Consider the following 72,089-nt stretch of genomic DNA (forward strand, 5'->3'; position numbering starts at 1 on the left):
GCAGAGGACATCATTTCCTTCAGCAGGTTATCATTTTGAAAAATTCAGGAACCTTTTAATATACAGTATATCTTGCTGAATCCATTGTGGCTTTCTCTTAGCGAGCTTAAAAGACTGAGCTTAATGGCCTTTAACTCTTCTTTAACTCTTCTGGGTTTAAGCTGGGCTTCTTTATCCTCCTCTTCATATCCCGCTTACAGCTGCACTGTAAACGCTTTGCAATGCAAAACGCAGAGCAGACTCTAAAGGCAGCTCCCTGCTGTCATGGCTCAGGCTGCTGAGAAAGGCGGCTCGCACAGGGTTCTCACAGCAGCTCAGCCAGGTCCATCTTATCAAGGCTAAGCCTCCAGTTTTGGCAGCATTATCTGTGTAATGGCCATCAGATGCAGCCCAGCGCTGGGTTACTGGAGCTTATCTTTTTTTTCAGGAGAAACATAGAGTTACATTTATGAAAGGACCAATGTGACAGATGATGCTGAAATTCCCATTTTTTTTCTTTGTGGTTGTGCAAAAAGGAGAAGCTATAGCTCTAAGCTTGCATTTCCAAAAGGTGTAGAAAGAAATTGAAGACTTGGAAAAGATGACTCTTGGAGAAGATGGTGCTTGTAAAATCCTCAGTATTTTTATACCAGATGGACTGGAGCAGTGGAGCAGCGCATGGACCACTGCTCAGACTGTTGCACTGTTTTGGGTTTTTTTGCTAGCATCCTCCTAAGTGCACAATTATTTTTCTGAATTGTATTTCTAGAATTTATATAACTACCATCGCAATGGAAAAACAATATTAAGAAGTGTTTGTTACAACCTGGTGATGAGAAGCAGCCTACTCTGTGTGAAAAAGTTATTTCCATACTCTCTGTGTAAGTGTTTTGTGCACCACTGATCAGGAAGCTTTCCAATGACAACCAAAACTATTTGTCATGAGAAGCTTTTTCTCCAACAGAGGTAGACATTTTATTTTTTTAAGACCTTTTTTCATGAAGAAGTTCCAGCATAGGAATTCTTCACTTTGACCAAACGGTTCAGACTAAATTGGAATTAAGGCTTTGTGTTTAAATATAATTTTTCTTTTTGATCAAAAAGCCCAGGAAATAGATTTTTTTTTTTTTTTTTTAGCTACAGGAGATAAGCAGCTCATTTTTAATGCCTGTTGCCCCAAGCTACAGGAGCAACAAGATAGCTCCTCCAAGCTATCATTGGGTGAGGCTGTGTCCTTTGTTCAACGAAAAAGCCCCAGTGTAGCTAGTCTTTTCCTAGCAACAAGGAGTTTAGTCATTCAGACCTATAACAATGCAATGCCAGCAAAAAAGTTTTATCTTAATTTCCTGATGCCAGCTATACGATATGACAAGAGTTATAAAGGATCATCTATCTTGTCAGACAGAAGGGGCTGTCATCATCAGACCCCAGAGACTAATCTTCAAGGTCTGTCTGAAAAATTATGCACCTTAAAAAGCCTGATCCCAAACCAGCAATCACAGAGCAATACCCATATATTAGCTATCTGGGCTGGACTGGATGGATAACTGGAAAGTTGACTAGTAGGCTAAGCTTTGAACTTGAGTATTTTTACCTGGCATTTTCTATCATTGAGCTGCAACTTCCCACTGATGCCACTGTTGTCTTATTTCTGGGCATGATTTAAGCAGAATTAGCTGAAAAAAATGGTTAAAATGAAAACATTTGTTTGCAAATTTTGTTTTCAACACATTTCTTCCCCCCCCCCCCCCCAAATGCATTGCTTTTACAATTACCTCAATGCTTTTCATTACTAAAAAAGATTTCTTCTGTGAACTCTTCCCTTCACCCTGCCAATCTCTAATTTTCAGGGATGGCATGAAGAAGGCAGAATAATGCCTCTTGCTCTCTAACCTGCTCAGCAGGCTCAAACTATGTAATGAAAACAGGGGGAAAAAGCTATTTTTCACTATTATGAGCAAACGACAAAAATGCAGATGGAATTTAGTAACAGGATTGAGAAAATAGTGACATGTGAAACTCTAAATTAGCATTTTTCACTCACAAGAGGGATTTTAGGTGTTTCTCTGGACACACTCATTAGTGACCAAATAGCAAACTTGCTGCTAGAAATTATTCGGGAAGGAACAGAAAAAGAATCTAATATGCCTAATCTCTGGTACCTTTGCACACAATTGAGACCTCTGAATCTGCCCTTGTATGTCATTTTTGCCATTTTGGGACATCCCGAAGTGTCTCTGGATGATGTTTCTGCAGGGAGTGGGACTCTTACTTGTCCTGCACCCTATCTGCCAGCCCTGCGTGGAGGGCTCTGCAGCATCTTTGGCAAAATTATTTATCATGTGTGGAATTATTGGTCTTTAATAAGATTCTTTGGTTGTCCGGATTAAGATGTCGTCATGTATTCTCATTCCATGGGATGCTCATATGCCTTTGAAATGAGACAATGAGTTCCTGGAAATGTTTAAATTATCTTCTTTTTATCTCCCTTCTTGGGGAATTTCTCTTAACATCACTGAGAGGCAAATTTTTCTGTTATATTCTCTTATATATAATTTTCTTGTGCTTTTGTGTTGGGGTATGCATCCTTTAGGTGTTAGGTCTCCATTATATCCACTTAGTCTGCTTTTATGACACATTTTGTTTCTCAGATATGTGATTAGGTGTTACATCTCTTAAACCTCACATTTGCCACAGCACGATGCATGGCTGCAGTGGCATAAGACAAACATTTAAAACTGATGCTACATGGTGTTTATGCTTAGAGCAGATATAAATTTATTGGAAATTATTTTTCCCCCCTTTAATTCTAAGCAAAACGTTTACACTCAAGACTGGAAGTTAAATAAAATTTAAGTTAGAATATATGACATGAGGACATCTACTTCTCTGTGCCAGACAAATTCCCAGAGCATGTGAAGAGGGGAGCAACTTTTGGCTTGCGGTATTATTTGCAGATGAAGTGAACCATTCCCAACTGTTTCTGAAATAAAGGCTACAAAAGTAGGAACTACTTGTACATGGCCAGGACAGAACAATTAATTCAAATTGTCAGGATTTAACTCACATTTCAGGATTGCTTTGAATTTTTTTCCTTCTTGGTAATTTAATTCTTTTGCAGTTCTCTCTCACTGGATGAGAGAATTGTGTTCTTCTACCCCTCTTTTTCTCCCCCTCCCCCTCCTTTTTAAAATGGGAGATATAATTTATACTTGTTTCAGTGAATTTGCCACAATAAAGAATCCATTTCTTTCAAGGTTTTTTAAATCTCCTCAGAGAGTGAAAGTAGCATTTGCTGAAATTAAGGTGCATTTTGCCAGAAATGTGATGCTAATCCTCTTAGTTTTAATGGTTTTGAAATGGTTTGTATAAGAAGGTAAACAGAGTAGTTGATTAATAGGAAGGAAGTCAATTGGCCATGTTGCAAGTGTTATACGCTATACTGTACAATAGGTCTTTATTTCTACAGAGGGAAACACAGACTGGTCTCCTTTTTAAAGTTCTTAGGTGAAAACCGATACAGCTTCTTATACTGTACAGTTCAGAAGTGTTTGATTCCAGCAACAGAAAAAGCAAGCAGTGCACTTTTGAAATAGAAGTCAAACAAATATCACTGATAAGACATTGACGTGACACCAGTTATCTTCCCTTTTTATTGAAAATAGGCAGATATAATGAGGTGCTTCACATTTTAAAGTCTTAAATCTTAGAAAGCTCCAGGCCTAGATGGTTTTGATTTTGGCTTATTAAACTTGCAGTGCAGGGAGGGAGAAGGAAGGGAGACGGAGTGACTCACTTATCACTGTTATTTAACCTTTCATTGGCCAAACAGATTTTCGTCTGTAATTTATTAAAAGGGTTGTTCATTCCTGAATTACTTCCCAGTGTCTCCTATCCAAGCTCGGATGCCAAGACCCACTCAAGCCAGGCAGGTGCCCTAGCAGGCCTTCTCCCCATCAATAATTCTCCCGTAGGTCTCCCAGAGCTCGGGCACTATTTGCGTGTAAGGTGATAGGAGCCAGCAGTTACCTTAATTCCTTTGTCTGGCACAATAGCAAAACTCTTGCTGTGACGAGCCATGAGGCCGAACGCTCACATCAGTTGTAGTCCATCAGTTAACACTTACAGTTAAGTGCTGCAACAAAAGTGTGAAGTGGTTGAAGATCTGAGCAATGGAGGCAATAGGTAACCCAAGAGCTTTGAAGGAAGACGTGGTGGCTGCAGTTACAAAAGATGGCTGGGACAAAATTTCAGGGTTTAAATAGGGAAGAAGATGAGATAAATTTGAGAAGTAACTGAGGAATAATTAGAAGTCAAAGCTGCTACAGATGGAGGAAGGGTGTTTGCAGGTTTTTCGCAGGGCTCAGAGCGAGTACGGTGTGGGCAATAGCCCACTGGCCGCAGTAGCAGAACTGCCTTCCTCCTCTTCTAAAGAGATCCTTTACTAATAAATGCAGTGAAATATTACAATATAATTTAAATCAATGAAGGGCTGTTTAAGGGCAATCATATTATCTCTTGCACCTTTATTCTGACTAGAAAGGTTCCTTCTCTAAAGCTAGCTCTAAAGACCTTTACTAGCCGAAACAATTAATCAAAATTATCTAATTTGAAAAGGTGTCTTAAAAACAAGTTTGTGGAACCATGTGTTCTCTGCCTTTTTTCGATATAATGACAGATAAAAATGATTCAAGAAATCATAGAATCATGGAATCATGGAATCATAGAATCATAGAATCACAGAATCGTTAAGGTTGGAAAAGACCCTTAAGATCACTGAGTCCAACCGTTAACCCAGCACTGCCAAGTCCACCACTAAACCACGTCCCTAAGCACCACGTCTGCCCGTCTTTTAAATACCTCTAGGTATTTAATGACAATGTTAATTTAAAAATAAAACCGCTGAACTAATACAATGATTCTGGCTTTTGTGTCAAGGTCAGACACCACAGGCTGCTCTCTTTACATTTGCAGTGGTCTTTCAGCAGGTAAACTAAAAGTCTGATAATTTTTGTTTGGAAATGAGGCAAAACCCAGACATGCTGTTATATTTAGGGTGGGACAAGGGCATGAGGAAAACCAGAATAAAGTGCAGCCCCTTTGTGTAAGTAGCTCTGTGTGATGGGAGGCTCTCTAGAAGCAGTTTGACCTACAGGGTTTCAGTGATGTCTAGCACTGCTCCATCCCACAAATGCCTTTTCTTTTGGCTTTGAGTACAGAACAATTTTTACAAAGCATTAATCTATGGTCCCATCTCATCTTGCAAATTGCATCTCTCATTTAGTGAACCCCATGCATAGTATAAATAATTAACTCTTCGTCTTCATATTAAGCCACAAGTAACAGAATTATCTAAGAGCCTTTGAGAGCTATATTTACCTCCTAATCAATAATTTGTTATTGACTCAGCATTAGGACCTGACAGCTTTATAAATTTATTGTATGGGAGAACACTTATAGAAATAGTAGGAAAACTACTAACCATTCTCCTTCTGCATTACTCCTGGTGATATAACAGAATGTCTACAGGAATACAGCTAAACACAACACAGCCAGTGCAGAACATGTGCTAACAAACACATCTGTACCATGAAATCTAACTATTGCCTCTTCCAACACTTTTAAACTTTCCTTCCAAGTTGGCTACACTTTCATCTCAATTGCAGTAGTGTCATTCAAGAACAATTTCATTAGATTAAATGGTCTGGTAGTCAATGCAATTGTAATCAATAGCTGTAACTCCAGGAAAATAGCTGGATGCAGACTTTCAGTCTTCTCTGCCCTGTTCTTTGATTGACTTCAGAAGTGCTGTAAAGCCAAAGAAGCATTTCTGTAACTATATTTTAAAGGCTCTCCAAGCCTTCCAGTTTTACAAAGCTGTCATCCCTTATCTTTAAAAGCAAAGAGAAGGCTTTTTTAGCCTGGGATAGAGTTTAATGTCTCAGGCTATGACTGATAGCAGGAAGAGAGAAACGGATAAAAACCATCCTGTTCGCGTGGGTACACTCCGCTTAGCTGTAATTTCCTCGGTTGCCTCATGGCTGTGGCCTCCCTGACATGAAAGGAAGCCCACGAGCAGCGTTTCTGAAAGGTTTGGGAGCCCTGATGCAGTAAAGCACTAAAATTTCACTGCATCTTCAAAAAAATCCCAGCCCATACATCAGCTTTCTTTTTTTTTCTTCCACGGGGGAGGATGCTGCTTCTCCTCCTCCCTGCCGCTCCCCCAGCGTTGGACCCGACAAAGCCCGAACTGAGGATCGTAGCTACTGGCAGAGAGACTTCTGCTAACTTCATTACCCACTAATGCACACGAGGCCCATCAGCGGCGGTGCGGGGAGCCAGCAGCACGGAACATGAAATACAGCCGGGGCTGTCACATGAGGTGCGCATCCTTTTTCAAAGGCACTTTCAGCATTGCGAACAGCGCTTCGTGGATGCTCTCTGCAAAAATTCTCTGCCGCTCCTGAATATTTGAGGCCAGAACAAGCTCTAATTCCACATTAATGAATATTCCCTTTTCCTTGTTATGTTGCAGATCCATTGTATTCATAGCATTCATTTCAGTTTCGCCCTTTCATTCTGCACTTTACCGGTCTTGAAAGCAATGCGTAACTCCTCCTGTCTTGACATATGCAGGTGTTTGCCCTACACTTGACATCTTTCAGCCATGCTGAATCTCGAATGACTAAGCAGTGATCCATGTAAACGTCATGTCATCTCGAGTTTGATGTGATACCTTTTAAACACAGGAGGTGAAAAAGATAATCCTTTCCCTTCTTTCTTTCACCTGAAAGATAAATCACTCTATTTCTACTGTCTGGAAAATTAAAAAGCTTTTATTTAGTGCCACTATTTCAGAACAAGCACCTTTATGAAATACAGAGGCACTTTGGAAATGCAGAAGCATATTTTCAAACGAGTGCAGATATTCTCAACACCACTTTATGTATTTATTATAGCTCTTGCATTACAGTCTCAGAAGCTGATGGATTTATATTTTTCATGATGTCTCCAGCAGATGATAGGGTATATGCTGTAGTTTTCCTTCTATACTTGGGAATGTAAGAAAAAGGCCTCTTATTTTAGCATGTACTATATCTTTTCTTCTTTTTCCAGATTAAAGTGGCAGTAGATTAAGTTCCCCCGCTTCTTTCCAAAGCTCATGCAGGTGTTTCTCGGAGCATAACCAAGCTCAGATTTGAATACTATGCCATCAGAAAGACTGAATCCATGCAGAACAGAAATAAAAGAACATCTGCACATCTAAGAAATTTTGACAACACCTGTGGCCCCAGTGTTGAATAATGGAGCACAATTTTGGCCATACCACTTCTAGCTTTTCCACATTGATGTGAAGGCTTGGAGCTTGCTTGGGTACCACATTGTTTTAGGGTGTTCAAACACGAAGAATGACTCAAATTTCCATTTCCCAGCTGCTGCTGATCCTGAGACTGGATGTAGCTTATCCCATATACCTACCTCTGCTGCTAACTAAGCTACTGCCTCCGAAACCTCAATTCTTGCAGTTATATTTTAAAACCTCTCTTCAACCTTCAAGACTTAGCAAAGGTATATTTCCTTGGATTATGGTGATTATGCATGACTTAGAGGTGGTGCTGAGTCACACGGTTTGCAATAGGGTGCAAGCTGGTCATGGCACAGCAAAACCTGCACTCAAGTCCCTTCCAACCATCTCTGTCTTGGACTAATGTAGATTTGTAGAAATTAATTCTGGTTTACGCTAATATAGATCTATAGAAATTAATAGGAGCTGCTTCTGACTTACACTCATATAAACAAAGAGAACCAAGTTTTCATTTTAAATTCACATATAACCCAGTCTTAAAATTTTCCTATTTTATCTTTCAAGGCTCTAGAGCATTTTCTTGCAAAGTTCCTGCTATTAAACCTTTGAAGACAAACTGCCTTTAGTTTATTGCTATTACCAGTGAACTGTGGAAACTGCAAGTGAGATTGTTTTGCATAGGATGAGGCCAGGATAAACGGAATTTTAATCTTACTCTGCTCAGATATTTTCTGTAGGTGCTGGAGTAATTAGTTTAGTTTCTATCAGTTTCTGTGAAAAATGCAGATAAATAAACTAAAACACTGAATTTGATCTATCAGTCCTTTCTTTGGATATGAAATTCAGCCTACACTAAAAGTAAGATTTCAAAAGTAAAAGATGAACCCACCTTAAGAACTTGTTGAAGTTACTAAAGCCCTAACGTCAAACAAGTTTCTCCATGACTCCTACTGCTTAATCAAACCCCAGGACCAGTGTTACCCCCCTGGGCGAGGGGCTAATTTACACTGGCCTGGCCCGGCTCCTGCAGGAACCTGCCCTGCTGCTCCCCTGCCTGCGCCCAGAGGGGAGCCCCGAGCTGCAGGCTCTCAGCAGAACCAGGCAAAGAAGCCTGGAGCCTTGCTCCCTCAGCAGGCTTAGGAAGCCAAAACTAGGCTTGCAATTTGATTCTGCTTTCCTTTTTTTTTTTTTGGCTGTCAGTCTGTTACTGAATTTTGAAAAACATCAAAGCCTGTTATTTTCCTCCAGTTTGCAATCCAGCCTGCTGGCTTTCCAGGCCTTCCTTAGCAGCCTGGTCCATTGCTTGGCTGCTGTAAAGGTTGCTGCCTGATCTCTTTATATGGTTGGAAGAACCATATGTCTCTGCTTAGTATTTATTAGTGCTTTTTATTATTTATTTTAGTTTTTATAAAAGATTCCAGTCTAATAAATAATATCACTCAGGGCATGTGGCTGGGTCAGTGGAACAAGTGACAGCCGGAAGACTTGGGTCCTACTTTCTCCATTGCATGACTTCAAGTGAGTCATTTTCTGCTCCTGCTCCTGCCTTGACCATCGATTCTGTCCAGCTGGGTCAGGCTGAGAAGCGCTGGCACAGCAGGAGCAGATATTTTAGCACAGGCTGCGTTGCACAAGCTGCAAGCCTTTGTGCTCCTTGCTGCCTGGTACCGAGTTCACTGAAATAAGTGGGCTGATGCAATAAAATCCATGCTGTTGGCAGACGGTGCTATGCACATCCCTTTACCTGGCAGAGCATGTTTAATACCCTCGCTAGCAGGACCCAGGGTGGCACGAGCTCCTGCACCACGTGCTGATGTTGTGGCTGGGCTTTCTTGTAGCTCCAAACCCAGCAGGCCTGTCACTAACTCTATCAATTAAAGCGTATGCTGCTGTATAATTCAGCTGAGTGCTAGGGGAGGCTTGTTCTCACTGGGGTGTAACAAGAGTAATTATAATAATGATTCGCCCATTCCTCACAACCGTATTTTCTCTTAGCAACAGGCTTGAGCACCACAAGAAATGTGATCAAAGTTGAAAGAAAATTCTCTTTGATGCAAAGGAGTTTTTGTTGTTGTTTTGGTTAGGGAGGGCAAGCAGGGGAGTCTGTCAATGCAGTCAGCTAATGACAAACAGGGGATAAAGCTCCATGGGGATTAGCGAAGTCTGAATGCAAGTCAAGTGGTCTGATTCTGTAATTTCAACCAAGTAACAAAGCAACCTACAGGCTTTTTAGTGTTTAGGTTGCCACAAAGAAGCTTTGCTGTCATCTCTGAAACACTGTCTCAATAAGAAATTTCCTGGAACACCAAGGTCTTATTTCTTGTGGGAGGTTAAGTCATTGCATTATCTCCTCAGGTGAAAATTCATTATGCTCATCTTCTGTGTGTGTTTGAACAGCCTCTTCCTGTACAACAGGCTGCCCGTCTCTCCCTTAGGCGGTAACAGCATCAAGTGGTGTTCAGTGCTACTTATCTTGCTCACCTGCCAATTAGCTATAAACTGTAAGCAGCATTGTACCCAAAAAGAAAAAAAAAAAAAAAAAGCTGGATCAGTTTCAAGTTTAATTACTCCAAAAGAATTCAATATATTATTGCCTCAAACAAAAAAAAAATCTGAACCTTTAATCCTCTTTGAAGATGTTTCTTACTGATATATCCCATCACATATTTTTAGCACTGGTGACAGTACTTAGAGAAATCATATCCTATGTTTGGTTAAGCCAGGAAATGCATTTGATTCTTTTACTATAATTTTCACAGCAGCTTAGCAAACGCAACCTCTTTACCCCTTGTAAACCATCCCATTGATGGTACTTAGTTAAATGCTATGTAATAAATGGAATAGTTGTAAATCAATTTAATGTGTTTGTATCTATATCGTATATCACATTCACCTTGCACATGCGAACTTATTATTCAAGCATTGTCTTTTTTATAAGGGTGTTAGGGTCCTTAAAGGGTTTCCACACCGCTGTTTGTGCCTCATGACTCTGAGATTAAACTGAACCCCGAGGGAGGGAGCGCAGGTGAGATTCGCCCCCAGCCTCCAAGTGTGGCCCGCAGGGACAAGAGGACATTCAGGCACCGAGGCTAATCCTGTCTCAGGGGCTTGGCTCAGATGGGGCCAGGAAGCACAGCGGGCTGGTCGAGCACTCCTGGGAAGAAAACGCCCTTAATTCAGTATACCTTAATAGATGATGTTTGACCCAGGAGAAACAAAAATGCTATATGGTCAAAATAAGCAGGGGGAAGAAGAGGAATGGGGTTTTTATTCTTATGGAGTTTGAATGCAGCCGTAAGATGCAGACTTCCAGGGGCGTTTTTCTTACTTGTAAGCTTTTAGGGTGGCTTTGTGCTATGGGCCTGAGCGGGCCACTGGAGTGTGAGCCCACCCTGGTTTTGCAGGGGCTCTGGTAGCCAAGCTCGTGGGCTTGGCTCCAGGAGGGGTCGATGTCACGTGTGTGTGTGTGTGCGCGCGTGCGTGGCATCCATTTCGGATCACACTTTCGGCACACATTTTGGATTGGGAAGGCTTGCAACTATATATTCCTACAGTACTGCTCTCCCGAAGTGCAGGAGGTCCTGATTTAAACGGGGATAAGTCTGGATGCTGGAGGGTGCGCATAGCCCGTGACCTTGCCTGAGTGCTCACAAGGCAAAGCCCAGGGGACCAAGGGCTCTTAACCTCCCCTTCTCCCTGTGCCTACTACACAGTATTATTAGAAATGGTAAGGACATAAAATCTGGTTTTCAAGAGTAACCAAACAACCACAAAGGGATTTTGCTCTAGCTAGGTTTCTTTGGCAGATTTCAAAAGAACCCTGCAAGTATCATCAAAGTTTTGGTTAATGATTTGTTTTTCACACAAGTGCAAAGGTTTATTTTGCTTTCCCTGTGACTGAGCTCATGTAGTGATCTGGGGGCTACAGAGACCGGAGTTTGCTGTAAATTATTAAAAAGTTGGCATGCTCACTGTAAGCATTTCCCATAATTGAAAAAGTACTGAATTTGTTTTATTTTAAAACTGAGCTGCTTCTTTGTTGTCATCAGATTTACAAAACAAGACTGTTTTCAACATAAACTACTTCAGAAGTAAAGGTCCTCACTGGATGACATTGTTTCATGTTTTCTTCTTAAAAACTGAACTCTTGAAACTTATATTCCTCAATAGATTTATTCTCAAAAAAAAAATGAGCAATTAAAAATAAAAGGTGTCATTTTAAGTGCTAAAACGTGACATTTGAAAATTGAATATACACTACTGCGCAATCCACTTGTTTTGTGTTTTATTATGCAGCGACATGCGATGCAGCAGAATGTTGCATCCTTTTGGACAAGGATACACGATAGAGTTGTTTATTTTAACTTTTTCTGAGTGTTCATTTCTTGATTTCTGAGTATTACAAACACATATATAAGTACCAGCTTCCGAGCTGCATTTATGTTGCTAAAACTACTCCGAGTTCCTGATTTAATCCTTCTCCGTTAGGTGGGTGTGGAACGTAAACCAGCCAGCTAATAAACCTGCACTTTTGCACTAGTCTGAGCCTAAACGTACAATGTCAAGAAGATTTAATATTAACCTTCAGCGCAGCACTGTGGGTTCACCCGTGTAGGATTGGACAAGCCAAAGATGAGAGCCGCAGACAGTAGTCTCCTTCCGAAGGACGTTTGCTTCTGGCTGATGACAATAGCTAATTCATACAGCCATGGGAACTCGTTGATGATGACGCAGAAATTGGGATCTGAGGTAAAAGGAAAGTGCTGAAAACCGGCCCCTCTGACGCTTTTTCAGTGGTTTAAGGCAGCCCTCTAGAGACAAGAGAGAACACTGCATTGGGGGTGCCAACACGCCCCAGCAGAAACCTGGGCAGGGGCTGCGAATAGGGGCTTGGCTCCCAGAAAACAAATAAGTTCCCAGGGTTTTTTTTTTTTTGTTAGTTTGGGTTTTTTTTTCTTTTTTTTTTTTTTTGGTTGGTTGGTTTTTAGGGCTTTTTTTGTGTGTGTTTTGGGTTTTTTGTGTGTGTGTGTGGTTGGTTGGTTGCTTGCTTGCTTCTTTGTTTTTTTGTTCCCCCTGGGGTTTATTTGTTTGTTTGTTTTTAAATACAAAGATTCTCCACTTAGTTGAAAAATGGATTACAGTAAGTCTTTAACTCACAATTATTTCCCTTTACAGCACTTCCAACATTTTGAGTACACTGGTAAATGCATGGTAGCAGCAAGGGAGGTGATGCTGCAGCATACTTTGTCCAGGTGGAAGGGAATTACTGCTCTGAGAACAGGGTACCAGGGGTAATGCTGGGCAGCGGCTCCGCAAACAGACTATCCAGAGCACACAGGAATGCCAAATTCTTTCAGTGAATTTTGGGCTAGATATTTAAGAAATGCACAAGCTTAATTCTATATCTGGATCAAAATTTGCACTTGAAGTGCTTCCAGTGTGATACTGGCACCTGATAAGCTCTTAGGGCTGGAACGTATTGGAGCAATGGACATACCCTCATCACACCGAGAAGCTCACCTTTAACTTCCACTTGCCCATCTTTTCTCAAACCCCTATAGCTGCCGTATCTGAGAGCTTCACAGACCATCTGGTCAGGCCTCAAAAAACACAGAGCTTCTGGCAAAGAAGGGAAGTTTGAGATAGAGGGTCTCTGCGGGATCTCTCTCCCGAGTTCCCATCTGCCGCAGCCGGTACGTGAGATTTCCCCATCTGGTTCAGCCTACTTCAAATGGGCTCCCTACCCAGTGGGCTAGTGATGTGTGACCCTGAGAAAGCAGGTTTTCATAGAGAAAACATGCAAATGTCATATTTGAAACTTAGCTTTAGTTTTTCATTGTCAGCAGTTTTCAAGCAAAATGTCGTATATGTAGCTAAGAACCGACCCATCCTTGCTTCTTGTCTTCTCTGTCCCAAAACAGGAGAATCCGTCTATCAGTCAGTTTGATTTCACAATAAAATGCAAAGTCACTTAATTTTGTTTCTTTGTAAGTTGTCTTCAAGGTGGATTTTGAAGGAAAATGCCTTATTCTAAAAGGGTAAGAGTAGATTATTGAACAAAACTGGCAGTGTCAAACATACGCAGTGGCTCCCACATAAAATACCTCTCGCTTAAACTAGGTATTTGCTAAACGAGTCAGTTCGCTGGGAGAATCACATCAATCTTCATTTTAGTGGGAACTGATGCTGAGCATTGGCCCCACAGTGACATTTTTTTTCTGGGATGAAGGAAACTGATGCTATAATCGATGACAGAGCTTATGTACTGGTTTTTCATGTGATTTTGTTTCTATATTCTTCTTGGCTAAGAGTCACAAAACATTAAATTCCCAAAAGGAAGCCTGAGATGCTGCAGAACGCTGGATCATTAGAACTAATCCACTGCACATGGATATTAGCTAGTGTTTTCATGTGAATTTAATGAGTGTTCAGGCAGAGCTTGTAGCTGGGCTATTGGTGTTTCACAACCTTCTGGATTAGCGTCTTTATTTATATTTGACCAATGAAAATGCCTTATGTCACACTCAGTTTTGTAACCCAATCCCCGTCCCTCAGGCATCCTGATGATGAAATATAACAGCAGCAGCCGCGAAATGACTGAAGCGAAGTAGAGCGTATCCCCAAAAAGCTTTGGAATGGGCTCAATTGACTGGGGAAGTTCCCAGTGTGCTTGAGTGACTGGAATGATGCTCTACGAACGTGTCTGGCAGCTTGGTGTCTCATCTGTGCTCGTGGTGGGAAACTGGCACTAAAAGTGTGAAATTTGGTAGACTTTCACATTTGATTTGGGCATAAGAAATCTCTCCGAGAATGTTGGAGCCAGAAATGGGTCCAGTGCAAAACCTTCAATCTGAATAGCCCCATAACCACTCTTGTTTTTTGGACTCAACTCTGCTCGAAAATTAGGAAAACCAAATAAAGAAGTCTGCTTGGATTGCTGTTTCATGTGTAGCTTTCAAAATCAATGCGCTTCCCCTGGAGCACGCAGATGTTGTGCTTTGTGCATCCAGATGGATGACTATTTCAAAGGGAGATTTTTTACAAACAAGGCTCCTTTTCTTTTGGAAAACAACTGTAATTTCTAGATGTTGTATATTTATTTGTTATGGGCTTGTTTACTTTGGTCCATGTCTGACAGAAACAGTTGCAATCACTGAACTGAACAGAAATTAAAAAAATGCGCTCATGTGTCAGCTGGGATAACAGAGCAATTTGTGATTTATGACCTCTCTCTGTGGGTGAACTTGCTTGTAAGAAGGGTAGCGACACTCCATCCGTCATCAGCACAAGATATGGCACTGCTGCCTTCTTCCCCATAACCACATAGTGGTACCTCAGTCTTCACTGAGCTCAGCCTTGGCCAGCTGGGGTTTATCCAGCCCAAAGTATCCACCAGGTAGGTCTCTCTATGGATTACTTAGAAGATAACCCAGGGAATAGGAGTGGCATGGAGAAAGGGAGCAAGGAATGGTTTGTTCATGTGCTCTTTGAGTGCACAAGCTAAGGAGCATCGGATGAAACCAAGAGGCAGGTTTAAACCAAGTAAAAGGGGATGTTCTTTCACCCAGTGCATGGTCAATCCTTGCCACTTTGCGGACGCTCACAGTGTGACTGCGTTCCGAAAGCGATTGGACAAATTCATGGAAGAAAAACCTGTTTGGTCATTTAAATATATAATCTCTGTGTCTGACTCAGGAAGTCTCTAAGTCACTGACCATCCCTTAGATTAGTGATTACTCCGAAACATTTCACTGTAAGTTGTCCTGCTCTTCCCTAAGCATCTGCTGCCAGTCTCTACTAGCGAAAGGATAATAACATCAATAAACTTTGCCTGGATGAAGTGCAGCTGTTCTTTTGTTCACATTCAACGTGGAAGGCCAGAAATGTTCAATATCACACAGAACCAGGTCCCGTTATCCCCCAAAACTTCATACAGACCAAGGTCAGCAAGATGTACAAGTCCCAGTGGTGTTCATGGCACAATTTTTGGCAAACACTTGTAAACCTGCTCACACGTCTTGAGGAATCCTAACCGTAGATCCTTAGCACACAGGTTATATGTATTTAAATCAATGATTTTACTGAAATTAGGATGCCTTTTGGTCACGTTTTCATATGTTATAAGAGTATTCACAGAAAAGCTAAACTATCCTCCTTGCCAATGTAAAGGCTATTTCTGTTGCCAGCCTTTGATATTTTCCTGTCCGCCTCCTGATTTTTCGTAGTGACACCTAAAATGCCCCTAAGATACAACTTATCTGTGAAATTACAGTTATTGCAGCATCCTTCTTCCATGGGCAGGCAGACTGAGCAACTGGTGGCCTAAAAGAACAACCCTGTGTAATTTGGTCGTCCTTTTTTGATGCCCTTGTATTCACCTCCCCTAACCCCGTGCTGGCATGATAAGCATAATCATTTTCTCCCTTGTACTATATTTTGGCCGTATACTGGAATTTGATCCAACAGGCACCATTTGCTAAGGATAAGAAATGGCTTTAATGCCACACACTGACACCTGAATCCTATCAATTTTTCCCTGTTTCATTTCTTCCAATAACCCAACCAATTGGCTTGAGCAAGCAATTCAGAAAAAAAATAAACGTAATAGAGGTCCCTCTTTTCAGAAAAGTACTTCTGTCCAATTGCTTTCATCTTGAGAATACAGCTATGAGGTCTGTTTCAAGGGATGTCCTTCAGCAGGCAGCATGAATTGCAAAATCAGTCACACAAATGGCCTACCATATATAAAAATAACCAATATATCAACAGGGCTGAAGCCAAGCAGCAGTTAAAATAACTACCAGATCAGTAACACTAAACTTACAATGCAGCTCAACAGACAGATGCATCTGAAAAGGAAAAGTGCAGCCCATTTTCAGTTTGATTTATATTATTACTTCATTTTTTATTCAAGATATGAAGCATTCTGAAAAGCAAATGCTAAAAATTGAAAAGGATTGCCATAACAAAATGAAATACAGTGTAAGTGTAAAATTGATAGGGGGACATTCCTGTCCTCTAATGAGACAGGGTGCTGCAGCTGAGAAAAAAATGAGATAGTCTCTGTGGTGGAAGAGCCTTCTGAGATGGATGCTGCCATCCCTGCTCATGCTGCACGCGGTTTTGCTGTCCTCATTGCTGCTGCTTTAGGAATAAGTCTTGCCCTGCTAGTGCAGGCGTGAGTCAGCACCTCCCTTTTAAGCTGAGCTGTATTTATTCGTACTGGCTTTCCTAAAGTTTTGAAAGTGTTTATTTGGAGAGTTCAAACAGGAGGATGGAGGGGTCTAAGTCAGGGAGGTAACAAGGTAAAATGCACAATTAAAAGAAGGACTTTGGCTGCAACGTGATATGACCCTCTTAGCTTGTCCTGAAATCCCCCTGCAAAACTTCCTATAGCAGCGTATTTATTCCTGTTTGCAGGGAAACAAGGTTGTTTTCTTCCAGCTTAAACACCTTTTTTAAGATTCATCCAAGCTCACAGTTAGGAGAATGAGGATAATCTCCATGATAACTGAGGCCTGAGAGAGCCTGCTTCCTGCTGGATTTCCTGCATCACCTCTCAAGAGCTCTGGTGAAGAAGTGCAGCTTTTGCTAAATGCAGCTCTTGACGCTGTAAGGGCCCCGGGGCGATAACGGCCTGCTGGAAGGATGAACAGAGCACAGCCCACGGACGGCTAGGGCGATGTCCCGCATGTTTGCTGGGTGTTGGAGGACGCCAGTCCTGCTGCCTCTGAAATCAAAGAACGAACTGGATAGGATGAAGGCCAATAATATGAATCCGTGGTACATATTATAGAAGTTGAGACTAATCTTGTCTGTACAGGAGTAATGAGACTTAATGACAGCAGAGTTACTAAACGATACATTTGATCTGCCTTAGAAGACACAGACTGAAATCCCTATCTGCTGGAAGTCATTAGCAAAATTCATGCTGACTTCAGTGAGGCCAGAGTTTTACCTATAATCAGCAAATTAAATGATTCCAAAAAGCAAACATATTCTCCTAGCTGAAGACAGTTATTTTGTAAGTTTTTCTACCTGGACAAAACTCAGAGTGGGACTAGATACCCCTTTATGTAAAAATACATGTGCAAGTGAATATAATTCAGGCTAGAAAAACATTTGAGAAAATTCAGACCTAATACGTCTTCAAAGCCCAAAGTGTTTGAGCTGTGCCCAAGTTTCAATGAATCAGTAGGTCTCTTTCCAATGATTTAAACTGAACATGGAAGAGTTCCTTTCTGAACTCGTAATGATGCCTTGTGTAGCCCTGGGTTGATTCACTGCTTTGGAAGACATGAAGATGATTTCCCCTAGCCCTAATACTAATTTGAATATGTTTTCTGCTGTGCTGGCAGCTGCTGGGCTTACAGGAGAGCTGATAATCCATTTTATCACATGGTTTTTCCAGGGGTGAAAGCAGGTGCACTGGGCTCCGCAGGGAGCGTCTGGAGACCCCACAGCCAGCTGTAAGAGGAGAATTATGCTCTTAGGATTTCAATAGCTTTAATTGTATCAAATACATCAGTAGTGTTTACTTAGCAATTAGCAATGTTTACTTAGCTGTTGGTAATGTTTAATTAGTTATATTAGTAGGGAGGCTTTCTTTTTAGACTCTGGAAACCAGAGTTTGAAGTGCCTGTGCTGCTGCGCTGCACATGCAGAAGTCCACCGACGCGGCTGATGATTTATGTGAGTGACAGGATGGCTGTTTGACTATAGGACTGGCAAGACATCCCTGGCGACCTGCTTTTACTCCTGGGATCTTTCGGAGACTGCCTGTATAACCACAAGCCAGCCACCCAGAGCGATGCTTTCGTAAAGTTTTCGATGATTTTTGAAATTTTTGAAAAATTTTTGAGATTTTTGAAAAATCTTTAAGCTTTTCTCCTTGCTGCCCCTCCTGTTCGCCGGTGCCAGCCTTCCTCCAGCTCTCCCGTCTGACATTTGCCATCCCCGCACGGTACCGGTCGCCCCCCGGTCCCGGCCCCGCAGCCCCGTGCCGCCGCCACGCGGGGGCGCCCTCGAGCCGCGGACGGGCCGCGCTCCCCCCTCCGGCACCGGCGGCCGCTTTTAACCCCCTCCTAGTTAAAACGGCATTAAAGGGCCTCTTAGAGCCAAACGACCCGGCAGCCTTCGAGAGACAACGTCACTCGTGCTTTTCTATCGTTTTTTTAATGTGTTTTTAGCCGCTCGTGGAACGGCTCTTGGTGACGCGCGGGAGGATGGCTGGCGGCGGGCGCTGAAGCTTAATCCCCGCGGGTGACCTCCCGGCGTGCCAGCCTGCGCGGTAGGTCGCCTTACGTCTCCACACTGGTCAAAACCCTGTGTTCGGGACATCCTGCTGAATATAAGTACCGTGCTTATCGACACCCTGCTCTGCCCACAGCTATAGGTATAAATACAATCCAGGGAAAACTTGCTTTTTCTCCTGAAAGGTTTTATTCTGCTGTAGAAGCCTAAAGGCTACTTCCCACTGCCATTACAGGCTGCTGCTTTTTATGAGTTATGCGTGCTGCGAGGCCAAGGTGCCATGGAGTAGATTAAAGGAAAAAAGAATGTTCTTTACAGTCCTGCTTCCAGCTGCCAGGGTATACGGGAGATGAAGGGGCAGGCACTGGCGTGGTTAAATCAGGGTTAGGTGCATAAATGCCTTGGAGAGTCTGGGAATGGTTACTTAATGCTTCCTCATAAAGAAAGGAATAAAAAAAAATTTATAAAAATAATTATAAAAAATAAATCCAGGGCTCTGCATGTCTGTGGGCATGGGCTTTGTCATAAGGTTGCACAGCCTCCGCACCACCCACGCTTCGGTGCAAACATGCCCTGTGTTCAAACCCAGCAGCCAGGGCAAGTGTGGAGAAAACGTGTCACCCACCAAGAGAGGAAAAATGCCAAAGAAATGTTCGTGAAGGAAGACAAAGTCACCAGTGTGGGTTGGCACCCTGGATTTGGAGCTGGCAATCTGTCCCTAAGGGTTGTTAGGGGTATTCCCAAGATGCTGGAGCTGCCTTTCGCCCTTCCTCAAGGCAGATCTGAAGGGCACATCAGCACAGCCATGGCAGGGAAGGTCTGGGATGAAGTTTGCGGCTGCTTCAATCTGCATGAGCTAAGTAGGGTCAAGCTTCATCAATACTTGGCTGATGGTTCAATAAATGGCATTCTTCCTCAGCCCCTAAATGTCATGTCTCAGTCAAGCTCCTGCTCTAAGCTGCTACGATTCCTGATTGAGCTTCTAATACAGTTTTCCCAAAATGGCAGTCTTCATTCCCAAGTTTCACACAGGACACATACATTCACTGTATAATGTATTTGCAGAACTTACTGAATTACAGATACTTTAAAAACGTATTTTCAAAAAATGGGATTTAAAAATAATCTCAATTATACCTGTTTTCAATGTCTTTTATATTTCACTTCACCATGACTTGATAAAAAATCATGACAACTGATTTCATTTGGTAGCTGACTGACAGCAATACACCCTGCAGTGACTCTGTGTTCCTGGGGTTACGGGCTCTTACAAGTTTTTGTCTGCTCTTTATTGCTTCTGTGCAATTATTTCTTCTGTACAAGGGGCTAACGGAGTGAGATATAACGATATGAATGTTCCCAAGATTACTCGTGACGGCTAAAATACGCTAAGGAGGATTTCTCAGCATTAGGAAATTCTCCAGCAACTCGCAGGAGAAATGAAGACCGGAGAATTTAAATGTCTTAGAAGTGAGTGTCTGAAGCCATAAATACATATTCACCTAAATATTCAGACAGCTGGGAAATACCAGGGGTGTACAGCTAAAATTACCCAGATCCCACATTTAGCAGCAGACTTGGGAACCAGCCTGGAGGCTTTTCTTGGGAATGCGGCATCAGAAGCAAGTCGCTGACGGCGGCGTAGGCAAGGGCTGTAGGACCAGCAGTAGAGACGAGCTCTGGTCATACAATATCAGCTGACAACTGTACCATCAACCCACAGCACATAAACACACTCGACACAACAGATCACTCTTTTCCCAGCCCTCCGGTTATGATGCAACTTCATCATTGCAATAACAGTATATTCCTCAAATTTTACCTCATTAGTTCCCAGAATTGGTTACAAACACAATTTTTTACTTTCTTCATTATTTAAACTTGCTGATGCACCTTTTTGTTTTCCAGCAAATATTCAGAACCTATTCTTGTTTACTCACAGAAGTCAGGTCATACCTTACTTGTTTGTCTTCTTATAAGACACTGGCTAAGAATTTCCAAATGAAAAAAAAGTATTCCATTCTAGAAAAACACATGCAAACCAGGGCTTTTTTGGAATATCAACATGTGTGGGTTTTTTCCCCCAGGAATAGTGGACCAAAACCACTGAGCATACATTTCTGTTACCCACACAGGCTTTCAGTGAAATCACTTGCAGCATATAGTGCAGAATCTTTCCCTTAAGCAGTTATTTGTATCAAATAGCTTCCTGATTAAATAGTTTATCGTGACTTTGTATTTTTATAGTTTTCTTAATTAGTTCAGTTGTTAAAATTAACAATGTGCTGTCAAGATCAGTTGGAAGATTTAAGACGCACTTCTGACACACCTCGTCCTCTGACTATACAAATCTGTCTCCAGCATCAGCAGATGAAACCGCAGTGGCTTCAGTAAGTTTCCAGAGGGCTGAAAAAAAGAGAATACCCAGAGCAATGTCTGAAACATTAAAGTGTCTTTTTGAGGGCAGCCCATGAAAAATGACTGGTTTTACAACCAACAGGCTTTTGAGATCCAGCAATGGTGTACCTAGCATGAGCTAAGAAGAGAAACTACTACAAAACAAAAGCAACAGGCAAGAGTTGTGCCTCCTCTTTTCCATACGAATGCTGAGATTTTGTTTCTGAACTAGGCTGCCCATTCCCTTCTCCAATACGATATTGGCCATGAGCATATGAAAACCAGATTAAACAGGCTAAGTGCCATCATGTATTAACCTCCTGTGCTTTTCCCCACTTAACAACAATAGGTAATTGTTAGACCAGCTTTATAGCTCCAAAACTGATGTGCTGAGAGGTAAGCTTTGCCAGTTAATCTAGCTTATAGGTCTTATTGCTGGGGGTGAGATTTGTTTGCTCAGATACATCCTTCTTGATTTTATGTTTGCTGAAAGGAAAGTAATTAGAGCGATGAGTTCTGGCATCTCTGTTATTCAAAGGAATGGCAATTAATCCAGATAGTCATAGGCTGATTATTATCCCTGTTATTAATTATTACTCTGTATCCTTTCCAAATCTACTTGGACATTTGCAAACACTCTCTACTCTTGTGAGTGTTAATCAGCATTGGGACTGATGCTGTTGGGGACGGTGCAAGGTCCTTTCTGACCCTGGCGCCTGACAGTCTCTGAGTCATGGCCCTCGTCTTGTCCACTTTGAAGAGCATCAGACCAGCTGCGTTCCTTCAGCGTACTCGTATCATGCTCAGAGCTGTGCGCTGACACACGGATTATGACCAAATCTCATCTGTGTGTTGGCCAGTTTCAAGGGCCGGGAAGTTGTCCCCGATGTTCAGCTCTCTAGATGTCCCATGTGGACTTTTATTTCATTCTTCTCTGCAGCTGAAGGGAGGGTACCAAGCAGCACCCAATATGTGGGGGCATTATGGAGGATCCCTCTTCCCAGGCCAGGGGTAGCTGCACTTCTTGGGACCCAGCTGTGCTGGTACAGAGGTCACCAGCAGCAGCAGGTCACTGTCACGGGTTACCATATCCACTGATTAGCTGAGAATATAATGATAAAGTGATAAAAACTGTGAGGCAGTTTTTATCAGATCAGGGTAGAAGGGTTTTGCCTTTGACTGCAGTATGGGATCTGGCTCTCTGTCAGGGACTATATCACAGGCCAGCCTTATCTCTGCATTGAAAACACGTTGGCATCTTCAGCTTTCTGCTTCTGAGCACTGTTTCAGCCTCCAGAGGACGAATGCACTCTGAGCTCTGGCACCACTTCCAGAGCAGAGCCCCTCTGTTGAAGGACTCACAAGCTTGAGCTGGAGTTGCCTTGGGCGTTTTTCTCAGGGATGTGTTAGAGTCCTCATCACTGGAGGTTTTCAAGATGCGATTGGGCAGTGGGCTAGATAATCTCTTCTAGGCTCCCTTTTCCATGAAATGTTGGACCAGATGATCTTTCGAGGTCCCATCCAACCTGGGCTGTTCTATGATCTCCACATGGCACACCATGCTGTGGTGTAGGTGTTGCCTTAAGTGCTTGTGGTACCCAAGGTGATGGGCCAGATGACTTAATGGGCTCTCTTGACACTAGTCTCTGGGAAGTCGCAAAGGCGGTACTTGAACTAGTGACATCTACAGCTCTGCAAAGGCAGAGCTGATGTGTTGTCAGAGCTCAGCCACCCCTGCGTGACACCAAACAGTGGAAGCGTGGTGCCACTGGTTGGAGATGTGTCAGCCCTTAGCTGGATATAGATACCTTCCTCCACCTTCAGTCCCGAAATCTTTTGTAGTGGGGACAGAGGGACCTGAGGCTTTGACTCTTGGCCCAGCAGTAGCCTTATGTAGGCCTGACAAAGGGGTCTCTGGCTCTCTTCTCCCTGAGGTGTGCCCCAAGCGATGGGCATGAAGGTGTGGAGGTCCCTGCCTGAGGACCCAAGCTGACACACCTGTTCCGAGGCATGGAGTAGCTCCAAGGTAGGATTTCAGCAGCATCTCCAGGTCCAGGTGAAGAGACTGTCCCATTTCCAAAACTGTACAGACAAATGGTGGAAAACAAAAAGAAAACATGACTTGTCTAGGTGACCACAGAAAAACAGCTGGAGAGATAGGAATAGACTCTTGCAGCAGAAAACCTACTTGTGCGAACATCTGTGGGTGAGGAACCTCACACCAGTCGAGACCTGAGCCAGACAATAAATATAATATTAAATATTTCTATCTGATAGCCTCCAGAGGAGATCTCTGTGTGAGTTCTGTTTCAAGGCCATTAAACAGCATGTCCCTACTTTTCTCCCCAGTTGTCCCTATGAATTTCAAATGCTTCTCTGTAGGCTAATAGGTATATTATTTGTACTCTTTAGGTGAAAGGTGTTATAAAGTGTAGACAACCATTTAGTCTGATGAGATTGACCATGTAAGCTGTGCTTCTCTTGAAGCCTATTAAGTTACCTAAATTTAGAGTGCACTGTAAATCACGTAAACCAGAAATTACACAGTGATTATGCATCCTGTGAAAAATGTGGGTAAGAAATCACACCTTTGATTGTAAATGATGAAATGTAAACTGTATGCAGTCTGATGCAGCCTGGCTCATTTATATTGCCTAGCATCCTGGTATATCGCTTATGAAGTGGCAACATATGGAGCTGAGTGCTGACAGAGATGACAAACTGCATTTCCAGAAGCAGCACGGCTGCCTTTATGGGCATTAATCAACAAACTGAAAGGCCTAAAATGAAGGGAAAATAATAATAATTAAAAAAAAAAAGATGACTTGGGAGATTAAAGTCAAGGAGGCTTCTCTGGATGTGACTCCAAGCGTGCAGAAATCCAGACCAACTCTTCAGCATGGTGGTGAGGGGAAATGTTTGTGCTACAGGCATCTTGTTCATCTGTGCTGAGGTGTGCAAGGCTCAGAAGTCCTCAGATAAACCTGGGATAGACAGTTAAAAAAAAAAGATACATATGTAAAACATAATTTGTTTTGGTCAAAAATACCTCTAAGCAGATGACAAAAAGTTTGGCTGAGAGTCTGAACATTTTCATTTTCTGAAGGGTAGGCTGTAGTAAGCAACTCGCTGAAATTAAACACAGTAACCTGGTGACTTTAATGAGTCTTTAAACCAAAGCTGCACAAGCTACCTGCAGCTGAATTAATATTCAAAAAAAGTTGCAGAACGTGCCTAGCCAGAAGAATAACTGTGTTAGAAAGCAGTATTGGGAAAAAACATAGGTTATGAGGAATGCAAAACCAAAAACGTAATAAGAAAAAGCTCTGTATGCTAGGTGTCAATAAGTAAGGGCAATAAAATGAGAAGTGACAAAAGTCAAGTTTTTGGGAAGGATTTTGATACAAACAGCAAAAGCTTATTTAGGCAGATAAGTATCAAAAGGAAAGAAGATGGATTATCATGCTGAAAGGATATTTTAGAGATTGGAGATAATCCATATAAGGCCCAAACTTAATGGAAGTTCTTCATTTTTTTAGAGATCAAGACAACAAGCACTGCAGAAAAAAATAAATTAAGAAAGTGAATGGGGGTATGAAAATGGAAATTACTGCATCAAACTGCTTCATAAATGCAAATTGTATAAAACAATTTGCATCAGAGAAAACCAAAGAAACTGGCCACAAGAAATGACATCTGACACTAATTATTTCTAAGGAATGTATCAAATTACAGGCTGACAACTGCAGAGAAGAAAAGAGCAAATAACGTATAACGAGGAAAGGGGAAGAAGTAGTGAACTTAATTTTTCCATTAATGCCACTGACAAAAAAAATCCCTATTTTCATGCTAACATATGAATATCGGCATAATGCTTGAAACAAAGAAGCAAACCACATTACTAAGCACTGTAATTTGCTGTGTCGTTGGATGGGCTATATGTTGCAGTACATGAGGATATGAAAACAACTTTACAGATGGCACCATTCCTATAGATTTGCACAGCAAGAGATCAGCGTACAGTTTCTTTACACAGCTAAAAATCTCAAATATTCAGTAACAATTTTTATTGAAGTCCAGGTATGAAGCAATTGTGGAGTCCAACAGATCTCTATTGGGCACAGCGTAGGTCCTCTCCTGGAAATAAGCATGAGTTATGATTCCAGCCAAGTGCACAAATACATGGAAAAACTTTCGTGGACATGATAAGATCCTTTGAGTGAGCTTGCTGGTAGTGGGGCTGAACAAGATACAAACGCCACATGAGTCTTAATAAAAATTATAAAACTAACACCAGTTCCTGCCAGTATAAACACATTTTAAGCTGCTCTTTCTCACACTCATTGTAACTGTAGGGGAAGGGGAAGATGGAAGTCAATGGAGTCATGGAGTGAGATATTACTCATCATGGCCATTGTAAATTATTTCCCCAGAGGCTGTAATTTCTTTGAGGAACTTGCTCATTCTAACTCATTTCACACACTAATCATGCCTATAATTTATTCTGCAGATATCTGCACTTCTGTGGTTTGCTTTTGGCCCTGACTAATAGTCCTCTGGGGTGGCATGTCTCACGGAGTGTCCCACTGGGGACCCCTGAGCCTGCCCAGGTCCTGCTGAACAGGAGCAGCTCAGCACTTTGTAGGACTGTGCTTGGGGCTATCGACTGCTCTGTTTCTAAGAGGGCAATCCTCTGATGGATGGGAAGCACTAAAGTCTGGATTTTGGATTTAGCACCAAAGGATCAGTTATCCCAAGCAAGCCTTTCCAAGATGAATGCTCAAGTACCTCTTACATATTTCTCAGGAAGCCAGTGGAGACCAGATGACTCACCAGGGAACCAGTTAAGCAGAACAGAGATTTTTGGGAACCCATTCTCTTTTTTGAGAAGAGGTCAACATTGAGTCATTTCAACGCAATTCCTGAAATGAGGGTACAGAAGAGGCAGCCTTCTGTGTTTTTCTGCATGATGCTGTGGCAATTACTGCTGCCCGCTGGGCTTCCTGGATATTATTGCATTATAAATGGTGGAATGATCTTTTTCTCAAATTCACAATGTGGTGTGACCCACGGGTACGGCAGGGTGTCTGCTGTGCTCCGGGCATGCCTTACAGCACACGAGCACTTTAGCAGAAAAATAGATGCTGAGAAGCCTGGGGCAGATGCAGCTCTCTGCATCCTAGCACCATCCCAGAGACCTTCCCAGTCACCCAGGGTGATGCTCATATACGGTATCAGCTCTGAGAGCAGAGGGTTTTCAGCTTGCAGTTTTAGATTTCGGTGCCAAATGCCACTTAAATCCTTCTTTAGGTAATTTAATCCTTTATTGAATGCAGTCCTCAGCCCGTCTCTGCCTTAGTTCACCTGTAAAGCATTCCTGAGGCTGGAAGCTTTTTGGAAATGAGTGCCTGTTGCCTTTGGTTTGCAGACAAATTAGTACAGCAGGGCCCTGAGATGATTTCATGACTTCTTGGTACAAGCTAAGCTGGGCAGACCAGGTCAGAAACACTGATGTCTTTCATTTGTGCAATGTGAGTATAAAATGCTATGAAATCAGAACATAACAAACAATGATGTGGAGGATTACTTTGCAACAAATGGCTTGCTGACAGTGTAAAAATGCTCTTCAGTGGTTCTGCTAATTGTTAGAATATTTTACAGTCGGGGAATCTCCCAGCCATGTAAGAAACACAAAAAAAGGAAAACAGGTAAGACAGAGCATTCAGGACAGACCTGAGTCAGGAGACAGGCTTGTTTGAGAGAATTAAAATCACAGTTTGTTCAATGTAACCAGACAGTGAGTATGCAGTCTTTGCCTATTTATAACTTACAAATAAGGCAAGCAGACAGCTAATATAGCCAGGGGCCAGCAGTAACAGAGCAATGCACTTTTATTAGCAAGCCTAGGTGGACATGTCATTTGATATATCCATGTGTGAAAGTATTTTTATCATCTGTATGTTGAAAAAGGTCACAGAAGCTTTAAATATGAAATTAAATAAAATTAAACCTTGCTGAAGATAACCGGATCCCTCAGGCACTTGGGGTCTCTCAGTGGCTTAAACAATAGTTACAGAGAGAAGTGGGCTAATCGCAGGGGACTTCGGTCTATATGGAAATATCCAACATAACCAGCTTTATAATAGGTAGAAAAAGAAACATCATTTAGAAACACATGGCAAGTACCACACAATACAGAGTAGCTGCTTAATTATAAACTTCTGCATGTAGACTTTCTGACATATGAATTGAGAAGTAATTCAGTTCAATTAAAATGTTACAATCCAAATAATTAGATTGGATCATGATATCTCTGTTCCATTGACCAGCTGATGGGATCAGCTGGGTAATTAGCCAGCATTAATCAATTGAGCTCCAGCAGAGGTGTTAGTTGATTTAAGACACCTGTATTTATGTCTTGCAAAGATAGCTTTGTGTTGTAAAAATGAAATAAAATAATTCGCCCCAGTTGATGACATTTCAGGTATTCCACTTTACTCTTTGCTGTGCTGGGTTTCTTGGCTGGAAATATTTGCTGTGATGTGCCATGGTCTGCCTTTTTCCTGAAGCCCCAGCGAAGCTGTGACAGTCCCTGGGTTGGCTGTTCTGCAGCTCCTGCCATCCCTGGAGGAAAGCCACCCACCGCAGGAGCGCTGCGCGTCCCTTGAGGGTCCCAGCAGCATTGACACGCTCATCTTTTGCCTTCGGAGTGGAAAGTTTCCATCGTTTTTTATTTTGGCAGGTTTGTCTCTAGTTAATACCTTTCTTTTCTCCTTTTTTTTTTTTTTTTTTTTTTTTTTTTGGACAGAAAGGAAGGAAACCCCTGGTTTTTCTGTCATTTTTCATATTCTTCATTGGGGGAAAAAAAAAGAAAAAATCACTGAAAGTTTTAACCACTACCAGTGGCAACTGTTTTTTAAAACAGAAAAAAAATCAGTTTCTTCCCTTAAATGCTTATAGTCTAAAATTTTCAAGAAATGCAAAATCAGGGAAAAAAGGTCAATATGTAATAACTTTATATTTTCTTTGAAGGTACAGCAATAGCTGTAATCATGACTCGGTAACTCTGCCCGTGGAGTGATTTCCTTATGTGTGTAACCTGTGGCGGATGGGGCCAGCCGGGAAGGGACAAGGCAAGCATCCTTAAAGATACTGATCCTTCCAGACATTTCTTATTGCTTACTCATCCCTGTGCTCAACAGTATATTCCTTATGATGATTTCATAGTTGTGCAAAAGTTAGATACTCTATCAGCATTGGTTTAGCCTGCCTCTTCATTATACTGCATTCAAGTAGTCTGTTAGCTTCTATATAGTCATCTTAAAGAATTTACTTTTCCATAGGGAGGATGTCTATTGATCGTTCTTATAAATACAAGAGAAATTATTTCCTCTCTTAAATTTTTCCTCACTTTTTTATGCCTCAAATGCCTTTGACTCAAATTTTCGTTATTTTCTTTGTAACTGTCAGTGAAAAGACACAGTTTCCTCAAGAATCAAGTCAATATTAACTGATTTGTTATATTATTTTTAAATAATTGGAATGACCTCCATGTTCTGTGTGCAACTTTCTATTCAAGTTGCAAAGAGGTCTTGATGGAGTTCATTAAAAGTATATGACTACCAATTCATTACCATCTAATTTCCTCCCCAGAATATGTTGCTCAAATGTGCTCCATCTCTGCACGTTGTAGCAGGAAGCCAAGGAGCATGGAAATGTGAGGCTATGTAGCGCATCACCAGAAGGGGCTATTTTGCTGTATGATTTCTGTGTTTGGATGTACTGAAATAGGGTGGACGTGGTAAAAAAGAATGATGAACCAGCTCATCCTGGACTCCCTTACCCCACTTGTCAAGGGTTCTTAGAATAGTTCCCAAATTATTGTTGATTATGTTTGGGATTTGAACTGCGACACCTTCAGAAAAGATAATAAACCACAATGTGGAGGGGATGATTGTGGCAGCCTATTGCCTCATTCAACCAAAACACAAGGGGATGAAAAAGGTGAGAAGGAGAGCAGAGAAACCTTGATCCCTCTGGTATGGAAAAGTCCTGCAGGTACAAGAAAGGTATTGCAGGATCACAGATCACAGATACCTTGTTCTGTGGCTCTTAATGTAAATTCACATTGCATATATTTTCAGAATAGAGGCAATGATTTTCTTCTTGTTATTGTATTTAGGTTTTTGTACTAATGAGTCTGCTCACCACGGCCCATTGAAAGACCCCATTCCCAAATACTTATATGTTAAGTATTTGGATTTATAATTTCCATGGCAGAAGTAACTTTTACAAGGAAATTACTACCTTTAAGAAAGAAAATTGAGTTTTTAAAAAGGCCAATAAAACTTCAGTTTGCTCAGTGTTTTATTTTTTCCTTTCCTCTTTACTTCTTTTGTCCATGTCTCCTTTTGGCTTTTATTTGGCTGTTGGGAAAGACAGTAGCAGGGTTGAGCTCTGATAAAATCAAAAGTGAGTGTTTGTGTGAGCATTAGAACTCCTCTTACACTTCAAATAGAAGAACAGCAAGAATCCAACCTTGTGTTGCTACAGACTCTGCTAAGAGAGAGAGCAGAAAACCCTAGGCTGGAAGGCAAAGATTTTATGTTCTTTCATTTCCCCTCGTGCTGGAGAGGAAAGGTCCTTTCTACAGACGGCAGCCAAGAGTTGCGCGGCTTGTGACACCGGGCGTTCTCTTATGGACCTCTGTGCTCTTCACCCTCTTCTACAGCAATGTGAAATGAAACCCTTCTCATGTCATCAATATTAGGGAATACTGTGGTGATTATAAAATAGGGAGAAAACTAATTTCAGCCATCAAAGCATAAGGCACTTTCATAAGAAAAGCACTTTCTCTGTGCCTTTCTTACTGAAAAACCTGGAAAAGTACAAAGCTCAGTGAAGAATACGGTAATTTTTATTTCCATTGCAGCTTTTGATCTCAGTTTTGTTAGGGATCATCACAGGGGTTTTTACATTTTTTAATTGCTCCTAGGAGAAAAGTTTTCAAAAGCTCAAAAGGTCCATTTGAATGACAAAATAGCTTTCAATTTGGCTGATGTAAATTAATAACTTAATGGGGAAGAGTTTTCTGTTTGTTGATGAAAAAGCAGTTTTACCTTCTAGAAACAAAGCATTTCAGCCTGCATGGGTTTTGCAAGACTTGCAAATACACAAGGTGTTACTTTTAAAAATGTAGGCAACAACGGAGAGAGTGAGTATAAAACAAGTTGGGTAAGAGTACAATGAATATTAGTCAACAAGTGAAGGAGTAAAATGCTATTATCCATTTTCGCATTTCATCAACCATTTGAAAATATACCTTTCCTAAAACAGCAGCCATCTGTTTCTCTAATCTGAGTTAATCTTGCTTATTGTTTTTCTTCTTAAAAACAGGAATAAAACCAGGATACGTTCTTAAAATCACAACAATCTTTTCAATTGCTCAATTTTCAGTTTCTTTAGAATAATGATATTTACTCGGATTCATTCAGTTCCTTTCTTTTTTGGAACAACTGATGCAATTCTACTGGAAAGTATTCCTTTGGCTAAGGACAGTGTCGATACCTTTAATTTACGTTGCTATTTTGTCAATGGCAAACCATAATATTTCCAACATAAAAGGAGTGGTTGCTATACACCATGCTGCATAAACAGGCACAAAAATAAACCCATTCATTCATAGGGAAAAGAAGAGGTGGGGCTGGAAGAAGGTTTCCAGCCCTCTGAGCCAAATAGTCTTCTGCTTAGGCCAAAAAAGCAGCCCCCCACCCCAAACAGAAGCCGTCTCCTTGTGCATCACCCACTAGTACTTGTCAAAATAAATTGTATGTTATGTATTTAGGAGAAAATAATAGCCAAGCAATTACAAACAGCTCAGGCTAATTTTAACTCTGTTAAACAGAATTAATTAATCTACCTCAGAAAAATACAAGTCACCAGCTTGCTAATTTTTTTTCAAAGCTTTTTATAACTTTGTAAGAGGAAAAATTCCAGAAGAGTAATCCATAGCTGCAGATGCAGCTGCCTAAAACATGAAGGAAATAATTTATTTCTATGTGCCTTTGACATTTTGCTTGGGTGAGAAAGATATTTAAGCTTCACAGCACAAATATCAAGACTGTAGGATCTACATATTTCTGTGATAGACTCATTGTGTATTTCACCCTGTGCGATGAAGCAGAAGAATCAGGACAGTCTTTTTGGCCCATCCTTTATGTGTCCTTGGTAATTTTTTTCAAAAGCAATGGTTTGTCTGCTTTCAAGTCTAAAAACTCCCCTGCATGTACCGTCAAGGGATTTTTGCTGCTTTGCGCTGCCGATTCAAGATATACGAGAAATCCATCTACTTGCGTAGCAGAACTCAGTGGTGTAAGCAAGGAAGAAAGAAAAAAAAAGGCACACAATCCTCTTTTTTTTTTTATGTTGGGCACTTTTTGGCTGGCTACAAACTTGCTGGAATCAGATGTCCAGATTGTGTTGTACAGATGCACTGAAAAATTGAGTACTAGATTCATTTGCAGCCTGGATCTACCTGTGGGTTTGAATTGTAGAGAACCAGTGTACAGACTGTGCCATCTTTGGAAGTCCTTACTCCTTGGAGTACAAGCTCTTTAGAAGGGACAGGCTAGGAAGGAGAGGGGGAGGGGTAGCCCTGTATGTTAGGGAGTGTTTTGACTGTCTAGAGCTTAACGACAGTCATGATAAGGTTGAGTGCTTATGGGTAAAGATCAGGGGGAAGGCTAACAAGGCAGATATACTGATGGGAGTCTGTTACAGACCACCCAACCAGGACGAAGAAACAGATGAAGTATTCTACAAGCGATTGGCTGAAGTCTCACAGTCCCTAGCACTTGTTCTCGTGGGAGACTTCAACTTACCAGATATCTGCTGGAAATACAACACAGCAGAGAGGAAACAGTCTCGGAGGTTCCTGGAGTGTGTGGGAGATAACGTCCTGACGCAGCTGGTAAGTGAGCCAACCAGGGGAGGTGCCCCACTGGACCTGCTGTTCACGAACAGAGAGGGCCTGGTGGGTGATGTGGTGGTCGGAAGCTGTCTTGGGCTCAGTGACTATGAAATGATAGAGTTTTCAATTCTAGGAGAAGTAAGGAAGGGGGGCAGCAAGACCGCTACCCTGAACTTTAGAAGGGTGGACTTTGGGCTGTTCAGGAGTCTGGTTAACAGAGTCCCTTGGGAGGCAGTCCTGAAGGGCAAAGGGGTCCAGGAAGGCTGGATGTTATTCAAGGAGGAAATCTCAGAGGCGCAGGAGCAGGCCGTCCCCATGTGCCGCAAGTCGAGCAGGCCGGGGAGAAGACCGGCCTGGCTGAACAGGGAGCTTTGGCTAGAACTCAGGAAAAAAAGGAGAGCCTACTGCCTTTGGAAGAAGGGGCAGGTGACTCAGGGGGATTACAAGGATGTTGTGAGGTTATGCAGGGAGAAGATCAGAAAGGCGAAGACGCAGCTGGAACTTAAACTGGCCACTGCTGTTAAAGACAACAAAAAAAGTTTTTATAAATATGTCAGTGTCAAAAGGAGGGCCAGGGAGAATCTCCATCCTTTGTTGGATGCAGAAGGTAACCCTGCCACGAAGGATGAGTGGAAGGTAGAGGTACTTAATGCCTTCTTTGCCTCAGTCTTTAATAGCCAAGCTAGTCATCCTCGAGTTTTTCAGGCCCCTGAGCTGGGAGATGGAGATAGGATGCAGAGTGAAGTCCCAGTTGTTGAAGACGTGGCAGTCACTGACCTGCTTCTCCACCTGGATGCGCACAACTCCATGGGGCCAGATGGGATCCACCCGAGGATACTGAGGGAGCTGGCAGAGGAGCTGGCCAAGCCACTCTCCATTATTTGTCAGCAGTTCTGGTCAACCGGGGAAGTCCCAGATGACTGGAAGCTAGCAAACATGATGCCCCTCTACAAGAAGGGTCGGAAGGAGGATCCCAGGAACTATAGGCCTGTCAGCCTGACCTCGGTGCCAGGAAAGTTCATGGAGCAGATCATCTTGAGTGCCATTATGCAGCAAGTGAGGGACAACCGAGGGATCAGGCCCAGCCAGCATGGGTTTATGAAAGGGAGATCCTGTTTCACTAACCTGGTCTTCTTCTATGACAAGGTGACCTTCTTAGTGGATGAGGGGAAGGCTGTGGATGTTGTCTACTTGGACTTTAGTAAGGCCTTTGACACAGTCTCCCACAGCATTCTCCTGGAGAAGCTGGCTGCTCACGGCTTGGATGGGTGCACTCTATGCTGGGTTAAAAACTGGCTGGACGGCTGAGCCCAGAGAGTTGTGGTGAATGGAGTCAAATCCAGTTGGCGGCTGGTCACGAGTGGTGTTCCCCAGGGCTCAGTATTGGGGCCTGTCCTGTTCAACATCTTCATTGATGATCTGGATGAGGGGATTGAGTGCACCCTCAGTAAGTTTGCAGATAACACCAAGTTGGGTGGAAGTGTTGATCTGCTGGAGGGTAGGAAGGCCCTACAGAGGGACCTGGCCAGGCTGGATCGTTGGGCTGGGGCCAACTGTATGAGGTTCAACAAGGCTAAGTGCCGGGTTCTGCACTTTGGTCACAACAACCCCATGCAACAGTACAGGCGTGGGGAGGAGTGGCTGGAGAGCCGTCTGGCAGAAAAGGACCTGGGGGTGTTGGTTGACAGCCGCCTGAACATGAGCCAGCAGTGTGCCCAGGTGGCCAAGAGGGCCAATGGCATCCTGGCCTGTATCAGGAATAGTGTGGCCAGCAGGACCAGGGAGGTGATAGTGACCCTGTACTTGGCATTGGTGAGGCTGCACCTCGAGTACTGTGTTCAGTTTTGGGTCCCTCATTACAAGAAGGACATGGAGGTGCTGGAGCGTGTCCAGAGGAGGGCAACGAAGCTGGTGAAGGGTCTGGAGCACAAGTCATATGAGGAGGGGCTGAGGGAGCTGGGGTTGTTTAGTCTGGAGAAGAGGAGGCTGAGGGGAGACCTTATTGCTCTCTACAACTACCTGAAAGGAGGTTGTAGTGAGGTGGGGGTCGGTCTCTTCTCCCTATTAACAAGTGATAGGACGAGAGGAAATGGCCTCAAGCTGCGCCAGGGGAGGTTTAGGTTAGACATTAGGAAAAACTTCTTCACCGAAAGGGTGGTCAAGCGTTGGAACAGGCTGCCCAGGGAAGTGGTTGAGTCTCCATCCCTGGAGGTATTTAAAGAACGGATAGACGTGATGCTCGAGGCCATGGTATAGATGGACTTGGCAGTGTTAGATCTTAAGGGTCTTTTCCAACCTTAACGATTCTATGATTCTATGATTCTAAGATCGTGGCGGCTCCATGGGAGGGGAAACCAGAGGAGTAATTTCAAAGTCCGCGCTCCAGGCTATGCCAGATTCCTGGACTGTTGGTCTGTACACATCTCGATTCCTCTGGAGTTGAACGAAAAGGACTAGAGCTGCAGTGAGTTGTGCAAATCACAGCTTGCTACTCTTCCGGGCTTGAAACAAGGAAGACAGTGAAAATATCACTTATTCCCCAGAGGTCTGCGTTCCGTATGGAAGAGCTGGGCTCTTGTCCAGAGAGACTGAAATGGGACTCTCCAGCCAAAAAAGAGCTGGAGGGCAGCGACTCCTTTAAATAAGAAACTGCACAAATGCATGGCCTTGACCACGTTAAGTGATGCGAACCATCCCACATACCACCCGTTGCTGCCCTGGGGATGTAAGTGCCTACGACCCCACACCGCTGAGCTCCTCGGTGCATGTCTGGACCACAGTCAGGGTGGTTATTGACCCCGTTTTCCCACCAAGCTGCACTGGCCCAGTTGCGAACTGGGAACACAAGGTAGAGTCCCCAGCAAAAGCATGGGACAGAGGGGCAAGTGCCCAAAACTTAAGTGTCTTATGGGGACTCCTAATAATTCCTTACTGCAAAGGCCAACTGTACACATTATTTTCTCCTCCCTGTCACCTTTGCTCCCAATCAGCCTTCAGAAACACTTTCTGGGGAGATAGCCATGAAAATACATAGTAATATAAGATTTTATCGGAATGCCTTTTGGTAAAAACATTCTCATAAATAAAAAAGGTCACTTGCACAGGTATTCACGAAGACTGTATAGGAGGAATTACAAAGGTAGCCTGGAAGAAAATGCTATTTTTATTCAGGTAAGCAGGTACAGATATTTTTACAAACTGCACACAGCTGGCATTATGCTTGGATATACATATATATATACATGCTTGTATAAAGAGAAATATATATATATATACATGCTTATATAAAGAGAAATAAAATAAAATGTGCCAATGCCAACCCTCAAGCACACCAAGGACTGCTGTGTCAAAAATGTCCTCATGAAATGGAAAGCAAAGCTGGTGAGAAGCAAAAGTGATAGCTCTTGGTGAAGTTCCTGAATACCGAATCAAGGGTTTGGTTCCTATCTCTGATCACTGCTATGGATAAGCACTTTTTTCTTTTTTTTTTTTTGGCCAGGGTTTCCTCAGAAATCTTTGTCTATGCCCCTAAGTATATTGCAAACTCTTCTGAGCCAGGAATCTCTCAAAATTGGCAATACCTACTATGATGAGGATTTGATTTCGGCTATTCCTCTGCTGAAATCAGTACCTCCTGAGATACTGTCCTATATTCCTCACATTTCTGGGAATCCAGGACAACTAGGGAGATATTTCTTCCTTTGGAAAGGCTGTTGGACCAAGCTATAAGGAATGGTATATCCAGCAGTATTGCTTCTGTTTTCATGGGTATGTTGATGACAAAGTTTTGTTCTAATGAGAAACAAAATGACTTGATTGCAGCCGCTGAGTCTACCAGCACATGCATCCCAGGGATGTATGACTTGTCACAGGCATATGGAGAAAATACGGGGGAGCCTTCTGGGAAAGAGCTGGAAGATCCCGCGGGAGCCCCCTCTGAAACGTCCCACAAACACCAGTGGTAGTGGGTGACTCCCGGACTCACACACATGTCAAAAGCCATGTGCAATGGCCTGGAGGACCTCCAGCTTCCCGGGGCCCCAGTGGGTATTTAGCACTTCACAGGGATATAAATAAGGAAGGCATTTTATCCCAGAAATACACATGAAATATACTTGATAAAAGTAATTTACAGCAGCATTGAAAATTTATGTATGTATGATAAAAACTCATTCCAAATCCAAATCAATCTCCTAAACTGAAGACCAACCATGGACAAAACTAATAACTAGAAGCGATTTATACAGAACTGAAAACATCATGAGAATAGGGGAATAAAATATATTTTGAATAGCACAATATAACGTTATTGGCAACACAATGGCATACAAGCCTCTGGAGGTGTCATGCTGTCTTCTTTGATTAAAAGCTTGCACAGAAATATGAGTATTAATTTAGAAAGACTGTTTATATCTTCAGTCTCTCTAGAATATTATTAATTGGAATATGCAAAATTTGGTCTTCAGAGCTCTTGCAAAATATTGTAAGCAGCAAGTCTTTATGCAGAAGGATAAAGCAAGGATTCCAGAGGGTTTGGAAGAAGTAATTAAGTTCTAGTACTTGCAAGTGTATTCATTTATAGGAAGAACTTCCCCACAAAAGTGGACATAGCTATCTTTGTTTGTTTTTCTTTGACAAATATTTCCTGAAGGGAAGATTAGCAAGATACTCCAGTTAATCCTAAGGAAGAAACCATCTCACTGCTCTAAGTGACCTGAAAGTCTGAACTACCTGTCTTGGATCCTTAGGCTATATGACTTTAGCATCAACAGTGAGACAAGCAGCTTCAGAGGGGGTGTCACCCCACCCGAGGGCAGGGGATAGTTGAAAAAATGTCACCTACAACAATTTCCTTCCTTCAGCTGGCTATGGAGGTAAATTCTGCTTTTAAATGAGTGCAGGTAGGACAGATGCATACCTCTCTGATCTTCTTTCCTTTAGTTACAGCATGGGATCCACGATGAGTTTTATTTCTAGGTCTTTGCTGGTATGGGAATGGAGAAACTGTTATACATTATCCCTCCTCATTAACCATTGGGTAACGGTTGGACTCGATGATCTTAAGGGTCTTTTCCAACCTTAACGATTCTATGATTCTATGATTCGTTTTAGGATCTTAAATCAACATCCATCATTGCTTCTTTACCTTTTAAAATTTTAATCCAAAATCATCCTGCACATATATCTTGATACTTTTAAGAGACATATATCTGGGGCTCAAGGGCAGACAGAAAAACCAAAAAACATTGCATGGTTTATACTGTGGAGCTGATGTACTCTTACTCTTTGTAAAGTCATTTGATCGGACTAGGAATCAAAATCTGTCCTGCAAGCTGTTAAAGGAGCAAGAACTTGCTGCTCAGAGTCATTAGGCAAATTAGTGGAGTTAATAAGAACATCGCCTCCACCATGTAACAAATGAACACAGTTGGCACCTGGTTAGGTTTATGACTACCTAAATTATGTGATTTCCCCTGTATGGCTAAAAAAGCAGGCAGCAAGGGAGAGTGATTACCAGTGACAGACCAGGCCTAGAGAAGAGGAAACAAATGAACGGGAGTTCAGGAGCTGCAGTTTCTAACTCAATTTGCCTGGTGTTTGCATCAGAGGGACATGGCCCCAGGCAGACAAGAATTTCCACCATTCAGAGGAGTTCCTTAATTGACACTAAAACCCGATTTCACATAGCAAAACCACAAGACTTGATGAAAAAGAAGAAACTCTATTTTTTTTTTCCTTTTTTTCCCCTGTTTGAATAAACAGTAACAATATTTAAATGCCATTTTTTAAAAAGTCTGTTTATTTCTTAAACAAATGGCCTCTCATTTAAACTCGTAGACAGAGGTATTTGGATATCATCTAATATCTTGATTGTTAATATAAAACTTTCTTAGGAACGTTCTTAGGAATGGAGCAGCTTTCTCAGTACAAGAGAATATAGGGATGTCCTTTGACCCTGATGTCCACCATCCACAATGCCAGCCATGAGAGTTGATGCAAGGACTGTAATCCTTCCCTCTCCTCCTTCCCAAGTGCTACTTCAGGTCTTAAGAAGAGCTACTTAAATCTCAAGAAGATTAAAATACCAGTCTAGAAATCAAAGAAGCATGCCACTGAAATCAGGGTGCTTTAAAAAGAAATTGGGGTCACCTTGTGGTCTAAGCACAATTAAATTATGCCCTAATTTTCACAGGACACTCTTAACAGAGGCTTAAACTGTCAAGCTCTACAAGTCAATCAAAGTGATGGTATTTTCCCATTATCAGGTGCTACTCAGCATGAATAAGGGTTAAAAGATTGAGACCCCAAACGTGCAGCTGATCCTGAGCAGAAAAGCAATGGATGGAAGCATGATGTATGCTCAACTTCTAGCTAAAGCCATTACACTGAAGGTAAAGTAGCTCAGGGAGTGCCCATTGCCCAAATCCAATTTTCATACCAATGTGTTGCAGAGAGTACAAAATACTGAAAATTTGCCAATCCAAAGCTAATATTCAGAAAAGCCTTTCCAGTAAAAGTGAAAACAGCCTTTCAGTTAGCAGTGCTGCTCTTCCAATAAAGCATATGTGAAGTAAAACCCACATAATTTCAATAAATAAAACAAAATGCAAAGAAAACATAGTTGTAAGAATACTGGTAAGAGGAATTGTATTCTAAAGCTGAGTGCGTGGAAAGAAACCCTTTTTGAATGCTTAGTCCCCAGCTGAGTAAGAAGCAAAATAAATCTTCATGCATAGTCAAGGACCGATGGATTTCTTGGTGGGAGGAAAGCCAACTGGTTGAGTTTTACCAGTAGAAAGGGGAAAGGTGGGAACACTGTGGAACCATAAATCCCAGCAAAGCCTAAAGCTTGTCTGCTAAAGTTACTTTCCCCCACCTAATAATTTCCTTCCCAGCATATATGACAAGTTCAACTGCCTCTTTTTCCGCCAGATTCACTCCCATATTTCTTCCTGTCTATTCCCGTAGGAGTTGATTTGACTGCTCAGTTCCCAAGTATCTCACACGTCCCACGTGGAAAGGCTCTGCTGGTGGTGTGCCCCGTCACGAGCCCTTCCCCTCCACGTGTGTGTCTGTCTCACCAGCCTTCGGTGGAGATCTCTCCTGAGGTCATAAACTTATTGCCTTTGATATAAATTAGTGATTATCTTTCTAAACGTGATATACCAGTGCATAACTATGTCTAACCTCCCTGGGATGTGCGTGTGTGAATACCTGATTATTTGCTTTACTCCCCAGGAGAAAGTAGTTTGCTGGCACCATCTGGAAGCTGAGAATGTTCCCCAGCCCCAATCAGAGTCTTTGCTGCAATCAGTAAATGATGGTATCAAAACAGTGTTTAGTGTCTTTTTGCATTCATCCTTATTAGTGAGGTCAACTGTAATCATGTGGCTAGCACAATTAATTCCAGTAACAAAAGAGCAAGGTGTCAGTGAATAAGAAAAAAACAGGTTAGAGAAAGTTTGGATAAACTACATGTTTTCCAGTCAGCAGGCCTTGATGGTTTACATGTTGGAGACCTTACTTAAAGAATAAACCAAATATTGCTAAGGGGAAGACTGATGATGCACTGGGGCAGATTAGTTAGTTAGTGCAAGTGTGGGAGGTCCCTGGTCAGGGACCTTTAGACAAATGTGTGTCAGAAGGGCTGCTGGTGCTGCAGGGCAGGGAGGTGAACCGCGTAGTCCCTTGAGATCCTTTCTAGAACTATAACTTTATGTTGTATGATTAATAATTGAGGATATTTTTAGGTTACATTTGAGATTTCTTTTGTAGATCAAGAGTGAAAGGATTGATCTAGGAATAGGGCTTGAACCAGGAATATGGTTATAAAACGGGCATTATCTAATTATTGGAAAAAAGGCAAATCTCTTGAAAGACAAATTCATTAAAATTCTGATTAAACCCAGTGGGTGCCTATGCAAAAAAATTACTTTGATGTGATTCAAACCTATAAATGTGAGTGAATGTTTCTACTTTTGCATATGCCCATTTCTTTGGCCAATTCAGGTGGGAATTCCAGAAAAGAGGAGCTGGTTCTACACAGATGCACCACTACCAACACAGCCTGGCATTACCCAGCATGGCATTTGACTGAGTTGTCGTTAGGCATGATAGGCATCTGTTCCAAAGGAGAGTTTGTCTGGAAACCTGTATTTGAATTTGCTGAATTTGGTGCCTTATGAAACAGGAAAAATAATTTCTGCCTCAAGAAATCTGCATGTTAACTGTGTATTATTTTGCATATGTTAATATTCTGGCTGACACATTTGATCCAAATAAGTACAAACTTCTCTTTAATATGGTAGTTGATAATCTGACTGTTGGTAATTTGCAGCTGATGGAGGAAGACTGAAGAAGATTGTTTCAGAGGAAGACTGTTTCAAAACGTGACTTAAATGGTACGCTGGGATTTATAATCCCCAAATGGTCTCAGTTCAAATGCTTTTGTTTCCAAGCAGATGAAAAGTGTTGCCGAATGACTGCTGGCCTTATGTACTGATCCTGGGCTTGGGGTGGGGGGCACTGGATGCTTTTCTTCCCGTGCTATCAGGAAAAAGAAAATCTCTGCAGGCCACTGCAGTGCACATGTGCTGCCACCAGATTTACACAGATGTGATTGCCTGCAATTCGGTAAACATTCCTTTTGATGATGCCCCAGAAAGAGAATCTAGTTCACTCCCTCCAGGCTATGCAGAGCTAACTGGGATGGAAAAGAGTAAGCAAATAAGTGGAAAACAGCCATCAGAGGCAAAAGAGTGGATGGCATCCCCAGCCTGCTAGGAAAGCAGAGTGCAATGCAGTGCAAGAAAGGTTTTCCTGAAACTGCCAGAGCAGAGGGCAGCCAGCTGAGCTTGTTAAATGCACATTTGCTGATGAATAAATATTGTGCCTGTCATTTGAAGAGGTTATTTTTCCAAAGGAATGCTCTCTTTCCCAAACACAGCCTGGTAAACAGGAACAGAAATACCGTTAAACTCCTGCTGCTTGGACAGGGTGTACTATGTGGCGTTTGCTTACTTCCCCACGCTAATTTGAAAGGACGTGATTTCAGTGTCTATATGGCCGGGTATTCCTCTGCAGCGTGCACTCAAGCATTCAACCTTTCTGTTACAGTTTGAGTCATTTTACGATACCTCTATTATTAGCAATACCAGAGCAGAGCAAATAGAGCACATCCTTTTAGTGGAATTGTTTTTGCACTTAACCTATTGGTTTATTTATTTGTGAACACTCTGGCTGAAGGAAGTTATTAAATAACAATGCTGGGATACAATCCTGAAAGGGCTGGCATAGCATATTCTTAAAAAACTGACAGCATCGGCATGCTCCCATAAATTCAACTTCACTATTGCAACGGATTTAAAAAACTTGTGTGTTTTTATTAAGGTTGTATTTCCAGTTTGGTGGGCTTCAGTTTCTTCTTCATAATTTTGCTTATCATCTTGCTCAGCACGGTAGACCTGACTCATTTGATAGCTGCTCAAAGAAATTAAAATAGCACTGGATTTCTGTGGCGTCCCTAAACAGCCGGAGAGCGTGGGAGGAGGGCAAGGCAGGGCAGGCGTATGCCAGGGCTGGTGAAGGACTTTCTGAGCTATTTTCTTTCCTGTGCACTGGCAGATCGGCACGTGGCAGTGCACATCCAGAAGAGAGGAGTGCTGCAAACTTATGCCTGGCGTTTGGCATGCCAGGGCCATGTCTGGGGAAAGTGCAAGGGGCTTTAACTGACTGTGCGTGGGGGAAGCCAGGTCGTCGGCAATATGAGAAGAATTCAAGACCACAGAGATCTGTTCCTTCCCAGGCTAAGGGACTTGTGCAGCTTCACTCTGCACCGACTTGCTGCTGTTGGGTGCTGCAATGATTTCCAGGGGGGTTGGCATTGCCTTGGTAACTCAGCAAAAGGCTTCTCTTTGCAAAAATTACCATGTTTATTTTGTTTGCCTGTACAATTTCAAACTATGGGAGCAATTTGGGAGCCCAAACTAAGTGCTTGTGCTATTTCAGTCCTTCTAGGCTGTCTCTGCTGGCCCCTGAGCTGCCCCACACCACCACCACCCGTTCCAAAGGAGGTCTCAGGCACCCTGAGGTGGGAGAATAGCACTAGATACCTGTTTGAGGTCATTAAATATTCTCTGGCAGCCTCCTTTGCACACAAGAACAACGAATTAAGTAAAATATAAGTAAGAGAGAAAAATAAGACAAGCACCATTGAGCTTTTCTTAGGATAGTCATGAAAGTCAATACCTTTCACCAGTCCGGTGTAAGGGCCAATTTACTGAGATGTCCCCTGCAATTAGCAGGCTTTCCTCCTTGCTCTGAAGCTCTGGCAGGCGGCTGAGATGAGAGCTCCTCTGGGCTGGGTGATTTCCTGACGCTTATGGCTTTTTTCCGGCACTTTGTACAACAGCTCAACCCCCTGAGTACTTTCCCTTAATAATGTTAAAGATATTAATTTCCCCAACTTCAAGGGAAGGGGCTGGGAGAATCAAAGCAAGAAGATACTGTCTTCAATGTTAAAGCTCTTTGCTTTCCCACCCATTTTTCTCTAAACCCAGTAGCATTTGCTGCCTCTTTCAAGGGCTGGCTTATATACCCTTGCCAAGCCCACCACTAAACCATGTCCCTAAGCACCACATCCACACGTCTTTTAAACACCTCCAGGGACGGGGACTCAACCACTTCCCTGAGCAGCCTGTTCCAATGCTTGACCACCCTTTCGGTGAAGAAATTTTTCCTAATATCCAATCTAAACCTCCCCTGGTACAACTTGAGACCGTTTCCTCTTGTCCTATCACTTGTTACTTGGGAGAAGAGACCGACCCCCACCTCACTACAACCTCCTTTCAGGTAGTCCTCTCCTCCATTCCTACTGCAGCCAGCTCTTAGCAGCTGTAAGCCTTTCATCTAACTGGGCAATTATCTCACTATTAGCATGATTTCCCCTAAGATCTCATCCTGCATCCAGCTCCTGACAGAAAACAGTATTATAATACTTTATAATTTTGTATATACTTTATAACACTTGCTGCCAATATAAAATGATTCACCGCACCTTTGGGCAATCTCACCCTTCTGTAACACACATAATAAAGTTACTACGGAAGTCTTTAAAATAGGAGCCTGTCTGTTTAAAATATGTTTGTAAATAAGCAGAACTTAGGAATAAAATAAGCCTTATGCAGAAATTTCTAGCCTTGCGGATTTAAAGCAACATCACTTAGAGGTTACTAATATACCCCTCCAAAATCTCTCCCTCATTGCCTCAGCTGGCTAGCTGCAGGCTGATTTTGCCAGAGCCCTCCCCACAGAGGATGACCAGGTTTGGGTGCTTTGCTGTGGGGTGTAGGAGGCAGAGCTGAAAATCCAGCAAGAAGCAACATCCATGAAACCTGCTGTTAATAAACTAATCTGCACTAGGGCTGAGATGTGCTGCTGCCCGCTTCTACCGACAGGCCATCTTGCTGCTGTGCAGCCCTGACCGTTTCTGCAGGGTGCTCCCAAAGAGAAGAATTTCAGGCAGGGAAGAGCAAAGCCATCCTCTCTCATGCCTCATTATATCATTCCTTTGGCACTAGGCATATTTACTGCTACTGCACTTTATGTGAGATACTAATCAGGCAGTAGCTAGGCTTGGGTTTGAAAACCAGCTCCCCTCCCTGCTGTTGCATCACCCTTGCTTATGAGTTGTTTTCCCCCTGATGAGCATTGCTTTAATATCACCTGTGGGTCATCACATATAACAAAAGGAATGTCACAGCTTGCTGAGATGGGTCAGGAACGAGAGCCCACTAGCTCATGTTCTGCTTTCCAAATTTACTTCTACAATCAGCAGGTTGGGTCTTTGCCTCCAGGCTCCTCATCAGCTGGGGCCAATTTGCAGAGAGGGGAAAAAAACCTTCTGCTGCCTTCTAATGTCCAGACCTCATAGGTTAAGTAGTTTTCTTTATCAACCATCACCTGTTGCAAAGGTTTAGAGGACAATCACCTCTCTTAGCTGGAGCTGGGCAAGCTGCTTGCCTGCATTGCCTACACTGGCCCTGCCAGGCCACCCTAGGGTGTCGGTGTTACAGTGGTGATGCACAGTGAGGCAGGAATGGAAAGTACGAATGGAGCTAAGCCCTGGTCGGGTTTTGTTGTTAATAAAGCACTGAACTCAGGCTGTGAATCCGCCTGATGCATTGAGCAAAAAACAACTATTCTCACGTAGTCATCGTAGGTGAGAATTGCCCACTGAAATCACGTCGCAGCAAGAGTGGTTCTTCATGGCTTTCACTGGGATATTATCTGGATTTCATAATCAAACGAGCCTGACATTTTTGATCTCGCTCACTGAAGTCTGTGGCTCACCACAAATATGAGCAGCAGATCATGGCCTCTTTATCTGTTGTTTCTGTATGTATTCTTGAAGGACCAAAGACAACAAGAGAGGGCTTCGTAAGCCACCTCTGTCGTCTGAGGCCAAAAAGGAGTTTTCCATCCCTGGTGTGAGTTAGAACAGCCTCACAGAACAGTTTTCCTGCAGTTTTGTGCTCTCTGTCCATAACCGAGGCTGTTGCACAAGAATAGGGAGCTAATAAACAACAAGTAGGATGAGTTCGGAAGGGGGCAAATGCCCATGCCTGGCTAAAGCCAACAGCACCCATCCAAACTCTCTGCAGGCATCTCATTTCAGCTGGTGGTGTCTCACTGTGCTGACACACGGATGTGTCCTGTCCGTCTCCCCTCCGAAATGCAGAGCTTGCATCTGTGCAGCAGGGCTGATGGCTGGGTTTGCCCCAGGGAGGGTGCTGGGGATGGGGCTTGCCGTTGCCCAGCGCCAGACAAGGTTGCATCGGGCACTGCTTCCCGCACATTGCCGGGAAAAGGCTCCCAGTTTGCCTCACTGGCAGAAGAGCCTTTAGCAAATCTTCAAAAGTTGGTGACAGCAAAATGGGCTGTTAGCTAAGAGGTTTTCTGACAGTTATTCTTGCCCTGGCTCTCCATTAGCGATTAACACTCCTCCCTCCCGGAGAAGGGTTAACAATTCCTTCGTACGGGTTGACATTTTCCAGCCTTCATAAGTTGTTCCCTGTAGGCAGAATGCCACGAACAGTTAGATTTCCTCCCTAAAGTGACTTGTCACCGAAAGAGCAACTAGGGCAACAGGCAGTCAGGAGACTTACCACTTACAATTACCATGTCTTCCCTCCTATTTCTATATCTAAAGCTGTCTTGATCAATCTAGATCTCTCTGACTTGCACTCTCCCTAGGTTTCCCATGATAGCCCTCCTTATTGCACTGCGACTGTTTTCAGTCACAGGTAGCAACTAGTAACTAAAAAAGGTATTTCTACCCGGTACATCATATATTTATACTACATACACAGGACATATTTTGCTTGTATTGAGTGATCTTATTTGATGGCACATTATATCTGTTCCTTGCTGTGCTAAACTGTTGCTCTCGTGTACTGTATTACAGGAGAGCATGAAATGCTGAGTACAGCGCAGTGTTTTCCTAACACTTTCCCACTTCTTGGAAATAACCTGCAGGCAGCTACCAAGATGTTGACCTCAGGATTGTTTCATGCACACACTTTAAAGTAACTTCAGCAGAGGTTTTCATGTTTTACACTGCAGTAACTGAGGCCAAAAAGAGGCTTTTGCTCTTCTGAGAGTGGAAAGAAGAGCATGAGGGGGGCTGACACGCAGCAGCACTCCTCTCCCACAAGCAGCAAGCCCAGTGCCTCCACAGAGCAGCAGGTTCAGCGAACCAACGTCTTTACAATGCTTGCTGCACAAGCTAGGTACCACCTGAAAATCCCTGCACATCTCCAGGAGACTGGAGAAGAGCCTAAGAGCACCAATTTCTGCAGTTCGGGCAATCTGCTGCTTACCTTTGGGGACACCCATGCCTGGGCATGACGGAGTTTTGGCTCCACTTTGCTCGCTGCAGCGATACCTCCCCAAGGCTGTGATTAATGGGTGAAGTCCATGCCCAGTGGCTGGTGTACTGTCCGGGCACATCTCTTGATCTTTTCCAGGGAGAATGGTTTTTGAATTCTGCTGAACTCATATTCTGAGACAATTCTGGCTTTACTGGGTAGTACTGCATTCCTGGAGCCTTTGAGAAGTATCACATTTGTGGCTCATTTAATCTGCATATTTGTATTTGTAGTAATATTATATTAGGTCGGCTGTTGTTGTCATTCCAGACATACACTATATTTTCCTACCTGTACCCAGTTGCTACATGCCATCTGATGTTACACCAGGATCTTTACCCTTCTTATCTTTAAGCTTTCTATTTATTCCTTAGCACATTTTAGGGGACTGTAAAAAAAAAAATATGGAAGCTAAGGTAGTTATGTGGTCAAGTATAGCAGACCACAGGAAGCAAATTAAATCTTTCACTGATTTTTATTTAAATTCATTTTATAACCAGGGAGCGAGAGGTTACTGCTATTTAGAACATGGTGTTGGGATTGTCCAGATTTCTTGGTATAGACATTCATCCAGTTAAATTTATTTAATGTGCTAAATGACCTTTTAAAAGTGCTCTTTGATGTCATGTAGAATATCAGCAACACATTTCAGAACAGCAACAATGCAAGTTCTTTTTCTTTGTTATTTTTGCTATAAATCAAAACACCAAACCTGCTTGAAACATTTATTCTAATAGTTCTTCAGATCAGCTACAACAGTTGTTTTAAAAACCAGAAGAAATAACAACCTTCAGTCATTCTAACCCATCTCAAGTGTTAGAAGAAATAAGGGACTAGCTGAGAAACGATCTGCAATTTCACTTATTTGCCTAAAATTTTCATGTACTTAGCTGAAGTGACCTAGATATTACTCCTAAATTCTTCTACAATTTGGTTCTACAGCTGAAAAATACCTGGAGAGTATACACAGGACGCCAAACCCTACGGGTGTTTAAGATATAAAAGTTTTAACATAATAATCTTTCAGAATATGGAAGCCAAGATAGACATCGCAGAGAGGAGATAGGCAAAATAAAGAAAAAAATAAATGACACCAGGCAGTGCCCCAGGGTGCTGGCTGAGTGTTTTTGCATTCCTTTCAAATTTTTTTCCTTTTTAAGTAAAGGGCTTTTTTTTCTAAATCCAAACAGGCCAGTATTCTCTATAGGAGCTCATTTCAAGGAAAAGGAAAAAGCTGAGAAGAATGGAAAATCTTCAGTGACAGAAGTCGAGAGACATAAAACCACGCAAGGACTGTGAAACCCGATCATGCCTCGCCGCCCCACAGAATCAGCTTCGCTTGCAGCTACTCATGCCACTGCTGATTCCTGCTGTGGCTTCTGCAGCGTGCAACGGCGGAGCAAGTACACCTAATTTGTGACTCTGCTTAGTGGTGAGCTCTGTGACAAATGCAATATTGCCGGGATTTGCTAGTTCTGCTTTACAAGTTGAAAGCTCAACCATGAATAAAAATGTGTATGAGGATGAGGAATGTGCAAAAGCGTTATAGGAGACCCAGGAAAGGGAGGAAGAGTAATGAAAGGACTGAGAGGTTCTTGAGGGATGGGGAAACTGGGGGGTTGGCGTTCGTGTGAGTGCAAAGGCATCCACCAGGTGTTGGAAAACATTGTTCCCGAATCTGTGAAAATCTAAATACCGAGCACCACGTTTAAACCAGTGCCCATCAGGGTACAGATCAAGGGCTCAGAGTGATCAGTGGGATGTTTTCCATAGGCTCAAGGGGCAGCTGGACCAGGCTTGTCATCTTAATAAGCTCATGGTGCTGTACAGGAAGGTGCATCATGCCTTGCCGTACCCTGAAAATCTCTTTTTTTCTTCCATCCGCTATTTTATTGCAGTGAAAAATGACTGTGATACTTCAGATATAATTGCACATTTCAACAGATATTTAGTGGCTGGAGTAGATTATACTATGTAATGGAATATCCACAAAAGAGGGAAGCACTCACAAATATTATTCTTCAATATCTATAAAAGCCTAGAATATTTTAAGATCACATGCTCTTCTGTACTGATTAAAATTTCAATACAAATTGGTGACTAACGCTGACAATTAGTTACTTCAACTCTGTTTTATTTCCTTTAATTTAGACAGTTAAATGGTGATACGAAGTTAGATAATTACACTCCAATGGGGAGATGTACTATAAACAAATGAGATACAGTGTCTAAATTGATTAGTGAATCTGCATAAAGCTTGCTTTCAATGCAAAATATTTTTTTCATTACTGTGTAATTATTCATTAAACGCCATCTGTTAAAAGTCAGGTTAATAAAATGTGAAAAAGTGTAGGATAACAACCAAAGTCAACTCATTTCAAAATAATTTTCTTGAAAGAGTTCTCTGGAAATAAGTATATTTTATTTGAGCCAGTGAAACTTGTCACACAAATCTGAGGGGGAGAGAGGATCATGTTTGCTGAGGGTTTCGTTGTGAAAACAAAAACATTTCCATTTCCAAATACCATTTTCCTGTTGGTTTTTCAGAATCAAATATAACTTTTTACCCAAACTCTCCTAGAGCACAGTGATATTTAAGCTTTTAGCAAGTTTATGGGAAAGCAAACCTCGTCACTTCTTTTCTGTGTGAAGAATTTCCCAGACTTTCAGTGTCAATTATTTCTCATTCTAATTTTAAATGTGAACTTAATTGGATTCAATGCATTTGACTGCATTTTCCGTGTGGAAGAGGACCACAGTGAGGTCTGACAGACCACAGAGATGCTGCCATGAGAAATCCTCTCATTAACTGAAGAGGTAGGAAAACGCAACGGTGCGTTGCTCACACGGAGGAATTTGTATCTGTACATTTGAACACTTTAAATAGCAGAAGCCTTTACGTAAGGGGCTTGCGGGCTCCTCAGCTGCCGCGGGGGAAGCTGCAGCTGGGGGGACTGAAAGCTTCTTGCTCTGGTTATTCAGCAGAAACGTCGCAGAACTGGGAATGACCTGGATCCCCTGTTCCTTCTCGAGGCTCCGCAGTCACCTCACCGCTGCTGATCTGGCACTTGTGTCAGCCGGTGCCGCTTTCTTCAGGAAAGCCAGGAGTTTGGGACACTGCTAATCTAGCTGCATTTTTCCGCCTGCCTGCCAGTTAAGCAGCAAGGGTTGCCATACATAAACATTTTTTCAGAAATCTGATATTATTCCTTACTGCCAATTAGGTTTAGCATAAGCATTTTTTCCCAGCTCTTTTTCCACTCTGTGGAAAAGCTTGATGTTTTTCTTCCTAAGCTGGGCTGAAAATTCAGCAAACTGAGTGATTTGCAGAATGGAAAGTTTAAAAAAGCATGGATATGGCAGAACATTTGGTTTTAACTTTTTAAATGGAAGCAAAAGGTTTGGATGTGCCCAAGTCAAAATGTGTAATTTGGAGTCATTAAACTAAATCAAAACTTTGCATTGCAGTCTGGTTTGACACAAGATGCCCACAACATCTGAATGCTCTTTCCCTGGACTCATGATGACACCAAGCTGATTTTGCTGTGGTTACTCCTCTTCAGGTCCAGTAAATAAATCATATTAAAACTCAGTTTTGTAATCTTAGTCTCTGTCCTGGTTTCAGCTGGGATAGGGTTAATTTTCTTCCTAGTAGCTGGTATAGTGCTGTGTTTTGGATTTAGGATGAGAATAATGTTGATAACACACTGATGTTTTGGTTCTTGCTGAGCAGAGTTTACACCAGTCAAGGACTTTTCAGCTTCTTGTGCTCTGCCAGGTGCATAAGAAGCTGGGAGGGAGCACAGCTAGGACAGCTGACCCAGACTGGCCAAGGGGCTATCCCATACCGTATGACATCATGCCCAGTATATAAGCTGGGGGAAGAAGGAGGAAGGGGGGGACGTTTGGAGTGATGGCGTTTGTCTTCCCAAGTCACCATTAGGCGTGATGGAGCCCTGCTTTCCTGGGGATGGATGAACACCTGCCTGCCCATGGGAAGGAGTGAATGAATTCCTTGCTTTTCTTTGCTCACATGCGCAGCTTTTGCTTTACCTATTAAACTGTCTTTATCTCAACCCATGAGTTTTCTCACTTTTACTCTTCCAGTTCTCTCCCCCATCCCACCGGGGGGGAGTGAGCGAGTGTCTGCGTGGTGCTTAGTTGCTGGCTGGGGTTAAACCACGACAGTCTCCCAAGGAAGTTATGGCAGCTACAAGAAAAGAGCAGAGTCGCAGGAAGGAGGTGAGTTGCTTTGCGCTGATGAGAAGAGAAGAACTAGTGTTTTTTAAACCAGTCTGTCTGCTAAGCCCATATTAAACTGGACATGATGTTGAGGACTTCTACCCCATTTTGAACCATTTGCTATGCCTTTGCAATCTTGTCTTATTCTATAGAACTGGAAAACTTTCCATGCATGTGTGTATTGCACAAACCACTTGGATGTGTATCAGCCCTTATCCAAAATGCTCTTTGAAATACCACTCTTATTGAATTCTAATGGCAATCTATGCCTACACAGTTTGTTAAATATTGAATGATTACCTTGGCTACAGAGTATCTTGAGGCTGATAAATTTCAGATAAGAAGCTGAATAAAATATGTATTTATAATTAAACTAACTAAATTAACTCTAAAACTTGTAATGTATCTTATCTAGTACAGGCTTCTTATTGCACTTAAAATCACGATGCGAACAAAAAGGGCCACACAAATATAAAACTCTTTCTGTTAAAGGGATAATTGCTGTTTAGGAAGCTTTTTCATATTTATGAACAAAAAACAATTTTTAAAGCATTAGAGTACTACAGAAATCCATGACTCTGTAATTCAGCCTGTTGGGGCAATAAACAAACTAGAAGCATGACAGCACAACTACTTCCTTTCTGAAATGTGGTAAGCCATATTTCACAGAAGATAGGAATAATGTGCTTTCCTTTGGGCGTTTCTTAGGAATAAGAGGTCAAACTCTTAAAAGGGTCTCAGCCTAGCCTTCAAATTTGGATTGGTCTTTACTTTCATATCCCTGAATGCATTTACTCAATAAGAAGTAGAGCATCTTACGGGGTTTCATTTCTGTTGTGTTTTTGAGGGACATGGTTGATGGCTTGTTGGTTGCCCCAGCTCCAGAGGCATGAATTTCTCCACCACTCCAGATTCAAAACTAAGATCATCCCCATCTGAACAACCACATAGTGACGATTGATTATTTGGGGAGCAAAGTTATACCAGAAAGAAACCATTATGTCCTACTATGCGAGCTCATTGGGACTTCTGCAATCAGGCTAACCTTGGCTTATTGTGGCTTAATGTGGTTTAAAATAGGCAGGAAAGATTAAGGTTAATCTCAGAGGGTTGTGATGATTGGGTGGTCAGGGTGCTTTAATTACGCTTTGTACAGGGTAGAGCATAATAATGGGACACTAATTTGAGCTTGTTCAACATACACTGTGGGTTGCAAGGACCCAAGAGATGTGAACTGAGACACGTACTCATAATTTTCCCCTGGAAAACAAAAAGATGGAGGGATCTTTACAGACACATGTTGAAGATTTTCAATTATCAACAAGTAAAGTAAAAATTGATTGAAAAAAACCCTTTAGACTGGCGACACTTTGCTGAGCAAGATGGGTTGGAAGTTGGTGAAGGCTTCAAATGGGCACTTACAGGGACTGGTGGTCACTCATCTTTCCTTTCAGTCCCATCAAGAGACAACATGGGCACAGGAGTCCAGTGCAAAGAAATGTCTCCACGGCTCTGGAAAGCGTGACAACCTGTTCATGTTTCGGGCTTTTACAACTCAGTGGAGACCCACACCTACGCCCATAAGCAGATGTTTTGTACGGCTTCTACCTCATTTCCCTTTAAAGCAGATTAGTTTTATCTGCTATAGTTAGCTAGTTCCTGGTCAATCACATTATAGACTACTCAGTAACAAGACATCTTTGCAGTTCCATGCAGAATTGATTATTCCACGTGCTGGTTTATATTAGGATGGCTGGTATCATATATACCTTGGTGCCCTGTGATACCTCATACTAGTAAAGGTCATGGGGTGCTCATCCCTGAGACTGTTGGTGCTCTGTTGGACTCAGCTCTACCCAGATCTGCTATATTTTGTCTTTAGCAAGAAGCATAAATACAGTGATTGTGCTGATCCAACAGATCAACTACTATATAATGTCAGTGCATAGAAGACAGCATCACACAATGACATAAATCTGAAATGCAAATATCTCTCTTGTGGTTAGCATCAGTCACAGCTTTTCAGCCTTTTTTTTTTCATGAATGATCGACTGGTTGTGAATTAACTGTTGTGTTTATTTTTTCACATTTTTTTGATATAATGTACCTAATGGCCATGCCTGTAGTTTCATGACTTGATGCATGATCTGCCAGTGCGGGAATTACTCACAAGTAGCCTTTCCAAACTAATGCAGGAAGGCAACTAAAACCAATTATTTTTCCCTCTTTGGGAAGCTTTTCCCTATTTGGTGAAAAGCTTAACAAGCGTTAATTAAAAGCCCTCAGAGTATTTCCACAGGTCTTTCCATAAGCCTTTCTACTAACTTCAGCAAGCTTAGGATCAGGCCTTAAATACTGTATGCCGTAGGGGTGGAAGTCTAAAGCGAATAATGAAAAGAGGATAGCAGTGACGTGAATGAGAAATAATGCTGATTGCAGAAGAAAGAATGACCTACAGTATCGAAACCCCAGTAGACTTTTGTCTTGACACTTCCTACCCATGCCGCAGATAACAGCAAGACACATAAGTAATAGTCTTTTCTAGCTAATCTTGCCAAAATTGCTCAAGAAATATCTTTTGGGGGGATTAACTGTTCCTGAACAGTTTCTTCAGCGTATTAGTTGAGAAAGACTTTTTTCTTGTCATGTCTTTCTCACCTACGAGATTTTTCTTTGAAAAAAAACAGTCCTAACCCAGAAACCATAGTTTTTCAGGTCCTATTAGAAAACACCGTGTTCTGCTTGTCCCTTTTATCTTGCTGTACTGAAGAAACAAGTAATGCAGCCACACTCATCTGGAAATGAAATGCTCAGGGCTAACAGACTCAGCAAACTTGGAAAGAGTAGCTTTGGAGAAAACAAAATAAGGATACTGTTCTTGTTAAAAGAACCCCACCCAAACCCTTTCAACATATGTTCAGTAAATCACCGAAGGAGAACTTAATAATGAGGGCTATATTTTAAAGCATCTTCCCCTGGTAGAGACAGAAGCAGATAAATAGGGCGATTTCTGCAACTGCAGAGCCTGGTTGCAGTCAGGAGACATCCCAGGTGATCCAAGTATGTAGCTAGGACATATTTTGCTAGTATGGCTGGAAGTCTGAGCAGATCATTGTTTTTGTAAGGTATGTCACAATTCCCAATTCCCGCTTTTCAAAGCCCATACTCACCTATATCTACAGGTGCTCACATAAACACAGTCCTTAGAATACATGCTCCTGTAATAAACATATAGGCAAAATCCTTCTCTTAATTTATCTTGGAACTAATATGACACATCTGATTCAGGAATTACTGAAATGATATATTCTATGTTATTCTGAAAATCAGATTATCAGGAAATGCCTCCTTGGCTTTCTACATGCAAAGTATAGCATCTTGCAATGGGGCAATAAAAAAATTGAGGAAATGAGAAATAGCACTTTGTTACCAGCATCTCTTAGAAGATTTAAAGTTCAGTTTGGATAATGTATCACCTCTTAGAATTTTTATTGCAGGTCCTGTGCTTTTTTCACCCACATTATAATACAACTTTCTATGGTGAAAGTCATCTAACATAGTGCTTAATAAAGTTGCACAGCAAGTAATCTTATCCTTTGGTGGATAAAGGTAATATCCTGGAATATTCATGGATATTATCTATATCTCTATCTGTATCTCTGTCTATCTATCTATCTATAGTAATTTGCCAAGAAAGATTACAGAAGCAAGGGTTATTATCATGCTCAGGAAAGAAATAGCTATATTTCTCTTAGGAAAGAGAGAAGTATAAGAAGAACGAACAAGATTAATAATCCAGTTTTCTTGTTATCAGCTCAGGAATGCGGGAGAGAAGCTATTTTTCTGCCTTCCTCATTGTGGGATCTCTGTGGATAATTTAGAGCAAGCTGAGGCTGTAATGAGCCTCCACTCCTTTCTGGGATGGTAGCAGGACAGGGGTGCACTGACTGCAGCCCCTACTCCCACGTGATCTGACCAAGGAAGAGGTAGTAACGGTTTGCTGCTATAGCCAGGGACACCATCCACACCAGAGTATCTTCAGGAGGATGGTTCACACACTGCTACACCCCCTTTGCCACCACAGGTTAGACCATTTTATTTAATGCTGGAAAACCACACAAACGCTTTGCTCAAATTGTTGTGGATCTCCTCATGGGATCTCACTAACGCAAAATGACTTTTGAAGAACGTACATGTAAAAATCAGAGCATTAGTCTGAGATACTGTCACTGCATGTTTGTGTTTGCAGTGCTATAAACTTGTGCCATCGTTTTCATTACAGACCCATATTTTCAGTGATGCATGTCTTGTCAGAGAAAATTATTTTAAAGCTGAGATTTAGCAGTGCAGTCCTCATCCTGCGAGGCATATAAAGAAAAAAAATCCCAAACCATACTTTAAAATGAAAATATTGATTTTAGCTGATTCATGACTCAGTGGATAAATATGAGCTTTTATTCTACTTTGGGAACCCTGGGAATACATGGCTTGGATGTCCCTGCTGCTAAGGGAGATGGGCTGCCTCTAGAATTACACTTTCAGTTTATTAGACCAAGCAAGCTCTTTGTTGATAATGCTCTCGAGTTTGCTTCAACATTGCTTTATCATCTCCTCCAGCTGCGACAGCCCATCAAGTCTTTTTAAGGCAGTTTTTACTTGCCCCTAAGATGGGCAAATTCTTATGAGATGTCCTTCTGGAAACCATGCCAGGGACCACATGGAATTCATGAGCAGAAATCTTCCAGCCTTTTGGAATCAAAGATTCAGATTTTCTGCCCTTTCAATCACCTTGCCTTCTCTGAGTAATGTGTAGGGAAATAATTCACATGGATGTGAATAGGGATTGATATCATACTCTCCAACAGATTTATATTAGATGCAACTAAGGAGGCAGGCTGAGTGCCTGCAGCGTGGTAGCAGGCTGCAGGCTGTGATATCTAGGATGGCTTCAGACATGCTCTTTGCTCTTGGACTGCCCCACTGTGACAGTGTGGGCATGGGAGCTGCACCCAGAGCTTTGTCAAGATGCTCTCAGCCACGGCAAGACCTCCCCAGGCCAAAGGGAACTGTACAGTCATCGCACATATTCCAATACAGTGGTTTGCATACATGACAAAGAAAAAATCACACTCGCTTTTCCTCTCATAGTTCCTAAATTATAAACAGAATTTAAACCAGTAGCTTAATTCCCTATCTGCTAAGCAGACAGGTATTACTGAACATGATCTTCTGGTTTGACAAGTGGATTAGGAGGACTAAAATGCACGTTGTATATATAAAACAGGCCTTCCCACAGTGCATGCCATATCCTGCTCCCAGGGCAGGTCCTTTTCTGTTTTGGCAGCCCAAAAGTCTGCTTTGGCAGGCAGCTGTTGACCTCCACCGAGCAAGGAGGACATGTTAGGGTCATGACCAGAAGAAGAGGGCACAGCTGGAACAATAAGGTTTGAGGGATTTTGAGTGTTATAAAGGTCTCCTTGAAACCATAATTGAGGCCTTTAGCTGGTCTTGATAGTAGGTCCTTCAGTGCCAGGAGTCAGAGGACAGGCTTACTCATACATCGTAAAGTACACATTCCTCTTTCACCTCAAATGTTCAGCATTAGTACTGCTTCTGGCCAAAGCTGCCTTGAAATCCAGACAGCATGCGTCCACATGGGCCACTTTATGGAGCACTTGAGCTCTCTTGTCTGACTCCTTCCGAGGTGTTTCCGAACATCACTGTGCATTGATCACCACTGCCAAGTTCCTCCAGAGTGTGAGCATGGCCAGCAAGGTGGCTCTTACTCCAGGCCCTTCAGACAAAATACCTTGCTGAAAAAGTGCAGGCATGACTCAATGGAGACATCCTCTTGTCTAAGAGACTTAGCGTGCAATTTGGTAGCTAGATCTGAAATGCTGTTTCAAAAGGTCTTTTATCTGAAATGGGTCACTGACACTTGAATCTCTGCCCTGCCAATGTATGTTAGAGGTTTTCCCGAGAAGCAGACATGCGGTTTATACTAATTGGATTGAATTTTTTATTCTCTGTGTGTGCTCGCCAATATAACTCATGGTAATGCTCTTTCCTTCGCTTAAGATAATGCTGAAGAAAAGACAGACTGTCAGATGTTGAAAAGGTCTACTGAGAAAAAAATAAGGAAAGTATCAGAGTTTCAAGTTTTGGTTGCTTCCCTCCACTAACTTGCAAGAAAGGTTAGAAGAAACTAAATTCAAAATCTACTGTGACCTTACATAGCTGGTATCAAAAAGAGGGAGAAGCCTATGTACAGAGGGGAGAAATGATGATAGCTGGAAACGCAAAATGGCAACACTGCTTGCAAATGAAGAAATATTGCAGAGGATATTTATTAAGACAACCTCAATTTCTCTGCATTTAGAGCCTTTTTTGAAAACGTTGTTTCAGTTTAAAGAAAATGTACCTAGAAGAGAAAAAAGCTTCAGCATCATCTAGCTGCAGGGCTGCAGAGACACTACCCGTGTCTCCAGGCATGGAGATATCCCTGGCTGCAGTGCTTCCTCACCTCCCAGGGTCCAGAGGTAGAGGATGAACAACTCCTTGGAGCTAATTGACTTATACTGACTTAAAATGAAAAGAGAATAAATCTTTTTTTAGCAATAATGAGATTTTTTTCTTTTTCATTAGAGAAAACATCATTGTCAGGAAAGTGAAAACACATTTTGAGCTTTCTGTCCAGATCCTTGGGGGGTTCAGCTTTCTGCAAATAATGAAAGTGGGGACTTTCTGTGACAATGTAATCCATCTAAAACTTGTGATGAAGAGTGGACGATCCTCAGCACTGTGGAAAGAAATCAGTCAGCAATTCCTTTAATTTTTCTTCCTTTATAGCTACCAGATCAATGAGATACTCATGAATGCAGAGGAAATTCTTACATGAATACTGCTAAAGCATTATCATTTCCAGAGTTTGCCAAGAAAACGCAGGTGTTCCTTGAGCCCCGAATAATAACAACCCAGGGCTCCTGGGTCTGGATGACAGGTATTCATGACAAAAGGAAGTAATCTTTCTGCGTGGGAGATAATTGCAGGTGATGTTTATTATGCCTAGGGTTGATAAAAATCAAATAGTGATTAAGGACATAGACAAAGCTTCATCACTTTCTTCTTTTCTGCCTTATAATTAGATTTTGTAGCTAGACTCTCAACTATCAGGTGAAATTTAATACAAGAAAAGTCAAAGATGTTCTAGAATATTATGATATAAAGGATATAAGAGATCACTTCAGGGTCTCTCTCCTTGTTTGCTCCCTCCACAAATCTTAAACCTTCTTGTGTGGTTGCTTTTTTCTTTTCTCAGGGCTGGTCTGAACCTTTATCAGAAAAGCGTTTTAAAAAGACAAATGTATTAGGTAGTAGACGTGGAAATAATCTATATGAATGTGGATTAAATTCACTTCTTCCATTGCAGGAAGGAACTCACTTGACAGCAGTCATAAGGAGTCCTTGGTAAAAATAAACTGAAGCTGTCCCCATTTGTTTACAGCTAATAATTGCACAGTACTACTGTGAGCTGGGTAGTTTTCCAAATTATTCCATCAGTGGCTTGCTGATCTTGAACTCCAGCTTGGCTCTGTCTCTCTGCATGAGTTTTACTTAAGTTTTCTTTCATTATCAGTAACCCACATGGAGTACGCTGACTGATAAGAACACAGGAGAAAGCAGCCAATACTTGCTCTTTCATTGTTTGGATTTATGTTAAACATTTACTGCATTTTTTCAAAAAAAAAAAAAAAAGGGAGATGACAAGGCAGAGTTATAGTTGACTGAAAGGCAATGACTTTTTTAGAGGGGTTTATCCACATGCTTTACACTAGTGGAGTCATGAGGGATGTCAACCTATTGAACACAGGCTGCAGTGACAGCGATGTACCTTGGAAAAATATTAAGCTCTGTATCAAAACCAGACCTCAGTACTCTTCTGGTTAAGCTACTTCATGAAAGGAAGACTAATCCTGGTGGATTTTTCCCATGTTCGTAAGAGCAGAGTGTCAGTGTGTTGTTTTGGCTGTGCATATTCTGTTACAGAACTGGTTCTTTTTGAATGTGAGACTTACACTCAAAAAAGGTAGATGGATATGGTGCCCTGTGTTATGGTGGGAGTTTTCAAAATGGTTATTGTTTTGAAATCAGTCACTCACTGAGTTCTTTCTTGGAAATTTAACTCCTGTTTCTTCTTGTCTGGTAATGTTAACCAAAAGAAAAGTTAACCATTTTTTGTATTTGTCTTATTGCCTTGCTCTCATTCATCCCTTCTGTAGGCCTACTTCACTTCAAGACCAGCAGGAAAACAAGATCTTATTAAATATATGAATGCTTTGCCATTGATGTCATCAAAAGAGGATTCAGACCATCTTTCATTTTCGTGGCTGAGACCTAACCTGAAAAGCAGTATCGATGGCTTAGTCATCTTTGGGTCATGATGAGAACTGGAGAAAAAACAAACAAACAAACAAAAAAATGGTTTAAAGCCCTTCATCAAACGATTCATTATTTCCTGAGGAAGAGAGTAGTCCTTCCAAAAAGCGCTAATACATTAAAAGCTGCCTTCATCATTATGCAATTTTGAAGAGGTGGTCTTTTAAATGGTCTGGGATTGTATTAATCAACCAATAGCAGTATCTTTTATTGACTATGCACATAAATGATATCTTGTAAACGAAATGAAATTAAGCAAGATGAAATTAAAGAAGTTAGTGCGATACAGTTACCCTATTTCTTAGCAGACACTAATCTCCAGGCAAGTTAAACTAATGCTTGATCCGTAGCTTTCTGATCCATGCATCTACACATATTGCAGTATGTGTTTGCCCAACAGAAATGCAAAAGGATTTTGCTTAATTTTCCAGTGATATTCCTGTCCAATTTGGTATGCTACAAGCACATTTATTGCCTTACATTTTCATTTTGCTTAAAAATTCATTTACAGTCCTGCAGAGCGTTCCGACTTCTTGACTCCAGTACCTCTGCGAGCTCTTGTAGGTCAGATACATCTCCTGCCGCTCCAGGCAGGCTGCAGCACCTGCATATATCAGCTACAGGAACTCACTCACTCACCCGTTAGTTTTGCATTTGTATTTTTCCTGGAACATGTCCTGCTCTAGGCCCGAGGAGAGCTACCGCACATGCTTTGCAATAAAATGAACGTTGTGTTTGCTCCCAGCTGTAGAAAGCAACCGATGAAATGACAGATGAGATATCTCAGAGGTAAGGTCCTGTTTGGTGTCAATAAAAGATAATAGAAGCAGCTCTTCTAGTTTATCATGATCTTAAAAATTTGATACAAGAAGGCAAGAAGTTTTTCAAACAGAGGCTGGTGCTCCATCTCTCTTGATTACAAAGAAAATACCAGTACAGCTACATTTGTGGTAGTTTCACGTGACACAGTCTGTCTAAGAACCCCCTGGTTGTGGTCAATGGTCAAATGATTGTTTTGAATTAACACAGAAACCAAGTATGTTTAGTATTCACCTCCTTTTTGCCCTCCATTTTGATTGTAAAATGTTGACTTAGATTCACAGGTTCTAACTAAAAACTTCTAAGCTAATAACATTTTAAGACGAAAAGGCTGAACTGATAGCAAGGGCATGCCATACCTCATTAATAGTGCTTCCCAAACTACAAGCCTGGAAATAACATACTTATTTTAAAAAGGCTGCCTAGGCTTATCGAAGGGATTGCATAATTCCTTCATTACCATGGTAAGCCAGTTAAAACAATAATTAAAATTAGAGTTTCAAAATCCGTAAGTTAATGGACCTGTAGAAAATCTTCCAGTGAAAAGAAGCCTTATAAATCCTTACCAATATATAATGAATCCAAAAGAATCACAAACCCAGAAGAGTCGTTACAGGGAAATAACTTAAGCCTTTAATAGACTGCTTTGCAATGAGTATCTTAAAGATCTATGAATTGAATGTTACCTTCCCTGAGCTGGAATGGCACTAATAAGATTTCCAGTATATTTAAACTAGTTAAGCAATCAGGTGGAGAATTTGCAGGTGATACACAATTACTTGAGCTCTGAAGTCCACAATTCCAGCACAGTAAGGGGGGCAAAGCAAAAGCAAACTGTGTAAAAAATACATGTGATCATGTAAATTAAAAGTATTTTTGAAAGCAAACTCTTTTGCTCAGCCTGAAGCAAAGATCGAAATACCCTTCATTAATAAAGCAGAGGTATTTGGTTAGATCATCCCCATACACATAATAACCTCTTCCCCTGCAGAACTTATTAGAAAGAGCAGAAATGGTACTCTGCTCAACAGAAAAACAAGATGCAAAAATCATTTATTACAATCACAAGATAACAATTTTAATAATGCACATTTCATGTAAAGAAGTGAATAGATATAAATATCCATGTAAAATTGCTATACTAGAAGCAATTATAAAAAATAAAATACCTAGCTAATTGCTGAATGGAAGTTTATGAGAGTGCGTGCTCATGTATGACTTTATATATAGAAACAGGCACTGACATCTACATATCATTTTAAAAGCCTTCTGTTGCAAGCCTCTATTTTCGTCTTTGCTCAGCGAGAAGGAGCCAGCCCAGTTTAAAACAAGGGGAAATTGAAATACTGCACATCTAAAAAGAGCAGGTGTGACAAAAGTGATTTCTGCTCTGACATTTTGAAGAACTACAGGGTAAAGAGAACAAATTCTGTCTAGAAGAGTGGGATGTGCCAGATATCACTTGGTTATCAGAACACAGGACCAGTATAAAATGTAGTATCTAGCACATTCAGTCCTGCCTTTCCTCCACAAACACTGGGAATTAATTTGGTTTACCTGTCTTCAGACACCGAAGAATATTTTGGGTCTTTTCATTAGTGACTGTCTTTCTTCTTCCTCCTCTAAAATATATTCCTTGTATTTCAAATATCCAATGCTTTTCCCATGACAGTTTAAATCCCAGAGCGACTGTCACATCTTAGGTGGCCTTATGAGCAGTGCACTAGAGGATACTCCTAAGCTTAATTACTTTCCCTGAATGAGCGCCTTTCCAGTTGCGTTGCCTTCTCATTTGGATATGGGTCTTTAAATCCTGTCAGGCACTTTTGAAGTCACCTGCACAAGCATAAACTTCTCAGGGCAAAGCTTTCCTCCCACATACCTGTGGATGTAGCTAAGACGAAGCGCCTTTGGATTTGTTGGAGACCTCTAGCACTGCTACTGCAAATTAACCAAGATGATCATGAGTCTCTAAAGTTCATGAACAAAGACAAAGAAAGCTGCAGCTTGTGCCTTAAACAGTCATGAAGACAAAGCCATCCCTGTTAACCGTAAACCCATGCTGGACCTCTGCTAGCGATGTGCCTGAAATGCAGCCCTACCTGAGCTCAGGTTGCCACATCAATTCACAAGGCAGCTCCGCTTTTCTGAGGACCACGCCACATCCTCATGGCAAGCCTGGAAAAGGAAAGGACATCGTCATCCGTTGTGACATCTGAGCTCTTGTCAAGACAGTCTCAATATCTGAAAGAGTTCTTGTTATGTCTGCTCATGGGAGAAGCACTCATGGATACTCATGAAGCCCCTTTTACACCCACACCAGTTTGCTCTCATCCTCATGACAACATTGACAGGAAAACAGAAGAGTAACTCAGAGCAATAATAACAGTTTTTTAAATTCAGGTGATATTTGATTGACATGTTTTCATGTGAATAACATCAGAATAGCTATGCAGCTTGCAAATAATGATGGCATAATCTAAGTTGACTTTCAAATGCATTAATTCCTTTTTCCCAATTTTCCAAAGACAATTCTCATTCAGTTGGTGCACGTAGCATACCGGATAATGTCTCAACAGTTCCTGGAGGCTGGAAATCAACCTTTTCTAAAAATACCTTTCAGGGTTTGGTTCAGAAAGTGCGTTGGGATGTGCTGAATAATTCTAAACTCTGCAGATGTGTAGGCAAGAAGATGAATGGTGAAAGACCTGATGGAAAAATTTACTTCCCCTCTCTGAAAGTACTGATACTATTCTAAAGGCTGAAATATTATGGCTATACTAATTTAATTCCATTTTAAATATTTTTTTTCTTTGTTTCATTTTAGTTTTTCAACACCTCAAAAAAATTATGTTAATTTTTAGATTAGTTATTTTTTTTATTTCATTTACATGTAAGAAAGAGGCAAGAAATAAAAACAGGTTGAGAATGAAAAAAAATCAGAAAACAAAACTAAAATTCTCTTACATACTTTAAAAATTTAAAGTAGAACTAATTATTCTTTGCTAATAAATATTTTTTTTTGTGAGAAATGAAAAGTGCACTTAAAATCTACTGACCAAATTTTCTTTGAGCCCTCCTTGATGTCTTTATAGGTAAACCAAATAAAGCAGGTACATCCATGCACTCTCTCCTTTAAATGAATACTATTCTGATATAGCTCAATATGAAGATGAAGTGTGACTCAATATCTGCATCCTTGATGATACTGATATGGAGTGATTCCAAAATATAAATTGTGAAGCAAACCCCATGCTGGAATATGTCATTTAACGTCTTGCATTTGCAGGAATAACACAGAGAGACCAAGTTACTCTCCTACTCGTACCAAGTGACTGCGCTTGCTCACCTGCTAATTGGTCCCCAGGAAGAAAGCTCTCACCTGGTCCAGAAGCAGCCCAGGAAAAGGGAGAACTGTGCCTTCCACCTATGCACACATCCACCCACAACCATCCCTGACCAAAGGTTCACGTGGCTTGCTTGCTGCTGCTGCTGGCTTGAGTTGCTTTCCTTAGCTGCCCTAAGAGCCCTTAAAGTCCATCCAGCAGGCAGAAGTGCCAGAAGCATCAGCCATGTGCCTCAGGACCTGATGTTTCTTTAATTCCACGAAGCAAACTAGCAGTGACAACCTGAGCATGAATAATTCACCAGGAGGGCTCTGGTGAGCAGCATTGCTTTAGCTGTCGTGGCACTCGCAGCGGAAGGGCTGTACGGAGACACAGCGAAGGGTTTCTCTCCCTGGTTCCCCAAAATGGAGGCCCATGAAAAACCATCTGGCTGGCCAGTAACCCCCAGTTAGTCCCAGCATACCATGCAGTGCTCACTATGTGCGACACATGGCACCTACAAGAGTGCAAGGAATCGGGCAAGAAGACACTCTGGATGACGCTAGGTTTTTGGGGCTGGGAGGAGCGGGGGCTGAAGTAAAAGAAATTTTGGTCAGTGAAGGTGACAGAGAAGGTGTAGCAGCTCCATCTGCACCATGACACCCTGCCAGCCAGAGCCTGAGAGGGACAGAGGTGCAGTTTATCTCTCCACCAAGCCAACTTGTTAAGATTTTGCGTGATACTGGGCTGAAGACAAACCAAAGTCAACTCACACAAGAGTGCTTAAAGAGCTTCCTTGTGCCTTCTCTTCTTGAGCCTCTGTCCTGGCACAGCGACCAAAGGCTTGGATGACTTTCCACGCAGTGACTCAAAAGTTATGGTTTTGCAGACGCAGAGGAAAATGTGTTCTCTGTTGCTTTTGACATTGTTAATGGAGCAATGAACTACCAGGGCCAGCTGCCCCGTTAAGTCTGTCTACCACCCTGACAAAGTATGTAGACATTACACAAGTCATTACTCACGTTATCCGTACTGTACATATATGGTGAAATTCTGATGGCTGGAGTCAGTGAGACTTCACCGTCGATCCAGCGGAACAATGATTTCATGAGCCATTATCCTACTCATATAAAAGAGGATAATACTTTGTTTTTTCCAGTGTGACACTTGACCTTCAAATCATCGAGTAAAGATACTGCTGTTACTAAAGTTTAGTTTAATTGACAATAAAGTGAAACAACCCGGTTCTACAGTTCATGAATGTATTGCAAGCTCTCCAAACAGCTGTGAAGCAAAAAGGAAAGACTGATGGAGGCAAGAGGAAATACCCACGGGCTGTCTGCAGGCACACTGGCTTCCCGGGGGAAACTGGTTGTCTTTGAACTGGCTAAGACACAGATCAAGGAGAAACAATCCCTTCCATGTGTCAATACTCCTGTTATTAAAGTCCTGTAAAGTTTGTACACTGCTGATCAAAGGAGGAAGGCGAGACAACAGGAGAAGGAAAGTGCAGTGAAAGCATGAAACTGAGATCCCAAAATTTGACAGAGAAAAATTGGAGAGTTACAACTCAGTACAAAGGAAATGCACCAGACCTCAAATGCATTTTCAGGTTGGATTTTCAAGTAGTTTTCTCAGCAGTGTAAAGCCTTAGACATTAATTCCCTATGAAATGAGTGCCTTAGATGTTTTAGTCAGGTGATCAAAATGTCATCCTATATGGGATATATCGGACATAACTTTGAAAATTTCATTTATCCCAAGTAGCTATTTCATGGTCTCAGTGGGACAACATGCATAGAAAGCTTTTTCCCTTCACGGACACCCCAGCAAAGACAAATCTTCCATCCACGTGTTGTAGAATTTTTGAAATTGAAAGGTCAGCCCAAAATATTGAAGATTTGATCAGCTTCATGCCTTTGTCCATCACCAAATATAGAAAAAAATGTAATAAAAATTACTGCATGGAGAGTAATAAGTTGACCTCTTATCTAGAAGAGTTTCATATTGTTGCAATATGCCTCCTGTTTGGTACAATACTAATACAAATCATATCGCCGTCAGGGTAAACTGGTGTGCATGTGGTACGTAGGCCACAAATCCATTAGCTATAGGTTGTTGTAAAAGAATGGCAAAAGACTTGTGTGAACCTTCTAGACTTAGTCTTTTGTGGATAAAATTCATTATTTGATTAAGATAAAGCCTTTAGGATCTTGCAAGGATCAGGATCTCGTTGTGTACAAACCCCTCGCCTTTGTCCCCATGAGTTTACGGGACAAAGCAAAGACAGGAGAGGTTTGGTGAACTGATGTCCCCATGGTCACACAGGACCCAGGTGTCTTGGTTGGCAGCCTGTTGCTCTATCTGCTGGGCCATGCTTCTTCACAGAGTCACCTCTGCATTTAATATATATAAAATACAATAAGTGTTCTGTGGTTTTGTGTGCTTGATAATGGAGCAAATGCCAAAGGAGGACTGATCCTCTAAACCCAGACCTAGTATTGTCGAAGTTCACTCGTGATAGTTGATATTTATTAGTAGTGCTTATTGTTAATTCATAATGTAGTCTGTCACCGAAATATTACAAACCAAGCTTGCAGTCCCTGCCATTAGGAGCTCACAGGCAACACATTCATTTCCTCTACAGTGATAAAATATGCACAGCATATTCTTTCCTCCTGATTTGTATAAAATGAAGCTATTTGATGGATCCATCATGCTCTCTTAGGTATGCACAATAAATAAATCCAGAAACATTCAGTAAGTATCCTCAGCTTCAGGGATTACCAACAGGGGAATCAATTATGTAAATTGCTTGGGCCTTTAGAGTTAGACATACATACTGAGACTCAAATCAGTCATCAAGAGAAAACTTTAGCTTTCTCCTGAAATCTAGAAAGCTTTTTCACTTCATTGTAGATTTAAACCCTTTTTAGCTGCGACATTTTTCCTGTAAACACTGGGAGTTTAGCCTTACTGATAACAATGGTTTTTTTATCCAAGAAATTTGTACAACACAGAAAAGCTTGATAGGAAAAGGCAAAGCAATCAGTAAACTGAGAAATGCAGGACTAGGAATGCTTCATTCATTTAGGCCAACAATCACTGAAGTACATGACAAACTTGCTGCTTTAATTGAGCTTTCCCACACCCATATGAACAGTAGTCGCACCCTACCAAACTCTGGGGGGAAAAAAGGTTAGGTGGAGGGAGGGGAGATTTCAGGTCTTGGAAGAAGGGGCTCAGACACCACACAAAGGAAACAGTGGGTCTCCTCTTGACAGTCCTCCAGCTGTCTACTCCTCTACACTTCAGCACTCCCTGGTAAAGAGATCCAGCAGAGCCAGTCCATAGTCCTGCTGGCCTCTCCTGCCCTTTAAGATATCTCCACTTTGTCCACTGTTTCCTCCACATCAGCTCCACGTTGGTGTCCCTCACGACAGGTCCACTGCAGCATCTATCCCATGCCACCCCCAAATCTGACCATTCATATTCCATCACTGCTTCACTGAACTATCTCCTTTCCTGTTATTTCACGTTTATCCATCCCTTTGGAAGAATCCTCCTTTCCTGACTGTCATCCCTAATCCTTTGTCTCCAGATGCAAATTTCCTCCCTCCCTGTCCATCTGGGCTTGACACCGCTGCCAGACACCCTGTCACACCAGGGAATTACTCACAAGCAGAGCTTTTTGAATCCAGAAGGCACCACAGCTCACTGAAGGGAAAACAGCACACTGCTTCAGGAAACCATCCTGATAAACCCATAGCCTCATGTGTTGCAAGGCAAGACAAATGACTAAATTACCCAGTGCCTGTGCTGCTGGGCCTTGAATGATTTGTGCAGCTGGGGACCTTGCAGGATTGATTTGAGCCAAGGAGGAGGCTGAGTGTGGGAAGAAGTCAGGTATCACCTTGACACCAAGTGAGCATGAGATTCCCCTCTGCCACTCTCACAGAGTACCCGCCTCCTATGTGTCACCAGGTTTTCCTTTCCTTTTTCCCTGTCCTTCCTAGTCTCCCAGCAAGTCTTGCCACATCTTTAGAAACCTCCCAGTTTTTCTTCTCAGTGCCTCCCAACTCACATGGCCTCTTCCCGGGGGCCTGCAGCTCTCTCTGCTTGCTGAGCTTTAAGCTGGCATCATGCTAGGTACTGTGACATGGACATCCTGCTCAGGCCATTGATGCTAGGACATCTTTCTCAGCCAGGGCTGTTGTTTCCTACCCAAGAAGGAAACTTGCTGAGGTTCTGGTGCCACGCAGCAAGATCTGCATCTTCTCTTCCATCTCCTTAGCCTACCTCTCTTAAAAGGTAGGGCCCTCTTATTCAGAGAAAGGGTCACCTATAGGCTTTTCTCCTGTGACTTTGGGTCCTTGCCTCAGGAAAAGACCAGACACTGAAGTCCTGCTCCTCATTCACCCAGCATGACGACATGTACTTGTGTTCTGGAGACAGGGAGCTCGCAGGGCTCATGGACAGACCTGGGCTCTGCACTCCGAGCTGCTCCTCCTCGGCTGAGTGCGTGTGTCGAGGACCTGCGTACCCAGCTAAACTGTCCTGGAGAGCCCCAGCTGTCTTGGATGACAGTCTTCTGTCTCTATTAGCCCTTTAAAGCCTGGTTTAAGAAAACAAAACCCAACAAAACAAAAGTGGAAGAGAAGGGGCCTTCCTACAACATGCAAAGCTCTGACACCATGCAGGGTGACAGCTCTGCCACTGAGCGGATGAGCCCGAGTCTCTGCAACGAGTAGCTGCTGCAAATGGAGCACGCACGGCTCTGGCAAGGGCTGCGAGCACAGAGGAAAAAATCTGCCGGAGCATCTAGCTCTCGCACACGTGCAGAGGCACTTACTAAGCCACAATAACTGTGCTGCAGGGTATCTTTTGCCTTCTTATTGTGTGGGGATTAAGGCTTGGCTGCCTTGATGAGAAAGCTGCCCTGATTGCTCATAAACTCTCAGCATTCCCCCAGTTAAAACTGTTTTAAAGAGACAGGAAGGGCAATCAGAAAACAGTTCCCACTCTGTCCTTTAAAACAAACTTAATTTTGACACCTAATTATGTGCAATACAGACTCATTCCTATTGCCTTTGCTTTCTTGGTTTTGATCTCACGGGATGCTCACCCTCACAGGGACGGAGGCTTTGATTAGGAAGAAGCAAAGGCTGTTGAAGGGGAGAAAGCCTGACTCAATAGTGAGACCGGCAGCACGTTGCTGACTCTGCCACTCACCTGCTCTATGACCTTGGGCATGTTACAGCGGCATTTGGGGCTTTGGTTTCCCTGCTTTCAAAGGAGGAGGGGAGGCAATCATTTTCCTCCTACGCATCATGCTTGGAGACACAGGACTGCAAAGTGCTAAACTAGAGCAGTAAAACCGTTCCAGTAGCCTAATGACAGCTCCAGAGAAGTAGCAGAATCTATCCATTTTTCCCCATCTTTTTGAGCACAGATAATGAAGAGAAAAGAAAGCCCATGCCCTGGCTGAGAGCAAGCAGCAACTGTGAAAGTGATGCACTGAAATGTAGGAAACATGCTGGAGTGCAGGAATTCGGTTACATGGCTGTTTGCAAATTAATGGCTAAATCAATTAAATGAAAGCATGGGATTTCTCTTGAGGAAAGTCTAGTCACAGTCGCAAGGAGAAGGGGAGGGGTTGTGGAGTGGGGATGACATAATCACATTTGCGAATCACCAGCAGTGTGCATGCTTTAATCCATTAATGGGGTTTTTATCTGTGATCATAAAAAGCAGGTTACATTCAGCCTGGAAGGGAGTGAGGGTTGGAGGAGAGGGGAGGGGAGAGAAAGAGCAAGAGAGAGAGAGAGAGACAGAAAGCAAGAGAGAAAGAGAGCACAATTCACTCGGTGAATTGCATGCAAGCTTTGGGCTGATAATTAGGGATCTCAGGAGAGCAGTTTCTCAGAATAACCTGCTCTCCTTCGAATGGACCGAATGGAGACAGTGGTTCAGTCCTGCTGATATTTTTTAAGCCCTCCTCGCAGTTTGATGGGCATTCCCAGTGCTTTTGTGCACGTCTCGGAAAGCGTTGACGTGGAAAGGAGCAGCGAGGAGGGGGAGGTTGGAGAAAAAAACTGCAGCTCTTCTAAAAATACGGAGGGCATGCAAGAGCGCGAGCAGGCTGGGGAGGAGGGCGAGGTGAGCGCGCCTCGCACCATGTTCCCCGGGTGCCGGCGCGGTGCAGTTTCGGAGATGTCCCTCCTGTGACTGGACGCACCATGAGCATCTGGGAGGTGATCCTGGCTTTCGTGGTGGTGGTGCTGATGCTCGTGGCCCTGCTGGCCAACGTGCTGGTGCTGATGTGCTTTCTGTATAGCGCGGACATCCGCAAGCAGGTTCCGGGATTGTTCATCCTCAACCTCACCTTCTGCAACCTGTTGATGACTGTTTCGAACATGCCCCTGACCTTGGCTGGGATCATTTACAAGAGTCAACCAGGAGGAGATGAGATCTGCCACGTTGTGGGCTTCCTGGAGACTTTTCTCACCACGAACTCCATGTTGAGCATGGCAGCTTTGAGCATTGACAGGTGGATTGCTGTGGTCTTCCCTCTAAGTTATCACTCCAAAATGAGGTACAGAGATGCTGCTCTCATACTGAGCTACACGTGGTTACACTCGGTGTCGTTCCCGATAGTGGCAGCGTCTCTCTCCTGGGTGGGTTTCCATCATCTCTATGCCTCCTGCACCCTGTACAACAAGAGACCAGAGGATAGGACACAGTTTGTGATTTTCACTGGGGTCTTTCACACCCTCAGCTTCCTCCTCTCCCTTATAGTCCTGTGTTTCACATATTTAAAAGTGCTGAAGGTGGCACGGTTTCACTGTAAGCGGATTGACGTGATCACTATGCAGACGCTGGTGCTGCTTGTGGACATCCATCCCAGGTAAGGTGCCTGTGTGCTCAGCAGGTGAGACTATTCACCGCAGAGGAAGCGAGGTCGGGTTCGGTGTTATGTTAAATGCAGTCTGTGCTGTATCACAGCAGGGGATGGGGAGGGGGAGAAAACAAGCAGCCTTGCTGCCAGTCTCTGTTCTGCATGTTTCTTTTTACTTGTCTTTATTTTTCCGGTTGTAGAAGCAGCTCTTCTTTGTTGTGCTTAAGTGCTTCTTTGGGGAGGGAGAGCAAAGAAACAGGCAGTTTTGGCTGAGCATGCACTTCCCTTTGAGACAGTGAGGAGACCACTGCCCTTTGTGCCCGAAGGTGGACTTAGTGGTAGATAGATTTGCATTTTTTGGCACTGTCAGCCCAAAACGTTGCTGGAACCCTGAGAAGGAGCAGGCTGAGGCTGCACATGTCCCTTCACTTGGAGTTCGGGAGGGAAGCTGGGCGCTGCGTCCCGCTCCGTCACCCGGTGGTTTCCCTATTGCTGTGCTTTCTATAACTATCTTTCCTGAAGGGAGAATTGTAAGGGAATAACATCTGCAAAACGCATATGCTTGAATGCCTATACTTAAATCCAAGTGAGAGAGACTTCAGTAGCAGTGTTAATATGACAAGCAAGGGATGTATAAAGTTCATTTCAAATGAGAGTCCTTAAGCACAGGAGGAGAAAAGTCTCCGGGGACTGGGAGGAGAATAGGCTTGAAGGCAAGCACCAAATGGGTATGAATGTGTGCTGGGATGCTGTGCAAAAGAGTCACGTCAGGGATTATGCACAAACTATAAATCTTGCCTGAATAGGCTATGTCTGGATCCGGAAGGGATGCAGATTTGGCTGGAGAAGGGAGGGTGGGACAGGGAGTTTTCCCTGGGTCAGTAAGGGGAGCATAGTGGTAAAGCTGAAGGAGAGAAAGCCTTGCTGGATGGAAGCCCAAGGGCGGTGCTGGACCGGCAGTGATCCAGGCGAGGAGCTGGGGAAGGTGCCCTGTGCACGGGGGAGGAGGACGTCAGTGTGTGCTGTGAGTACGCGATGGCTCTGCCCACGAGAAGCGGAGACGAGGGAATGGAGAGGACCAAAACAGGCAGAGTTGGAAGGATGTGGGACCGGGCTGGTGAGAAGGGAGCAGCAGGACAAGCCAGAGTGATCTGCCTGGGAAACAGGGATTTGAGAAATGAACCTGCATGGCTGAGGCAGGACGGAGCAGGACAGGGTGGCTGATGGATCAGCATGTCCTGGCTGAGGGCTGAGGGCTGAGAGGCTCTGATGAGCTGGGGTGGATGGGGCTAAGACCCAGCTATGACTGGGACGGGGTGGCAGAGTCAACGAGCGAGCTCTGGAAAGGGGAAAACTGAGGCACCGGTCACAGTGTGGAAAGAAATCAGCCTGGTTTGCTCAGAGGAACTAGTCTGGCTTAGGGCTTAGCGTGGCTGGAGCAGGTGATTGGAAAAGGAAGAATCTGATGGTTTTGCCTGGAAAAAAAGGAGAAAATGGTTTGGCTAGGTAGGGTGACAGAGCGGCTGTGAGGGCTGCGTGTGCTTCTTCGGAGACAGTCAGAGACTGGATCTTAAGGTTCAGACTGTCTCTGCCAGAGACTGAAGGGAAATGTCTTTCAGAAAAATGCTGGCAGCTGGCAGTGCAGGATGGTGTCTGATACGGGAGAAGAAATCTGCCTGGAAGAGAGGAAAGCCGAGAGCAGTTGAAGAGGGCAGTCCCCTGCCAGACACCCCCCCTGACCCCCCGTGCCACCCTTTGCTCTGCAGGCTGGAGGTGAACACCAGCCCTCTCCATTTGCAGCCAGCCAGGAGCAGAGCCGCAGGGCTGAAAGCACATGTGGCTGTCCTCAAAAAAAGGTCATATTTCGGGGAGTTCTAAGCCTAAGGCAAATAAGTCTGAAAGGATCAGGGCAGGACAGCACACTGTTAGAGGAACAGAAACATTTGCTCAAAATTCTCCAGTTAGGCTGTTTGATCTGTCTCTTGACCAAGAATGCGGAGCAGAACTTTGGGCAAGTCCTGTTACTGTTCTTGAGAAACACATGTATAAATCTTCCCTTATCCACCAAGTCACACAGAGGAAAAAACACCCTTCTGCCCTACGTGCTGTCTGGTTGCTAAACTGTGCCCCGACTGGTCTTAGCTCCTGCACACACCATGAGATGCAGTGGTTACTCCCAGGGCAGTGCCACAGACCCACTGGGGCTATTTGAAATAGCAATCGTAATGCCTAATGCTTAAAGTATGCCTGGACCGCACAGCAAAGCCTAGAAAAAGGGCAAAAATCTCAATGGCATTTCTCCTCCTCTGCATTTTTTCTGGTCCAGGTTAACATGAGGGTGTTCCTGTGTTTTGTAATCATCTCACTAAGGGGTGGATTAAGTGGGGCTATGGGTATGATACCTCCTTTCTTCAGAGGGGACAGAGTTGTATGGGCACTTTGCTGCGAGTAACCTGTATTACTAACCATTATTCATCTCTTGCATCAGGTTATTCTAGTGTTTTTCTCTAAGAAAGGAGAGTTTTAGCTTCTTTGC

The 72,089-nt window shown here is 42.6% G+C and overlaps 1 protein-coding gene and 1 long non-coding RNA gene across 2 annotated transcripts in view; both read left to right on the forward strand.

Moving 5' to 3' along the window:
• The first annotated feature begins 49,305 nt into the window (after positions 1 to 49,305).
• LOC148054889 (uncharacterized) lies at positions 49,306 to 58,441 on the forward strand. The gene is made up of 3 exons (XR_015706887.1): positions 49,306 to 49,395; positions 49,940 to 50,074; positions 58,354 to 58,441. It is a non-coding gene; the product is annotated as an uncharacterized LOC148054889 (long non-coding RNA).
• A 10,266-nt stretch (positions 58,442 to 68,707) lies between these two features.
• Positions 68,708 to 72,089, forward strand: part of GPR26 (G protein-coupled receptor 26) — a 15,038-nt gene continuing 11,656 nt past the window's right edge. Inside the window, exon 1 of the mRNA XM_009475752.2 lies at positions 68,708 to 69,562. Within this exon, the coding sequence (XP_009474027.1) occupies positions 68,895 to 69,562 (668 nt within the window). The 5' untranslated portion in view covers positions 68,708 to 68,894. The remainder of the gene's footprint in view (positions 69,563 to 72,089) is intronic.

The sequence above is a fragment of the Nipponia nippon genome, unplaced genomic scaffold (assembly GCF_047370975.1).
Source record: "Nipponia nippon isolate SJK-2023a ecotype South Korea unplaced genomic scaffold, ASM4737097v1 scaffold_3, whole genome shotgun sequence".
Classification (NCBI taxonomy): Eukaryota; Metazoa; Chordata; class Aves; order Pelecaniformes; family Threskiornithidae; genus Nipponia; species Nipponia nippon.